Consider the following 72089-nt stretch of genomic DNA (forward strand, 5'->3'; position numbering starts at 1 on the left):
AATTGCTTTACAATGGTGTGTTAGTTTTGCTTTATAACAAAGTGAATCAGCTATGCATATACATATATCCCCATATCTCTTACCTCTTGCATCTCCCTCCCTCCCTCCCTCCCTATCCCATCCCTCTAGGTGGTCACAAAGCACCGAGCTGATCTCCCTGTGCTATGCGGCTGCTTCCCACCAGCTATCTGTTTTACATTTGGTAGTGTATATATGTCCATGCACACTCTCTCACTTCGTCTCATCTTCCCCTTCCCCTTCCCCATGTCCTTAAGTCCATTCTCTACATCTGCGTCTCTATTCCTGTCCTGCCCCTAGGTTCATTAGAACCATTTTTTTTTTGCAGATTCCATATATATGTGTTAGCATACGGTATTTGTTTTTCTCTTTCTGACTTACTTCACTCTGTATGACAGACTCTAGGTCCATCTACCTCACTACAAATAACTCAATATTGTTCCTTTTTACAGCTGAGTAATATTCCATTGTATATATGTGCCACATCTTCTTTAACCATTCCTCTGTCTATGGACACTTAGGTTGCTTCCATGTCCTGGCTGTTGTAAATAGTGTTGCAATGAACACTGTGGTACATGACTCTTTTTGAATTATGGTTTTCTCAGGGTATATGCCCAGTAGTGGGATTGCTGGGTCATACGGTAGTTCTATTTTTAGTTTTTTGAGGAACCTCCATACTGTTCTCCATAGTGGCTGTATCAATTTACATTCCCACCAAAAGTGCAAGAGGGTTCCCTTTTCTCCACACCCTCTCCAGCATTTATTGTTTCTAGATTTTTTGATGATAGCCATTCTGACTGGTATGAGATGATACCTCATTGTAGTTTTGATTTGCATTTCTCTAATGATTAGTGATGTTGAGCATCCTTTCATGTGTTTGTTGGCAATCTGTATATCTTCTTTGGAGAAATGTCTTTTTAGGTCTTCTGCCCATTTTTGGATTGGGTTGTTTTGTTTTTTTGATATTGAGCTGCATGAGCTACTTGTATATTTTGGAGATTAATCCTTTGTCAGTTTTTTCGTTGGCAAATATTTTCTCCTATTCTGAGGGTTGTCTTTTTGTCTTGTTTAAGTTTTCCTTTGCCGTGCAAAAGCTTTTAAGTTTCATTAGGTCCCCTTTATTTATTTTTGTTTTTATTTCCATTTCTCTAAGAGGTGGGTCATAAAGGATCTTGCTGTGATTTATGTCATAGAGTGTTCTGCCTATGTTTTCCTCTAAGAGTTTTATAGTGTCTGGACTTACATTTAGGTCTTTAATCCATTTTGAGTTTATTTTTGTGTATGGTGTTAGGAAGTGCTCTAATTTCATTCTTTTACATGTAGCTGTCCAGTTTTCCCAGCACCACTTATTGAAGAGGCTGTGTTTTCTCCATTGTATATTCTTGCCTCCTTTATCAGAGACAAGGTGACCATATGTGTGTGGGTTTATCTCTGTGCTTTCTATCTTTTTCCAGTTATCTATATGTCTGTTTTTGTGCCAGTACCATACTGTCTTGATTACTGTAGCTTTGTAGTATAGTCTGAAGCCCAGGAGCCTGATTCCTCCAGCTCTGTTTTTCTTTCTCAAGATTGCTTTGGCTATTCGGGGTCTTTTGTGTATCCATACAAATTGTGAAATTTTTTGTTCTAATTCTGTGAAAAATGCCATTGGTAGTTTGATAGGGATTGCATTGAATCTGTAGATTGCTTTGGGTAGTAGAGTCATTTTCACAATGTTGATTCTTCCAATCCAAGAACATGGTATATATCTCTCCATCTGTTTGTATCATCTTTAATTTCTTTCATCAGTGTGTTGGAGTTTTCTGCATACAGTTCTTTTGTCTCCTTAGGTAGGTTTATTCCTAGGTGTTTTATTTTTTTGTTGCAATGGTAAATGGGAGTGTTTCCTTAAGTTGTCTTTCAGATTTTTCGTTGTTAGTGTATAGGAGTGCAAGAGATTTCTGTGCATTAATTTTGTATCCTGCTACTTTACCAAATTCATTGATTAGCTCTATTAATTTGTTTTGTGGAGACCAGCTGTCTGGGCTGCATGAGATGTACCCTTCAAAGTGTCCTAGATTTGTAAGCTCCTTAATGACAGAGATTGGAACTTCTACTTACTAAATTTTCCTTTGTCAGACTATGAAACAGGCTCCATTTCAAATCCACTTTTTCTTGCTTTTCTGGAACTATACTCATTATCTCTCTACCATGTCTATATTCTTTTTCCTCTCCACCGGGTCCCAGAGCCTTCCTTCAAAACTCATTCGTGAGAAAGAGTCTCAAATTGTTCATGCTGATAACACTTAACAGGGCTGCCATATACAGCTGTGCAGGCTGGCGCTGTGCAATTCTGAGGCTTAATTGGTGACACTTCAAAGGCAAATATCAAGCCAAGGAAAAAATCTGAAATGATGGGATTTTAGTCATCACTTGAGCAGATGAGGGGTTTCTGAGGACGACTAAGGAAACGTCCCCCAGTCCCTGAAATGAAGTAAGCAGCGACTTCTCCTGATGACAGAAATCTGTTCTTGCTCCCAGTGTAAACTCACAGGCAATTAAAGTCAATCCCACGTTGTCATTAAAAAAAGCCAATTGACATTATGTTGAAAGACATCATGTGTCAGCCATTTGCCCTCTCTGTAGACCTCCAGCTTTTCTCCTGCACTAAGGCTAACTTTCCTTCAGAGGTTTTATATAAGGCAGAGTTATTTTTGCTCTTTGAGCCTGTGGGATTTTTCTACTTCTCAAGTAAATACTTTTGGTGAAATAGGTCCAGCTCTTTGGAATACAAATCCTTAGCTTGAGGTTGCTTGAGTGGAAATTTTTAACAAGCAGTTCCCTCAGCTACAGAGCCATGCAAAATGTGATTTTCTTAATATGTGTGTTGCCACAGAAGCTAATAAAATGGACATTCCTCTGGTATGGACACATCATATTACTCAGCTTGACCCTAATATCACTGGCAAAAAAACCCATTTGCTGCACTAGCAAACAGCTGAATTCATTATGTCCAGCTGCATGAATAATCCTCAGACAGATTCTTGTTGACACAGACAGAATGCCAGTCACTGAGGGGCGACAGGGCTGCCAGGAGGAGCAGCCGGTGTTGCCATGGTCCCTCCTGCTGCCCCTGTGGTATCCCACTAATCAGAAGTCACCACTTGCTGCCGATAGGGTGATGGATGGCAAACTCATGATATCTCGTTACTTCTGAGACAAAGGGGGAAAAAAAAGGACACCAGGAAGGAAGGAATAATCTCCAGGTATAGGTTGGGGGGTGGGGACTGATGCACACCTAGAAGATGAAAGAGTTGAGTTAACCACACTTGCCATCACTCAGGGAGCTGAAAAATAGGTCTTCAGTATGCAGCCAGTTGCAAGGAGTAATCTTGTATTTTCAGGCTGAATGGGCTCTCTGAAGGACATTTGGGCTCCTCCCTGCCTTGGGGCTGAATCATCCCCGTGCCCATACCAGCCTGGGTTGGGAAGACTTCACTGAAAGGAGACTGCATGGTCACCCCATCACTCATTCTGGGTAGCACAACCCTGTAGAAAACAAATTTGGGAAGGACTCCTGGATTCAAGCAATGACAACCCTTGAGAGAGACAGCACCTGTCATCTCTTGTGAGAATTCCAATGGTCAGTGGAGCTTTCAGTGAGAGGCCTTGCCTTGTGGAGCATGAAGTGACCCAGCAGGCCACCAGGCAGTCCTCTTAGCAATCCTTTCTTGGCCTGAAGCTACCTCCACTTTCCTGACAATTCCCAGACTAGTCAGAGGAAGGTAAAATCATCCAACCAACCCACACAGGCACACATCTGATTGTAGTTTCCATTGTATTCAAGCAAGAGTTAATTGTTAGAGTGTTCGTTCTTTCAAAGTGTTACTGTTCCAACTGGTTGCGTCCCCTGTTTGTTCTCAGCAAAGTTATTTTCTTCTTGGGTTATCCTTGAACTCCAGGCATCCAGTCCCCTAACTCTTCATTGAAAAACCTTCTCCATGAAGCTCTTTCTAAACCAAGCCTTCAACCTGATGTAGTTTCCTCCTCCCTTGTACTCCTATAGCAGTTTGTATGCTACTGTCACTCCACTCATTCATTCATTCATTCATTCATCCATCCAACAAGTATCTACTGAGCGCGTACTATGTGTAGACCAGGCATTGTTCCAGGCCGTGAGGACATAGTTATGAATAAGACAGATGATGTCCTGATCTCATGGAGCTTACAGTCTAGTCGGGGAGATATTCAGTAAACAAGTTCCATCTACTGTTGCTGAGAGTAGGGTTAAAATTTTTTACAGCTGAGGAAATAAAAATTATAAGCCCTCCAAATTCTCTGATTCAGCCTTGGTTCAAATTATGACAACAGTTCACAGAGATGTTTGACAAGCCTTGGGGTGAAACAAATTTCTCTCTTAATAAACAGTGTCCATATTCTGTTTGAAGTGCTTTCCTGAAGCTGCCAACCTCCAACTTTTTTTGTGATCCCAAATTCCCCACTTCTCCTTCTCCAACAAGAATCTTTATTCTTACAGGGCAGCCGCTTAACTAGGTATGAGAGAAAGCAATCTTACTGAATTAATTCATACTAATGTGTGAATGACTAATCCACACATAATTCTCAAAGTGTTTTTGACATTTTGTGATAATCTTTACTGACCCTAAATAATATCTAGATTTTTTTCAGTCCTCAGTATAAACTGGAAAAAGAAAGGCAATATAGGAAAAGTTTCTATTAGGTTGTAGGCTATGGGTTCCTTGAGGGCAGATACATTCTCATTTTTGGATGCTCAGTTACCTAGCCCAAATGATTGGGTATCTAATCAACATTTATTGAATTGAAAAGAATGGAGTAATTCAGAGAGAGATGATAAGAAGAGGGAGGGAGAGGGTAGAAGAGCAAGGCAAGTGAAGGGAGGGGGGAAAAAGAAACAGGAAGGAAGGAGGGGAAGGCAAGAAAATCAGGAGGGAGAAAGAGAACTAACAGAGCCCAAATTATGGTACGGTTTCTGATTTATTTTGCAGTCAAGGCCCTCAGAGAAACTGTAGCAAGGAGGAATTTATTCCAATAGAAAAGGAAAAAAATGCTTTTGCTCCAGAGTGCCGGCAAGAGAATGGAATCAGGAGATGCCGAGCCCTAAGGATACATATTGATCAAAGCCATAAATTTCTCTTTTCCAACACGATAGAAATGACTCATGACAGATGCCTGGCCACTGTCAATTAGCCTCCCTGCGGGTCTTTTGGACCCAGAGGAATGCGTCCGCGATCATCTAACAAGCAGAGGAACTCAGGAACTAACCCTGTTAGGGTTATAAAAATTGATCTCTGCAAATTCAATATAATTAAAGAGTCTGCATTCATCCATAGAAGGCCGCAGTGGAATTTTCCACTGAAGCCAAACTAAATCAGAAACTTGAGAGAAAAGTGGAGGTAAAAAGGCAGGGAGCCAGGACCACCAATTTTCTTTTGGGTTTCAGGAAATAAGAGAAGAAATATTTTTTAGATGCTAAAAACAAAAGTGAAGCCGCAGACTCTGGATACAGGGTACCCAAGAGACCAAATGTTCCAGCATTTAGAGAGAAATGGGCTCAGGGACTCTGAGCAATGGAATCCTTGAGCAAGCTGGGCCCAAGAACCAAAGGGAATTGGCATCATCTTTGCCAAGATACACCCCAGGGAGTATAAGCTCTATGGTCTGTGATGGGCCTTCTCTAGACAGATAGATCAGAATACTTCTGCTCAGTTCACAGCCAGTAAAACTGTATGTATGTATTATTTTTTTTTTTTACTTTTATTTATTTTATTTATCTATTTTTGGCTGCGTTGGGTCTTTGTTGCTGCGTGTGGGCTTTCCCTAGTTGCGGCGAGCAGGGGCGACTCTTCACTGCAGGGCGTGGGCTCTAGGCGCGCGGGCTTCAGTAGTTGTGGCACGTGGGCTCAGTAGTTGTGGCTCGCGGGCTCTAGAGCGCAGGCTCAATTGTTGTGGTGCATGGGCTTTGTTGCTTCGCGGCACGTGGGATCTTCCCGGTCCAGAGCTTGAACCCGTGTCCCCTGCATTGGCAGGTGGATTCTTAACCCCTGCGCCACCAGGGAAGCCCTAAAACTGTATGTATTTAAATGTTTGCTTTGATGCGCACCAACAGTGAAAACATGGTGCTTGGATTTAGAGTCAAACAAAACCCTGACCCTACCGCTCACTAGTTTTATGACCTTGTTCAAACTACTTAATTTCTCTAATCCTCCATTTCCTCCCCTGTAACGTGGAGAAAACGGTCTCTCTCTCTACCATTTAATAAGTGTTTTCTATTGTACACACTCTTCAAATACAATCTTCTTTATTCTTCACTACCACCCCAAGAGGGAGGTGTTATTCTTGTCTTCTGACAGGTGAGGAAAATGAGGCTTAAAGAGATTGCCACAACTTGCCCAAGGCCACAACTTGCCCAGGGCCACAGAGCTGCTAAGTGTTAGAGCAGGAACTGACACTTGGTCTAACTTCAGAGTCCACAGACTTACACTGGGTGGCATCGCCCCTCCAGCTGTCCTAAGACCGTGGAGCTGAACAGAGGTGAAGATTTCCCATGTTTCTGTTCAAATATAGAGGAAGGAGTACTCTCCTTTCCCCATCACTTCAAGATCTACGAACAAAAAAACAAAAAGTCCTCTCCTGCTTCTTTTTCAGTTAACAGAAGGCACAGAGACTTTTTTTCTGGTTTTGTTTTGTTTTTGTTTTATCTCAGTGACATAGAATCATCCTAAACCTAAGGACTGGGAAACACAAATCTCAGCCCCCAGGTCTCCAGTGAACAGAATTGTTGCAAGGAACTGCCATTTGTCAGGTTTCCTCATTACCCTCCACAGGGCAAGGGCACTGCCAAAGCATGGACCCTGTTTCTGTGGACCGTCAGTGGCTACAACCTTGAAATTCAACCTCTCCAGCTTATTAGGACAACAAATTACCCAATACGAGAGCTGCGGGGTGCATTCAGGTGGAAAATGGTCTCTTTTTTATGAAATGATTTAATTAGGAGGCATTTTCCCATCAGCTCAGTCGTCAGAGCACAGCCAGGGCAGCCACTGAGAAAAGCACTGGGCCTCTGCCTTCCTGGCATCCTCCGTTCTGCTGCAGCCTCTCAGAGAAGGAGGAAATTGAAACCACTTTAGGAAAGAACAGTTCAAGCTGCGAAAGGAGCAGATCAGGCCTGAGGGCCATTTTGCACAATCTTCCGGGAGTCCACTGTCTCAGGCTGTGATTTCCCTATTTGTGGACTGATTCTCCAGCACAAGGATTTTTCAAGCTCTCTGCTTCCTGTGCTTCTCCCTTCTGCTCCTTACCCCCTAGTCATGACCTCCTGCAGCTCTGGTAGCTGAGAAAACAAAATGAATTTCAAAGGGATCCTTGCTGAAAGTGTATAACTCTGAAGGATGTTTGGGGTGGAGTACTAGTGGCAGGTTGAATCAAGTTTGGTCTGTGCTGTCCAGAGGCTGAAAAGTTTCTAAAATGCCACTGGAAATCTAATTATATATACATATAAGAGCCTATGTTCCATTCCAGACCAGCACAATTTGGACATTTTTGGTGCACTGCCATTACATTTTCAGCACTCAAATATACAGAATTTGGATCTGTAGAGATGACATGTCACTCTGCATTACAGATTGGAGCCTCCATCCCCCCTCTCACAGACTTGGGAATTAGCAGGGCATGAGTCTCCCAGACACCAATAGGAATTTTTTTTTCTTTGCAATTTCCTAGAAGGAATGAGGTAAAGATGAGGTTTAGGATTAGTGACCGCAAAAATGTACATCAGTGTTGAGAGGATCAGAGCTCCATGAGTTTAGTCTGGAAGGAATTCATGGAGAAAGTGAGCTTTGAAAGTGGTTTGAAAATATTTGACAGATCTGTGGCTCCCTTTATGCATGTTTAAACTTCTTTTTACCCAAGAAAACCCAATATTCCCAATTCTTTCTGCTCACTTTGGAATGTAGCATACACATGTAATCTTTTAAAGGGATATATTTGTTCATACTGTTGTAAGAAAGTATTCCTTTTCGTTCGGTGTGAGGTTGTGATGGCATATGAGCAATGCTGTCACCTAGAGCAGTGTTCGTGAAAAACCAAACTGAGCTGAGACCTTTTACTGGGTTGTAAAGTCAACTGAGTGGGTCATGACCAGCACTTCTTTTTTTTTTGCGGTACGCGGGCCTCTCACTGTTGTGGCCTCTCCCGTTGTGGAGCACAGGCTCCGGACGCGCAGGCTCAGCGGCCATGGCTCACGGGCCCAGCCGCTCCGCGGCATGTGGGATCTTCCCGGACCGGGGCACGAACCCGCGTCCCCTGCATCGGCAGGCGGACTCTCAACCACTGCGCCACCAGGGAAGCCCATGACCAGCACTTTTTAAAAGGTGATAATCAAACGGAGGAGAAAAGAACAGAAAACATCAGTTTAGGAATGTAGGTGTGCTCTTGCATGCACACTGGGTCACAGTATAAAATGCAGTTCTTACAGCTCTAAATGCGGCATTGGAAGACCTAGGTTCTAAATTTGGTTCTTCTATAAACTAACTATGTGACTGAAAGCAAGTACTGAATAACCCTTCACTAAACTTGCCTTTTAGCATCTGTAAGATGAAGGGCTCTGGTAAAATTCTAAGCTTCAGTGAGTCCATAAAATATGAAAAATATAAATGTATTCCTGCGCAAATGTACTGCATCCCAAAGTCAAGTAGAAATGGGTTGAGGGTGTTTTGAATTATCTGCACTGTTGCTCCTCCAATGACACGCATGTGGCCATTGAAGACTTGGCTAAGATAAGACTTTGGATCCTCTAGCCACACTGTCAAAGGCACGCTGCGTTTATTGCACGTTTTATGGAAAGGATATATCAAGTCACGATGACATTTTAGAAATAAATATGTCAAAGACAGAAATCTTGGCACAATATCTTGCTTGTGGTCTAAGCATCTCCTCTAGCAACACTTCATCTCCCTGAAAAAAGAAGCATAACAAGAAATACAAAGCTTTGTGGAGCCGGGGACGGTGCCCCGTGAGTGTTGACACACACTCTCGCCACTGTTTCCCATTTATATGTAATGTCGCGGACGCATTCCAAAATGAGAGGTTCCCTTCACGCGTTCTGTACCCTAGGCTACTCATCACCTACAGAAAGTCTGACTTTCACCTCCACTGGCCGCCCCTCAGGCCTCAAGTGCAACTCAAGTGCAATCTGTCATGACATGGCTCTGTGGACCAGTCCCAGCCTGAGTCAGGACTTCTCTGAGAAATCACGACCATCAGTTCTCACAGGAACGCACTTCAGGTGGTCCAGCCACCTGATTTTCTGTATATCCTACATGTGTGACATTGCAAAGTCCTTGAACCCGGTCCCCTCTATCCTCTGAAACTGAGATGTAATGGAACTTGATTTGTCTCCATAACTGATTATAGCACAATTATCGCAATAATTGTAATGTTTTGTAATTATGTAATTACTTGATTATCTCTTTCATTACACTGAATAACTTGAGGTGTACAATTTAGTCATTATATCGTTAGATTCCCCTACAGCATGAGCACCTCCTGGCACATTCTAGGCTCTTCATAAATGCAGCTGAAATTCAGTTCATCACTGGGGAAGACAAAAGAAAAGGTGTTATCTAAAAAACAAGTAAACTGGTGGTGTTCTTACATTTGGGATCTTACATTTAAATGTATTGGTGTCTGGTATCGAAGTAATTCACTTCTAACCTAAAGGAACTGTTGAAACTTAAAGAGACTTTGGAGACCACCTAGACCGAGGGTTGACAAACTATGGCCTGCGGGTCAAATCCAGTCCACTGCCTGTTTCTATAAATCATATTTTGTTGGAATGCAGCCATATGCTGTCCATATGTAGCTGCTTTTGTGCTACAACTGCAGGTTTGAGTCGTTATGACAGAGACTGTATGACCCACAAAGCCTAAAATATTTATCTGGCCCTTTACAGGAAAGGTTTGCCAACCCCTGATCTAGACGGAGCACCACTCTGATTTTACATGTGAGGGCAGTGAGGCCAGGGAGAGGAAATGACTTGCCCAGACTTGTTAACAACCCAGTTGACACGATGCTCTGGGTCTTCACTGCCCTGTATCTCTTCTTCATTACCTCGCTTTTTCTTCACCTGAGTAACAAGAGCTCACTTTAGAGATATGAGTCAGAAGAGGTAGGAAACTGTCCCGTGTTCCTCTGCTTTGCCAGGGAAACATTCCTGAGCCTCTCAGAGCTGCTGGGTGATGTCCTATTTTCCCATGTGTGTCCATTTGAAGGAGTAATGGGGTCTCAGCCTGAACCTGAACTTTGTCCAGCCTGGATTCAGACAAACTTGGGCGTGTTTGGAGAATCATAGCACTGGGCCTCCTAAGAGGGGTTTCCCATGAGTCTCCCAGGAAAGAGTTCATCTTATGGAGCAAAGGATAAGTCCATGTGGGAGGAGGAGAGACACGCAGATGCTTCTCCCTCCATGCACTAAGGACACCTGCCTGAGTCCTAGGATGAAAGGCTGCAATAAGGAAAGAATTAAAACTAAGTGAGCGGTTCCACAGCACCTGGCAGGGGTAAGGAGGGCGTAAGACAGGGGATTCATAGGCCTGCAGCCGGGGGCTTCGGCACAATGAGTGGTGGCCTGTGGTTGCCTCCAGGTGCCTTCAAGGGCATAAGCGAGCTCTCTGATAGACCTCAGCCCAGCAGGCTGGGGCAGGACTGGAAAAAAATGACCAGTGCTAGTGATAACCCAGAGGACTCTTCTATGTGTGCATGTGAGACGCCCGTTGGGGTCTCCTGGAACCATCAGGGAGGGCTATGACGAGGCTGGAGGGTTCACAGCAAAGGGGGCTGAACAGGTGAAATGCTATTGTTTTTATCCCTGGCTGGTAGAGCAGGTGGCACTGACAGCAGTGCGAATCCCCTCACCCGTCTCGGCTGGTGTTAGGGCACCGCAGAGGGCGAGTTTGGGCTCTTCCCAAGCCATATCCTCGGACGCGGACAGTTCCGCCTCCAAAGCTCTGTTGCCGAGTTTATTAACCCTGGTTCAACAGGGCGGGGATAAACTCCAAGTCATCCAACAAGCAATTCCCTCATTGTCAGATACCGCTGCCTAAAAATAGTCAATGTAGTTGATGGTATTGGCACAGCCAACCTAAACTTGAGTGGGATCCAAAGGAATGGCTTTTGGCCTGTGAGGGAAAAAGCAAAAGAAAACAAACACTTGCTTAACAACTGTGATTCCCATCCACAGTAGGAAATATTGGCTTATAAATATTGGCTTGTAAATAGGGCTTAAAATAAGTCAGACAGAGAGAGGTAAGTCTCTTCATTCCACATGGGTGGTTACTGCCATGAACTAAAGACCATGGAGGGAGGTGTGAAAATGGCAAAAGAGTGAGGGCAGGGAAAGTAGGGAGGGTCTGAAGTTTGGGTTAGATAACTTCTGAAAAACATTTTCTAGGCTTACATGTGATCATGTGTGGTGACTTTATTTGTAGGCAAATGGTATCTTATAAGGAGTGAAGCTGTGTATTAAGAAAAATTACCTAGGGACTTCCCTGGTGGTGGTCCAGTGGTTAGGAATCCGCCTTCCAATGCAAGGGACGCGGGTTTGATCCCCGGTCAGGGAACTAAGATCCCACACGCCATGGGGCAACTAAGCCCGTGCCCCACAACTAGAGAGCCCACGTGCTACAACTAGAGAGAAGCCTGTGTGCTGCAACTAAGGCCTGATGCAGCCAAATAAATAAATATTAAAGAAAGAAAAATTATCTAAAGCTTAGAAATAAGACAAAAAAATATTACACATGCCATTTAATGTCATGCCATCACATTGTCTAACAAGCCCACCTAAGGGTCATCTGATGCTCAAAGAGAGGTAACTTATAGTTAGACTTACTAATTACTAATGATTTGGGCCCAGACTCTGTAAAGTTAGATGTTAACTTGAGAATATTGCTAGGCTACAAATGACGTCTATTCAGTAGAAATGCAAATGAATTCTTTCAAAAAGAAAACATAACCTCAAAGGGTCTGATCTTGTTGCCATCTATGACACTAACTAGTTACATCTTCTTTGCAAACCTGCTTCCACATCCTTTCTTTTAAGGATCATATGAAACGGTCCCTTGTATCCTCCTTTGATTGACTGGGCTTTGTCATCCTGCTGGTTCCCTCACTAATGAATTAGATAAATCTTTGACTATACGTCTGTATGACAGTCATGTTTTTTAACATTTTATAGAACCCCACCCCTTCCAAAATTCACTGCGGGCTTCCCTGTTTATAATTATCCATCTTATTCTCTGTGCATCAAAATGAATTAGACTCAGCTGGTAGATTAGACAGTCTTTTTGTTTTTCAAAAAATGAAAGTTCCTTTTGTTTCTACTTTGAAGCTAATTCACTTCAGCAAGTTGCTTAGTGACCTTTTGGGCCCAGCGTTGTACTGGTTACTCCATGAACTACAGAAGATAGGTCAGAGCCCTGTCCTTACATATCTTGCAGATGAACTGGAAAGATGAATATTATGCATTTTTAAATAGTCATCTACGTTGAGACGTTGCTATGATATGCTCAGACCAGTTAGCTACCTTGAGCTCTGAGGCTAATCTAATTTTATTCTAGGATCTAGAAAAAAAAGGTAGCAAGAAAGATGACTGTAGCTGTAACAAGTTTCTGCCTCTCTTGGCTCTCACCCAAACTAATCGGCCTCGGAGATTGATTTCCCCTCCAGCCAGCATGTTGTTCAGCATTTCTGCTCATCACGCTTCCGGCACTGCTTCCTCCGAGGACTGTCCATCATTCCTAAACCATCGCTGGTTCTCTTGATAAATCAGCAGACAGATGCTGGGGATACAGGATGGAAATTCAGAAAATATACTTGATTCACAGACTCATTCCTCCCTTCTTGTTACCTTGCTTAGCCTCTCAATCAGAGAGAATCATCAGGCAGTGTGGCAGTGAACCAGGAGGAGTGTGTATTTGTGTGTGTGTGTGTGTGTGTGTGTGTGTGTGTGTGTGTGTGTAGGGTGGGGGTGGGAGTACTTGGACGAAAAGGGAGAAGATTCCTGGGATGAATTTAAGGGAAGAAAGCTTCTAAATGGGGTGTCCTCTAACGTCTCTGAATTTTTTTTTTGCGGTACGTGGGCCTCTCACTGTTGTGGCCTCTCCCGTTGCAGAGCATAGGCTCTGGATGCGCAGGCCCAGCGGCCATGGCTCACGGGCCCAGCTGCTCCGCAGCATGTGGGATTCTCCTGGACCGGGGCACGAACCCATGTCCCCTGCATTGGCAGGCGGACTCTCAACCACTGCGCCACCAGGGAAGCCCTAACGTCTCTGAATTTTTATAGGCCCGTCTTTGAGAAATATTTTAGAGAATGATGCTGATTGTACAGTCTCTTCAAGGTCAGAAACAAAGGCCTGTGTGTTCACTGTTGATACAAAGAGAGAAGGAGGAAAGAGTGCGCTTTGGCACCCACATGTCCATTTGGATAAGAGGCTAAGGACTGGGTTGGGGTAGAGTGGGGAGGAGGTGGAGACACATCTGGCCATACTTCCATTAAACTACTTTATCAGTGAAACCCAGCTGGGGTCTCCTAGTCCCTTCAGATCCAGATAAGGTTTGTTTGAACTGCCTGGATTATTCCAAAGAGAGAGCCCTCTCCCAGATTTCTGTGAATTACTAGGGGCTCTATATGATCTTGTTCAGCTCTGGCTCTAACTTTCTGCCCCTGCTGAGTTCTTGTTCTCTGCCCTATATCTTATGACTGTTCTATTATTTTCACCCTGGCTTTAACCCAAACATGAAAGAACTTGGTCCCCTTTCCATAAAACAACCATTCGCAGATGGAGATGAAAGAGATTTATATGCAGCATATAAACTATTTAAAAGTGAGTAGTAGATATTCCTCTTCTTAAAAGTCCCTTGGCTATTCTGCCCTATTGCTCTGCTATCCCCCAAATGGTCTTGTTCTTTTATGCAAAGGCAGTGTTGTGTAATGGTTAGGGACATGAAAGCTGCCTGCTGGAGTTCGTATCCTAGTCTAACCCTCACCAGCCGTATACTTTAGGTAAGTCACTTCACCTCACTGTGCCTCAGTCTTCTCGTCTGTAAAATGGAGCTAATAAGCCACTTACCTCATAAACTAGTTGTTAGCATAAAAGAAGACATATATGCCAATAAGCACATTGAAAGATGTTCGGCATAATTAGGTATGAGGAAAATGCAAATCAAAACCACGATGAGCTACTACTTCACACCCATTAGGATGGATAGAATTAAAAGTTTAGATAATAACAATTGTTGGTGAGGATGTAGAGAAATCTGATTACATTACATCAGAGATGCAAAATGGGGCAGCTCCTTTGGAAAACAGTCTGGCAGTTCTTCACACGGTTAAATGTAGATTTACCATATGACTCAGCAATTCCAATCCAAGAGAAATGAAAACAAAAAACTTGTACCTGAATGTTTATAGCAGCACTATTCATGGTAGCAAAAAGGTGAAAACTATCTAAATGTCTATCAACTGACGAATGGTTAAATAAAAGATGGTATAACCATAGAATGGAATATTATTCAGCCACAAAAAGGAATGGAGTATTGACACATGCTATAATGTGGAAGAATCTTGAAAACATTAGGGTACATGAAAGAAGCCAGTCACAAAAGACCACATACTATATGAATATTTTCATATGAAATGTCCAGAATAGGGAAATCTACAGAAAGTAGATTAGTGGTTGCTTAGGGCTGAGGCAGATGGGGGTTGCTAAAGGAGTTGATAGCTAAAGGATATGGGGTTTCCTTGTGAAGTTGATGAAATGTGCTAAAAATGACCATGGTGATGTTTGCACATATCTGTGAATATTCTAAAAACAATGGAATTGTGTACTTTAAATGAGTGACTTGTACGGTATATAAATTATATCTCAATAAAGCTTTTTATGAAAAAGGGAAGACGGGGCTTCCCTGGTGGCGCAGTGGTTGAGAGTCCGCCTGCCGATGCGGGGGACACGGGTTCGTGCCCGGGTCCGGGAAGATCCCACATGCCGCAGAGCAGCTGGGCCCACGAGCCATGGCCGCTGAGCCTGCGCGTCCGGAGCCTGTGCTCCGCAACGGGAGAGCCCACAACAGGGAGAGGCCCGCGTACCGCAAAAAAAAAAAAAAAAAAAGCAAAGATGTATTTTTATATTTTAAACAATAATAAAAAAAAAAAAAAAAAAAGCAAAGATGTATGTTTATATTTATAGCAGTACTTAGCACATAGGAAAGTTCTGAGTCCTGAGAGGAAACCATGGAACATTTAGATGAGTTATGAAGGAGAGATCAATGAAAAGTCTATTCACAAAGGTGTAGGAAGGGTTAGGGGAAATTAACAAGGTGGAGTGTCCCAAGGGCAAGAGGAGGGAATCCAGAGAGTGGGCTGTAGTAGCAGAGGGTGGCCAACAGGGTCTGTGGTTTTCAGAGTGAAAGCAGTCACTGCCTATCAGCAGCCCATCAGGGAGGAGCCAGGAGAATGAATGCTTCCTCATGGTCACTCCCCATCTGCTGGGGAGCCCATAGATGTCGTTCATACCAATTGTGTTTCCCCCCAAATCCATCTGTTGAAGTCCTAACTGTTGAAGTACTTTAAGATGTAACTAATTTGGAGATAGAACCTTTAAAAAGGTGGTTAAGATAAAATGGGTTTTATTGAGGTCGGCCCTAATCTACTACGATTCATGTCTTTATAAGAAGAAGAGGTACAAAAAATGCTGGAGAGGGTGTGGAGAAAAGGGAACCCTCCTGCACTGTTGTTGGGAATGTAACTTAATACAGTCACTATGGAAAATAGGATGCAAATTCCTTAAAAAACTAAAAATTGAACTACCATATGACCCAGCATTCTCACTACTGGGCATATACCCCGAGAAAACCATAATTCAAAAAGAGACATGTACCACAATGTTCCCTGCAGTACTATTTACAATAGCCAGGACATGGAAGCAACCTAAGTGTCCATCGACAGATGAATGGATAAAGAAGATGTGGCACATATACACAATGGAAGATTACTCAGCCATAAAAAGAAACGAAATTGAGTTATTTGTAGTGAGGCGGATGGACCTAGAGTCTGTCATACGGAGTGAAGTAAGTCAGAAAAAGAAAAATAAATACCATCTGCTAACACATACATATGGAATCTAGAAAAATGGTACTGATGAACCTAGTGGCAGGGCAGGAATAAAGAAGCAGTGTAGAGAATGGATTTGAGGACACAGCGGGGAAGGGGAGGCTGGCATGTAGTAAGAGAGTGGCGCTGACATATATACACTACCAAATGTAAAATAGATAGCTAGTGGGAAGCTGCTGCATAGCACAGGGAGATCAGCTCGGTGGTTTGTGATGACCTAGAGGGGTGGGAGGGAGGCTCAAGAGGGAGGAGTTGGGGGATATATGCATACATATAGCGGATTCACTTTGTTGTACAGCAGAAACTAACACAACATTGTAAAGCAGTTATACTCTAATAAAGGTGTATAAAAAAAGAAGAAGAAGAAGAGATTAGGACACAGACAAACACAGAGGGACCATACGAAGACACAGAGAAAAAAGTCACCTACAAACCAAAGAGGCCTCAGAAGAAATCAACTCTGCAGACACCTTGATCTTGGATGTTGAGCTTCCAGCATTGAAAATAAATATCTGTTGTTTAAGCCACCCCGTCTGTGACATTTTATGGCAGCCCTAGCAAACTAAAACCTCCCCATTCCAGAATGTCTGTTGCTCACCTTTCTCCTCACCTCGGTCCTAATTCTTCCCCACCCCTACTTTTTTTAGAAGGCTGAGAATAAGGCTACTTGAGTCCCATTTGGGGTTTTGCTTCCCAGTTCTGCCCTATTGTCCACTCACAGGAAGAGTGTATGGGGTGCTATACTAATACTTTGATTCAAGTATACATTCTGCTCCATAAAATTTATTTTATATTTTTGGCCATGCCACGTGGCCTGTGGGATCTTAGTTCCCCGATCCCCAGAGATCAAATCCAGGCCCCTGGCAGTGAAAACGCAGAGTCCTAACCACTGGACGGCCAGGGAATTCCCTGCTCCATAAAATTTAGAATTATAAACAGTATCAGATTTCATTTTATTTCTTCAAAACAGATTGAATCTGTACTAAACCTCATCCTTCTGAGTTGCCTAGAAATTCAATCTCAGTCACAGCTGGGCCTCCCCTTTCCAGATTTATGCAAAGGTCTTACGGAATCTTACAGTCTACAACATCGAGGAAAGGCCTTCTGAACTGGCCGTCAGTCACTCTGGCCTCTTTTGACCTGCTCACTTTCCAGACTTGCGCGATCTCTGAAAGAGAGCAGTTGCATTGCTTTTGGACCAGGCTTGGGCACAGGGGGTCTTTGCAATACCCTTCTCTGTCTGGAAGAAGACCTCAATACTTTTTTTTTTTTTTTTTTTTTTTGCTGCGTTGGGTCTTCATAGCTGCACGTGGGCTTTCTCTAGTTGCGGCAAGCAGGGGCTCCTCTTTGTTGCAAGCACGTGCTTCTCGTTACAGTGGCTTCTTTTGCTTCAGAGCACAGGCTCTAGATGTGCGGGCTTCTGTAGTTGAGGCCCAGCCGCTCCGCAGCATGTGGGATCCTCCCGGACCGGGGCACGAACCCGTGTCCCCTGCATCGGCAGGCAGACTCTCAACCACTGCGCCACCAGGGAAGCCCCTCAATACTCTTTTCCTTTGGCTGCTTCTGCCTCTTTTCCTCCAAGCCCGGCCTCAATGTCCTCTACCTCCGGGACCAGCCAACAAAGTTCTCTTGGCCTAGAAAATGCTGCTTCACCTTCCCCCCAGTGCTCCCCAAGGCAGAGAAACACAAAGGAATGCTAAATTCTTGGTGGGAATTGGCAAGAACATCTACAGCAATGAAAACAGAGCGTACATTAGTATCTGGGTAAGTCACCAAAACTGCTTTGTTTTGATGCAGTTTAAGGAAACTGCCACAGTTTCCTCTCTTGAGAGCTGGATCTCAGGGGCAGTGCAGCTGGAATTCCATCATGGAGGGAGCAAGCCCAGGACTCGGCTGGTGTTTCCTCTAAACTCAGATTCCTGGGGGGCATCAAGCAATCCTACAAGCGATGGCTGCTGGGTTACATTCCTTTCTGTGCCCAAGAGCCCCAAGCTGCTTTTCTGACCAGGGGAGCTGAGTCAGCACAGCTTGATTCTGTCTTTGCCTGAGGTTTCATAACAGATAGAACACAACCAGGACACCTCCCTGCCCACACCCAGTGGCTGGGAAGAACTCTGTGACAGGTGTTGTAGATACATCCATTCCTCCTGTCAAACACACCTCCTCACCCCTTGTAGCTGGAGGTGGAAAGGAAAAAAGGCAAAACCTCCAATTCCAGGGTGCAGGGTTGGCCACTTTTCTAGGAAATGATTAGGACCCCAGGGGGAAGCTGTGCTCAGACCCTGAGTACCTAATGAAAAAGGATGAATCTGCCACTGTGGTGCTGGAGCATGGGTGACCCAGGTGGCTAAGGGGGTCAGTGAGGGTCAGGTGGACTCATAGCCTCCAGTGTCATTAATGTACAGGGCCTTCATTCCAGTAGCTACCAGAAAGCCAGCTTCCTGCAGGAAGCCTTCTTGGGCTTTTTCGAGAAAAGAGAACCAGTGTCCCTCCTGCTAGAAACACCCATACACACAGTGCGGATGTTTCATTCTGCCATTTGTTTGGAAGGTTGTTCCTTTGACCCCCGTAGAGGTTCCAGGATGTCTGCTCCCTTTCTTTTCTCTCTCTCCACGCGAGGATTTGCCACTCGCAAACTGGCACATCAGGCAGTTTCTCGGGGTGGCAGTGTCAGCTCTCCTCTGCGGTATATCCAAGGAGCTTTCCTTGAGGGTGGACAGCGGTTTGGAAAGTGCAACAAGGAGTAAGACAGAGCACTTGTCCTCAGTCCCACAGACAGATTTGGACAGCCAATGGGAAAGTCTAGAGAGGCCATGATTAAATTTGATAGTGAGCCGTGATGATTTCACGGAGGGGATCATTTGAAGGGGGTCTTGAAAGGTAAGAGTTCCACAGTGGCGACAGGGCATTCTGTGCAGAGGAAACAGGATAGCCAAAGAGCTCTATCCCTTGACCCTGCTCTATTTTCTTCCAGCATTTAGCACCATCTGAAATGATACTTTTATCTAGCTTCTAGTTGTTTATTTTCTGTCTCCCCCATGCACTCTAATTCTCCAAGTGCAGGAAGCAGGTCTATCCTAAGTGCCCAGAAGAATTCCTGGCACATGGTGGGTACACAGTACATATTTGTAGCATGGATGAATCAGTAGGCAGTCCAAGCAAAAGGGAGAGAACGGGATTTGATGAGATCTACAAGTACTTATGTGGTTTCATTTCAACCCCACAATTCTACTCCCTAAGAAAGATGTCATTATCTCCATCTTACAAATAAGGAAACTGAGGTAAGACAAAAGCAAGCAACTTGACAAAGGTCACACACCCAGTAAAAGGTAAAGCTGGGATTGAAGCCTAAGCTAGCAGGTTCCAAAGTCTGGACTGTACCACAGGAAGAGGCTAACAAAGGCCTGAACTAAGTAAAGCCGTGGGAAAGGGAGTCAGAGAGAAGAGCTCATGCTTAAGAGTTGCTGTGCTTAACAAAATGGACCAGACGTGGCCACAGACTGAGAATCCCCTGCAGATTCATCTCCATCTGAGCCGCCAGTCCTGACCTCCTTCTCAATCACATGGGGATGACAGAAAAAACATGCAGCATTGGCCACTAACTAGCTGTTTAACTTTGGAAGACTTAGATATCTAATTTCTCCAAGCATGTTTCCCCCACATGAAAAAAATGGTGACAGATACTAGGTTTACGGTTGTTATGAGATGATGCAGATAAAGCACCCAGGACAGTTCCTGGCCCATAGTAGGTGTTCAATAAATATTAACTTACTGCTCTTTCCCCGTGGCCTCCTGCTATCTTTTGGTCTGGGAAATACTGTTCCCAAGAGGAGGACCAAAGAGGGAGGAAGTGTTAGGAGGGCATCTGCTCTGGGGCAGGTATGGAAATGGACAGTCTCAAGAAGGTAGTGAGTGACAAGCCAGGCCTGGAAGAGGTGGGTGGATAAGAGGCTAGGAAAGTACCCAGCAGTTTTCTCTATGAGGAAAACTCTGACCGCCCCCTATAATGAAGGTTCAGACAACCAGAATTCCAAGTCATGTCCCCAATCTTTTCTCTGCACAAAAGGTGTAGCCAGAGCTTGGTGAAGGGGAAGCAGGGGACCATTTGACTTGGGCCTCATACATACAAATTTGGTTGTATTTCCAAAGGAAGTTATTCATCAAGTTATTATAATTTGGGGTTTGTGTTTAAAATGTTAATTTTTAACAGTTATCTGTGAGTTTAATTATGGATTGCACCTAGTAGTGATTTTCCATTTCTTAAAACATAATGTACACTGCTCTATACAAACTGTTTCCTGAAATAAACATGTTATTTGTGGAGTCATTTTTAAAAGGTGTTAACTTATAAACAATTAAATTATACCACAAGTTTTTGTAACTGTCTTTGAATTTTCGTATCTCCTACGTGTTGGAATTGTTTCAAAAAGAAGAAGAAGAAAAAGAAGAGGCTTGGGTTTCTGGGTCTCTTCAGCTCAAGAGGGCACAGGGCAGTGGCAGCCCAGAGGCAGCCAGAGGGGAGGTGAAGAGCCTGTTACTGAACTTGTTTACAGCACCACCTGGTGTTTATAACTCATTAAAATGTCACACTTCCTCGTCCTTAAGTCCTGGAATTTGCTGAGTAAAATCCCCACAGCTATTTTCTGAAGCCCTCACTCTCAAAATTTCTTTTTCACTCACTTAAAAAGAATAAGGCTTATAGGCAAGAATAACCCAAAACAGAAGTTGGTGCCCCACGACGTTCCTTTGTTTTCTTTTAGCTTTGTACGGTGGGACGGCAGGTCTGTATGTAATACTAGTTCAGACTGACTGAGCAGTGGCTATGTGCCAAGCAGTTCTAAGTGCCCTGCATGGATTAAGTAACAATTATTATAACAACTCTAGAGACAGGTATTACTATTACCATAAGCCCATTTTACAGATGTGGCTACTGAGACACAGAGAGTTTAAGGAATTTCATAAAAATCACTAGAAAGTAGCAAAGCAAAGATTTGAACCCAGGGAGCCTTGCTTCAGTGTCCATGACTTTAAACACTCTTATGCTGCTTTTCCGTGTAGGTGCATGTTTCAAGAAAAGGTATCTTCTTAATTTTTATTTGGCCTGATATTAAGAATTAAATTTCCCTGCGTAAAGCTCGATGGACCAAGGATAAACAGAGCAGCAAACAAGTTAAAAATATGCCTTCAATAATCATCTGCTATATGAGGCATTAAGCTTCTCAGAAGCCTAGACCGCCCTTTAGAATGTCATACAATCCAGAAGGATGGCATACAAAACAATTTAGTGTTTGTTTATAACAACGCTACCACCACCAAGAAAGTATTATAATCCTCTTTTTAAGAGTTCAACAATTTCAGCTCTCTCCTTTTAAAGAGGTAGTAATAATAATAGCTACAATCTATTGAGTGCTTTTTTTTGTTTTAGAGAAGCATCAACTAGTGAAGAACAATGTGGGTTTGGGGGAATCATACTACCTGGGTTCAGATCCTAGTTGTTATTTTTTTTAATGAATTTTTATTGGCACATAGTTGCTTTACAATGTTGTGTTAGTATCTGCTGTACAGCAAAGTGAATCAGCTATACATGTACATATATCCCCTTTTTTGGATTTTCTTCCCATTTAGGTCACCACACAGCATTGAGTAGAGTTCCTTGTGCTATATAGTATGTTCTCATTAGTTATCTATTTTATACATAGTATTAATAGTGTATATATGTCCAATGGAATATTAGCCATAAAAAGAAACAAAATTGAGTTATTTGTAGTGAGGTGGATGGACCTAGAGACTCTAGAGAAAAACAAATACTGTATGCTAACACATATATATGGAATCTAGAAAAAAAAATTTTTTTTAAATGGTTCTGAAGAACCTAGGAGCAGGACAGGAATAAAGACACAGATGTAGAGAATGGACTTGAGGACACGGGGAGGGGAAGGGTAAGCTGTGACAAAGCGAGAGAGTGGCATGGACATATATACACTACCAAATGTAAAATAGCTAGCTAGTGGGAAGCAGCCGCATAGCACAGGGAGATCAGCTTGGTGCTTCGAGACCACCTAGAGGGGTGGGATAGGGAGGGTGGGAGGGAGACGCAAGAGGGAGGAGATATGGGGATATATGTATACGTATAGCTGATTCACTTTGTTATAAAGCAGAAACTAACACACCATTGTAAAGCAATTATACTCCAATAAAGATGTTAAAAAAAAGTATTAAAAAAAAGTGTATACATGTCAATCCCAATCTCCCAATTCATCCCACCACCACCCCTTCTCCCTTGGTAACCATACATTTGCTCTCTACATCCGTGTCTCTATTTCTGCTTTGCACATAAGATCATCTATACCATTTTTCTAGATTCCACATATATGTGTTAATATATGATGTTTGTTTTTCTCTTTCTGACTTACTTCACTCTGTATGACAGTCCTGTTTTTTTTTTTTTTTTTTAAACTTTTAAGGCCTCTCAGAGACAACCTATAGGCAACTCAGGGGTCAAGCGGCAGATTGGACCACAAGACCTCTAAGTTGCCACCAAACTGGGGATCCGGACCCATTTCCTAATTTTGCTTTGAAATACACCTGGAGAAATGAAAAACAGGTGGTCACCAACTTTCAGAGAATTGAAGTCTGTTTTCTTGCCAGTTATTTTTCTGCTACCATCAGTTTCCATAAACCCTATGAGAAGACATATGTCCTCCCTCATTCTTATAAGATCCAGTTGGACTGGAGATTACGGAAGTGATGGCACAAAGCCAGACACGTCTTAGCGCTCACTCCGCACTGTCACCAAATGGCCAGGCGTCAACCTTGAAGCACAATGTCTATGCTGCTTCCTGCAGAGACAAGAAGAAAGAAGAAAGAATAGGCAAAGCCTTTGGACTTCAGGACTTGTGATCCCATTTTTGTCCTCTGTAGCTGTTAGGACTTGGCAATTCAGCCTGAGGCCAACAATACAGCCTGGCCTCAGTGGCTGAAACAAGTGAGGGATTTAGGTTTTCACAGAAAAGTGTGAAGAGAGACCACGTAGAGCTGGGGCGGCAGCTTCAGGATATGACCTGAGAGCCAGGCTCTGTCTGTCTTTTGGCTCCACCATCTTCTGTGCACAGAGTTCTGTCCTTTAGAGCTTCAACCATCACTTCTGTGTTGCAGGCAGGAAAAAGGGGAGAACAAGAGGAAAAAGTGGTGTTCCTACCAGTTTCAAAGAGCTCGCCTAAGCGTCTGCCCCAAGGTTAGGGCTCTTTTCCCTGGCCACACCCTACCGCAAGGGGGACTGGGCACTTTGTCAGCCAATAAAATCCAGGGTCCTCTTACTAGGGAAGTAGGAGGCGAGTACAGGGCAAATGACAGCAGTCTCTTCTACTTTCTCTCATGTCCCTCTGTCAGGATAGTGGAGACTGTACCCCACTTTATAAAGATAAGAAAGCTAAGAGGTGGCCAGGAGGACCTGCACAGAGCCACAGTGGGTTGGTGGTAATGTCGGTGCCAGCACCCAGCTCGGGGCCGGTTTTGAAAAATGATGGAGAACATACAAGGCAGAAAACCCATGAACATCTGTGGGCAAACAGCAGCTGTGAGCCCAGGGCCATCTCTGTGGGGAGTCAAACTGACAGATGAGAGGGGCTGCAGAGGGCAGTGAGAATGAGGGCTGCAGGACACAGGGCTCCATGTCATTCCCTGGGTTGGCAAGAGCTAGACAGCTTTGGCCTTGGCTCAGTTGGGAGAACAGATGGGCAGGAATTCGGCACAGCTTCCAAATCAGCCAAGCAGCAAAGACTGCCTTCTTTCCCTGTGTCAGCCGAGGCTACAGCTCCCACCGGTCCCAGCCAGCTGCAGAGGCCCAAGCCTGGAGACCATGACAACCTGGCCAGGACTGTGCCATGCCCCGCCCACTGTGGGAGCCAGGAGGACAAGCAAGTGCAGGTGTTCCTCCCAGCAGTGAGGGTGACACCTAGGTGGAGCTGCCCACCAGGTTCAGATTTCTCTGTGCAAGGGCGAGCAAGCCTTGTAGCAATCCACTCTCAGCCCTGACTCCTTTGGCACATAGGACTCTAACGATTGAGACAGCCGGCCCGTTTGATTGAGGCCCAGACCTCTGTTCTTTCTCATGCTCTCACCTCCCACAGGAATGATGGCAACGTGGCCAGAGGTGAAAGGCAAATCCAGGAATTATACTGAAATGCAAGCAATGCAGAGGGAACTCCTTCCCACATCTGAAGAAAGGAGGGTTCTCACAGAAACAAGGCAAACGATGAGGGGATAGGAACGCGTGTTCAGCTCAGAAACAGGACATGATACATAGAATTTTACTGCAGCTCTGGCTGGAGCATATGGTATAAGAGGAAGAAATACAAGTCTTTAGAAAGAAATGCACTTTGTGCTGTCAGCTAGAAGTGGTAGATTCACGTGGGAGGGATGGCTAGGCCCCAAGGAAAGGAGAGGGAGCTGTCTTCTCTCTTTCCCCCTCCAAAGACTACATGAATTTTGGATTATCTGTGTATCTACTCCCAATTCACTGACTCTGGTATTAAGAGCAGACTGTAATTTGTTTAGAATTCGACTTAGCTAGAAAAGTTTTTTGAATGAGACTGAAGTTTAGAATTCTGTTTAGCTAGAAAAGCCAGAAAAGCTTTTTGTGAATGATGAAAGGATGACTACCATAACTCCTTTAAAGAGAGAGGCTGGGGGCTTCCCTGGTGGCGCAGTGGTTGAGAGGCCGCCTGCCGATGCAGCGGACGCGGGGTCATGCCCCGGTCCGGGAAGACCCCACATGCCGCGGAGCGGCTGGGCCCCGTGAGCCATGCCCGCTGATCCTGCGCATCCGGAGCCTGTGCTCCGCAACGGGAGAGGCCACAACAGTGAGAAGCCCACGTACCCCACCCGCCAAAAAAAGAGAGAAGCTGGGAAAGAGATGGGAAAGAGAGTGGGAAAGAAGAGGGCGGGCCAGCTGTGAGGGCCCCACCCCCAGGAGGATGCTCCTTGAAAGGAGCTGTCTGTGCATGCCCACCACATCCCTCCTCCGTGAGGCTCTGGCGCCCTGCAGCCACCTGCGGGTTGCACGATGAGGCTCTTCCAATGATTATAAAGAACCCCCAACCCTGTTCCCTTACCCCAGGACTTCTGTAATCTTGAGACCCTAGACTCATCAAAGCTACACTCTGCGGTCCGAAGATCTGTTCACGCAGCCGAGGGAAGGCTGGGCAGAAGGCAGCCAGCAGGCTCTCACACCACCTGCCTCCCCCTCCTTCCTCAGTGGCCCCCACGAGGGCACAATCAGGGCTGGGAGGCTTCATGAGCCCCCCCTTGGCCCTCTGGGATGTGAGGAGTCAGCAGGGATTCATACCCATCCTGCCGGGACCATCTGCACTCAATTATAAGCCCTTTGGAAGCCAGCAGAGGCTGTTAAGCTGCCGCTGGTTCTCTATGATTAGCTAGTTCTTGTCTTTTGAATACTGCATATGGTGCAGCCAGCTGCAGAAAGCATTCATGACTCAAAGCTTTTTTCCCCTCAAAGAGAAAAGTGCTAAGCTGTTATTACTATGGGAAGAAAATAAAAAAGTTTAAAATTCTTACTTTCTGGTTAAGTTCCTTTTCCTACCTTAAAATTCTACCTCTTCCCAGGATTGGGACCATTCGTCTATTTTCTACCAGCACTACATAGGTACTTGCTTGCTGAAGATGAGCCTTGGTAAGAAATATCAAGATTGGGTATAATTCCAGCTCAGGTGTTATTATCCGTGGTCCAGTAGACCCTCTTCTCTCCCTTATTTTGTGTGAGTGAGAGACCTGATGTTAAGGCATGCTTTTAATGAAACCACTCCAAAAAGTCAACTCTTTGCAATCAACTCAGGAGCCAGGGCCACTGCCGAGGCTTACCTTCTTTCCCAGGTGCTGAGCCAGGAACAGAAGCAATACTACTGCTTGGTTCGCACTTGAAACCCTCAGTGTTCTCTGTAGATGAGAAGCAGTTAGCTGGCTATAAGCTAGCATTAATATCAGTAGGGATGCTTAAAAGAATATGTATTTCTGGGGCTATATCACAGACTTGAAATCCAGGCTCACATGTGAGTGGAGGTCCAGAGAAGATGGAGATTTGAGAGTCTTGTGAATAGTGATAATGAAAGCCATGAATTAGCTACAATTCACAGGGAAAAGAATATGGAAATAGAAGATGGGGGTAATCAGAGTCCCTTCTTCCTCATATCTCTGAACTAGGCAAATAACTCGTTTCTTTTTTCATAATACACAGGCTCTATGGTAAACACAGCACAAATATGCCAATACCCACAGGGCACTCTATGGATAAAACAGTTCTTTGTAGAGTGGATACATGTGTATGTATAACTGATTTGCTTTGCTGTACACCTGAAACTAATGCAACATTGTAAATCAACTATACTCCATTTAAAAAATATATATTAAAAAATGTTCTTTGTAGCATGAGTTTGGCTGGCTTAAGCCTATAAATTTGCAAAACTTTAGGAACCCATCTATATATGGAATGAATAGTTCTACTCTTCATGTTGAGAGAGAAATAAAAATGCTTATTTAAATATCTAGCAGGAAAAGTACCCCAAAAGTGATTTCACCTTTTTTTTTTTGATGAGCAATTTTAAAGCATGTCCAAGAGGAAGAAAATCTGTACCAATATGGGTTGTTCCACTGAGCCTAATGGGAGCCACATGTCTCACTATGTGAGAAGGGAGTTACAAGTTTGGAAAAGGAGAAAACAAAAGGAACCCTGTGTTGTCAGTCTGAAATTGGAGGTATGGTGTAAATTCGTGGTTTTCAATATATGGACACAGAAATAAATTTAGATGTCATGGGCACATAGGTATGTGTATACATATACACACATGCAGATATTCCCCAGCTCTGACCACTGAGATGGCCTGGGACCAGTGGCTCCACAATGGTACTGAGAACACTTAGCACTCAAATCTTCGCTTTAAGATAATTTTCCACTAAAGAAAGCAGGGCTGGAATAGGGAAAGTATAAGACAAACTTGGAATGTCTTATAGTGGCAGAAAATAAAGAAATGCCCAAGTAAAAGGGGGATGTGTCAAGAAGACACAGGAGCCAGCTTGAAGGTGTTCCTGCTGGCCATATCTGAGACCATTTAAGCATCTAAAGGAATAACGATAATAACCAATTACAACTCACTGAATAAAAAATGAAGAATCCATACTTGTAATATTAATATAAATTAATAAAGGGGGAATGAGTGATTCTATAGTGAAAAAGTCTGGCAAGCACCACCTTAAACAAGTGGTCAGTCAGCGTCATAATGATGGGACAGGTGGAAATCATGCACCGCCTGAAGAGATGCAGCAAGGAAGATGCAGCATCGGTTCTACGCTGCTCCTGCCAAAGATGCATAAACTAAACCTAACCTAACCTAATCTGACAGGAAACACCATCCAAAAGAACTGGCCTGTAATCTTCTAAAGCGTCAACGTCTATTACTCAGCCATAAAGAGAAATGAAATTGAGGGCTTCCCTGGTGGCGCAGTGGTTGAGAGTCCATCTGCCGATGCAGGGGACACGGGTTCGTGCCCCGGTCCGGAAAGATCCCACATGCTGCGGAACGGCTGGGCCCGTGAGCCATGGCCGCTGAGCCTGCGCGTCCGGAGCCTGTGCTCCACAACGGGAGAGGCCACAACAGTGAGAGGCCCGCGTACCGCAAAACAAACAAACAAAAAAAAGAAATGAAATTGAGTTATTTGTAGTGAGGTGGATGGACCTAGAGACTGTCATACAGAGTGAAGTAAGTCAGAAAGAGAAAAACAAATACCGTATGCTAACACATATAGATGGAATCTGAAAAAAAAAAAAAAGGTTCTGAAGAACCTAGGGGCAGGCTAGGTAGACGCAGATGTAGAGAATGGACTTGAGGACATGGGGAGGGGGAAGGATAAGCTGGGACGAAGGGAGAGAGTGCCATGGATTTATAATATACTACCAAGTGTAAAATAGAGAGCTAGTGGGAAGCAGCCGCATAGCACAGGGAGATCAGCTCAGTGCTTTGTGACCGCCTAGAGGGGTGGGATAGGGAGGGTGGGAGGGAGACACAAGAGGGAGGAGATATGGGGATATATGTATACGTATAGCTGATTCACTCTGTTAACAGACCATTGTAAAGCAATTATACTCCAATAAAGATGTTAAACAATTTTTTTAATTTTTAAAAATTAAAAAAATAGTGTCAAGGTCAAGAAAGCCAAGAAAAAGCTGAGGTACCATTCAGACTAAAGTCCACTACAAAGGCATGACAACTCAAAGCAGCATGTAACTGAACTGCATCCTTTTGCTATGAAGGTTATTATTGGGACATCTGGCAAAATCTGAATGGGGCCCAAGGATTAGTGGCAATTTCCTGATTTGACGGTTGTTTTGAGGTTACATAGAAAAATGTCCTTGTTTACATGAAATACATACTAAATTCAGGAGTGATTTTTAGGAGTGACAGGCCCAGCAACTTGGCAATTTATTTTCAGATGATTCAGGTTCTGAATTTGTAATTTTTCTGTCTGAGAATAGTTCAATTTTTTTTTTTTTGGCCATGCTGTGCAGCTTGCAGGATCTTTGTTCCCTGACCAGGAACTGAAACTGGGCCTCGGCAGTGAAAGCACTGAGCCCAAACCACTGGACCACCAGGGAACATCCTAAAAATGTTTTTAAAACTGTAACTTCTTTTCCTTTTTATGTTATATGACTTAAAAAATGACTATAGCAATGAAGACAGTGATGTTGAAGATGAATTTGCAACATCAAGAATTTCACAAAATTATTTCTTGAAATAAAGTAGAAATTAATGTTATTTTATATAATGTGATTTTTAAGTATATATTTTCACTAAAACATTTAGGAGTTAAAAAAAGATCAGTGAACGAATGTGCTCTTCTAGGTTGAATTAAAATAGAATATTTAAGGTTTAAAAAAGTTTGGCTGGGGAAAAATAACAGTTTTGCAAAACCTGTGTGATCCAAAACTAAGATGATATTCAACAGCAAGAAGTATTCCAATTTCTCATAACCAGTTCTCACAAGCAAAGAAATGCATGCCTCACTTTAAGAAGGTGTCAAATAGAAACAGGCAAATCTGAAAGAATTTACCAAGTGTAATAAATTAGAGGTGAAGTCACAACAAAAGAATGTATGGCGTACAAAAAAATTCACAAGATTCCTTCTATCAACTTCTCAGAGTCCCATGAGCTCTCCCCTGACCTCTGAAAGATGGGTTTTACCAAAATCTGGTTTACACTGAACTTTTCAGGTATATATGATCTGAAAAGAAAGAAGTATCTGATAAGAACCTGACTGGTGCTCCTTCCTTGTTGCAGCCCTTCCTTGTGTAAGTGATCAGAATCAGGCCCAAGTGACACAGAACCAAGCATGACATATCACACCAAACACCATTTCCTGTCCAACCAATTCTCATCTCTCTCCAGTAATGAAGAGGTGGACGTTCTTCTTGGACTGCAGCATCTGTGCAGCCCGCTCCACCCCGACCACAGCAGCCAACCTCTGGGCATCGTACTTGGAGTAGAGGACAGTGCAGGTCCAGGCAGCTTCCTCTCCTCGGGTGGTGGCTTGCAGCACGTTACAGACTTCACTGTAGAAGTGCGGATATGTTGGCAGTTCATAGAAAATCAGGTTCCTGATGCCTTTTATTGTGTACCTGTTAGAAGGAGAAAGAGAGGCTATGTCTACATGAGAAATTTTATGGAAAAGCCACTGAAGAGTTTTACAGGGACACAGTCACTCTCGCTGTTTCACGCAAGGAGAAAGACCATGGCACAAATAACACACAGACCAAAAGTTACTCTAATTTGAGCCGGAGGGGCTCATTTTTTGTGACAGCGTATTTGAATTCCTAATGTTTGGCTTAAGATAATGATAAAACGAATTTGCACTTCTTGAGCCTAATCTGAGCAGACTGAGGTAGGGTGGGGAAGAACAGTAGACAAGGATTAGAAATCTGCCGCAGAAAATTTGAAAAGCAGGCATTTCCAATTTAACTATCCTTATTATAATCAGGCAAAACAGTGTTCTATAATGGAGATGAGGTCAGACCAGACCCAGTACATAAAATAAACTGCATAAACTGTAAATGCACTCCCATTAGTCTTTTCTTGTCATTCTGTAGACATGTTAACTCCATGGCAGATGTCCCAAGTTCACCCATTTACAAAATCCTGCCCAAGGACCCATTAGGCATTATGGGAAGGCAATTAATTTCAACAGCTTCCTCGCTTCTTTCCCTGCTGCACTGGGCTGCATGGTGGCGGGGGGCATGCAGACCCTAGGGACTTGCCTTACGGTTCAGGTTGAGATCAATCATTCCCTCTTGGGCTCCATGACCAAAGATTTTATACGTTGACAAGCTTCTGATTTTTCCCGTTAGACTCTCATACAGGGCTGATGTCAGACTCCCTCAGGAATTTTATTTTATTCATGGACGATAAGTTTTCCTTGTCTTTTTATCCCTTAGCTCATCCTGATCTCTCTGGAGACCCTCCTCTCCCAAAATATAACTGCAGTCAATTACTTGGTTCATCTTTCCACATCCTCTTTCCATAAAGGAATTTTAATGGCTAATGATGTTGAAAAAACACAGTTCTGTCTCAGTAGCTATCAAAACAAACAGAGTTCCATTTCTGCTTAGTATGTAGAAAACTCAAGAGAATACTGCTCCCATGCTAACAAGAAAAAGATAATCTACAACAGTGTTCCTTTTCCTGAGCCTAGACAGCTGATGTCACAGGGAAACCAAGTGAACTGATTCAGCGGTGCCCTGGTGTGTGTTTAACAACTGATTCTCAGTGGGGGAGGACAGGTGCTGATTTGAAGCATTTGCCAATTTCTGTGGTGTAAATACTCCATTTCAAGCTACCAGTGTCATGTTGCTGAACTTGGAACTGGGAAGAGATGTGCAACCAACCATACCTTAAGAGCTGGCATGAGCCAGCTTCAGCCCACCACTGACTGAATTCCAAAGAGTGACAAGATTGTCTGAAGAAAGACAGGACATATGAACCACTTCACCTTTGGCAGAGCACAGTGGGGAAGAGGGCAGCTGCTAAGAAAGTGGGTAGGAAGAAAAAAGCTACACTTTTAACAAGTTCTTAAAGGGCAATTATGGGCTTGCATGACAGTTCAGAATCCCTGGGATTCCCGGACACTCCTTTACTTCACAGTCATGAGGGCTTTTCCATAGGTCTCCACTGGGAGCCCTGGAGAGACTGGAGGCAAGGCAGAAGATCTGAGACACCCCCGATGGTGGTGCAGACATGAAAACTCACTCTCTTCCCAGAGCCATGTTGTACATGAAGCTAAAGCCTGAAGCCAATGAGAGGGGCAAAGGTCAACTGCCAGGGTGGAGTCAGAAGCAGCAAAACTGTGTGCCTTAAGGGAGGGGCATTAACCCCTCACCCCATTCCTCCCCACCACAGGACTTACAACCAGTAAAAAGAGCAGTCTGTCCTGGGGAAAGGGCATGAAGCCTGTTCAGTCCAAGATCCTGCACTGATGTAAGCAGGTGTTTGCTACCACCGCAGAGAAGCTGGGAACTCTTTCCCACCAAGACCCCTCGTAGAACAAGGCAGAGGCTGGCCACCATGGAGGGTGGTGTAGGAGCCCTGAGAAAGCACCAGCTCCAAAGCCCAGGATGGACAGAACCTGCCTGCATCTGAGCTGGACCAGGAGGAGAACACCTGCCCCACTTCAAGCCTTAGGGGAGGGGCGAGCAGGAGCAGCCTGCTGCTGGGGGAGGGGCCCGAGCGCGGGAGAGGCTCTCCCTTGGCACAGGGGTGCAGGGCATGGTGAAAGCTGAGAGGGGAGCAGGACACTGGGACAAGGCCCTCCGGCACCGGGCCCCACAGTGGGCCACTGTCTGCTGGAGGAACTGGCAGTCTGTGGTAAATAGAAGGTCACTATGGTAACAACCAAATCCTAACTAGATTCACACCTGCCACACTAGTGGCCTGACAGAAGAGGTGTCCAGGCCAACTACTTACTCAGGCACTACATTCAACTGACAATTACAAAAAACACAGAAAAGCAAGAAAAAGACATTAAAACCATGAGGTATCATTTTGACTATCCAGTCACTGGAAAGAAGTAGGGCTTTACAGGAATAGGCTAATGGAGTATAAATTATTTTGAGTATGCATTTTAGCGGGGAGGGGAGAAGACGGGAGTGGCAACACAGCAAATTTCAAACTGGGGACAGCTTTTGAACAAGTCTTCCTTTCCAAATTTATCCTAAGGAAATGCCCAGGCAACTATGCCACCAACCACGCATATGGATGCTCCTGGCATTGTTGTATATAATAACGGAAAACAAAAAGTCAATATGCCCATTAAAAGGAAACTGGCTTAATTATATACCCATACAATGTAACACTAGGCAACCATTAAAAAGGATGCTATACACACCTTAAAGATTCCTTCTAATTACACAGAAAAGGTATTTTTACAATGTAAAGATTTAGCAGACCTACCTTGACCAAATGATTACATGTAGTATCACCAAAAATGGGATAAACTGACACCTTGGGCCTCTTGAGGAGATGCAGGGGGAAGAACACAATATCCTCTATGTAGAATTCTTACTGAAATAATGTTTAAATCTTTGGTCCCTGAACTCTGATGCTCACTGAATCACCTATTTGTTTTTGAAAAATACCTGTAATTGGTCCCCATCCCCAAACACCATGATTTAATTGATACTGGGGTATGACCAGGGCATTCAGATTTTTTTTTCTTTTTTTTTGGGGGGTACGCGGGCCTCTCACTGCTGTGGCCTCTCCCGTTGCAGAGCACAGGCTCCAGACGCACAGGCTCAGTGGCCATGGCTCACAGGCCAGCCGCTCCGCGGCATGTGGGATCTTCCTGGACTGGGGCACGAACCCGTGTCCCCTGCATCGGCAGGCGGACTCTCAACCACTGCGCCACCAGGGAAGCCCGGTGATCCCATTTTTTTAACCTAGATTTTCTAGGTTCTCTACAATAATTGTGTAATACTCTTATAATGAGAGTATTTTTAAAGCAAAATAAAACAACAAAGCCAATTCCAATAGGTATTATATTTAAAAACGAAGAAAATCTCTCTTAGTACCAATTCGTCCACAGTAGAGACTAGGCATCTCCTGGAAATAAGAGAATGTGACCAGAACCCCTTCAGAGGGGCAGTTAGTACCAATTCCCATGATCTGCACCTCTTCCCCTGCCTTCCTCCTCTCCTGTATGTGCTTTGGGTCTTCAGTGACCCCTACAAATATGGCATAACACTGTGACAGGACCTAAAACTAAGGACATTCCAGATGTCTATGTTACCTGACAACTGTTAAAGATAAATGAGGCACCCACAACTGACTCGCAAGGCTGGCTCCTGCATACAGTCTATAAAGACTAGGTCTGTTACTTCTACAACTGGGGTTCTCCCTGGGGCAGGGAACACTCAGAAACACCCCACTAGCGTTTCCCACCTCCAGAAATCCTACCTCCAGAGTTTCTGATTGCCCCCTGCTTAAGAATCCTCCTTCCTGTGCTAACCCACTGATAATGCTCAGAGAAAGAACTGTGAACTGTCCTCCCCGCAGGAGGGCCATCATGACCAAATGACCATCCCGTCCTAAGAATCTACTGGTTTCATCTCCCCAAAGAAAACAAATCCTCAGGTTGAAAGTTTTTTGCTAGCTCACAAACGAACTGCAATATGTCTAACACTGCCTACTTCCATAGAGAATATAAATACAGAATTTTAAAGCTGGATACTAAAGTTTAAAATACATGTACTTTTCCCAAGGTAAAATGAAAAAAATCAAATCACAAAGACACTGCAGATCAAAATACCCATCATCACCTTGGTGACCTCTCAAGGAAAAAAATCTATAGCTGGGAACCTTGAGACAACTGGCAGTTGCAGATTATCTCCATTCAACTTAAACACCCACTAACCTGGTCCAGGGTATAAAGCTAATGGCACGTGTTCGGTTTGTCTTTATAGTGACTTTGGGGACAAAACAGTTTGGTCAATAAATGAACAGTGTAAGACAGGAGACCGTCCTGCCTACTTAAGAGAAAGGGCTCCTTTGACATCATGCCCTCTCCTTGAAAAGCTGCTACTTGAGAGCAGTCCTCATCCCAGCTTAGTTCACACTTGCTACAGACAATCACGCTGGGAAGTTTCCCAATCCATCCACTTCATTTAAGGGACTTGCTTTGATGTATCAAGCTTTTGGAAAACTAAGGGCTCTTTAGACCTGCTGAGTGCAAACTCCCCCAAAATACCATTTCCAACATGAATGAAAACAACAACTCACTGAAACAAAGCAAATAATGATGCCAGCAAGAAGGCATTCGTTAACACTCTTGGGACAAACAGCCTTGTCTGGGTAGCCAAGAATGAAGCCCAGCAAACACAAATGTAGTCACTCCTCAACTCTCCACTAGCAGATCATCTAGGCAGCAGAATACCCAAAGAAGTCATGTCACGCCAGCTTGCTGCGCTCCAGCAGGCTGCTGGATCCCTCCCTCCCCATCCTGGTAAGGAGAACATTTCGGAGGAACACCATCCTAATATCGGCATAAACTAAAAGGCAATGCAACGCCAAGGTGCATCATCTAATATGTTCCAAAGCCTAGAAGATTCAGGCTTAGATGTTAGGGATTCTCTGAGGAAACGTGCCCCTCATTAGCTTATAATTGAGAATTAATAAAACAGTAAAGTCAGAACTTAAACTCACTGGACATTATTGTGAATCAGGAAAGAAAAGGTTATAGGATGCAATTTCCAGTCTCTCTAGGTAAGAGCTTAAAAGGGACTTTTACTTGGCAGCAGAGAGAATTAGCAAAACAATAAAATAACCAAACTCTGGGGGCACAAAGGGCTGCAACTAATCCAAATAGTAACAGAAGGCTCAATATTACTAACACTCTAATTAGAATTTAAAAAAAGAAAAAGAAAAAAAAAGGTCAATACAACTTATTTTGTCAAAGTCACATGGTGGGGAAGCTAAGCAAACCCTGAAGCCCTTAAATATTCAACTCTAAGCCCCTCACCTTTTGCTTCTGATAAACTTCAAGGAGCCCCTTAGTCCCAGTTCTCCTTGGTGCAGAAGTTGTGTGTGCACTGCTTCAGGACAAATGAGAACCCTCTGAACACTGACACTGTACTCAACTTCCATCTCCACAGACACACAGTCCCCAATGTTTCCTCTGTGCTTCTGTGACAGGTTCCTCCCTTTCCTGTATTCAGCTGAGAGCTGCTCAACTCTAATGTCTTTCTTGAGGGGTATACCCGCAGCTACAGGAGGTACCCTAAGTACGGACCCACTCCACATCTATATACAGGTTATGCTGTAGTCACTCATTCGTTTCTACCACCTTTTCCAACAAAGCCCATTTTGGAAGAAAACCAACCAACCAATCAAGAAAAGTCTGTCCAGCCCCCCAGGCTCTGGCTTGTCTGCAGGAGGTGAAGCAAGGGAGGACTTTATAACACAGCAAAGCCCACCATGCACTTGGAAGCAGGCCCTCCAGAGAGGACACTTGAAACCTGGCCCTACTTTACCTTTTGTAGAAATGGAAGCGCTCTGTGAGGAGCAGGAACTGCTTCTCTCCTTGAAGGAAGAAGTGTCTGGCCCTGGAGACACCAGACTTCTGGGTGTACTCGCAGATATGAGTGAAGTTCAGGTCCTCCTTCTTGAAGTAATTTCGGAGACGCACAAAGTCAAAGTAGGAGGGGACATAGATAAGCGTGTGAGACATGACTGCATCACGATACTGAGGCAAAATCTTGTTGACGAAAAAGTTAAACCTGATTTGGAAAGGCAAAGGGCAAAGTCAGTGGTCTAGAGGTGAGCCATAGTGCCACTGCCAACTGCATGACCCTGGGCAAGTCACAATCTCCTTCTACCTCCCCTAAGAGGCCAACTTGGCCTACCTCATTGCAAAGAGATTATGTAAGGATAAAACTTGTTAAGCGCATTAAAAAGCAAGTGCTAACACTATTCATCATGAAGAATAGATGTGATGCTGGTATATCCCAGAGAATTACTCTAGGAAGTACATAACTGTATCATTCATTCATTCAGGTGTCAATCAGTCAGTCAACAAATAATTACTGAACACCTACCACGTGTTAAGCACCATTCTGCTACCATGGGTCCCCTGACTAAACACAGTGAGAAGACAGGGGAAAATTACATAGAGAATTAGAAAAACAGTTCTTGCCCTGAAGGGCTTAGAATTAAGTTGTTGACATGCGGCAATAAAAAATTAATGTAATTTTAAAATGCCACAGTCTAGGGGAAAGTACCCCTGATTTACTAACCCTGCCACTATCGGAACTAGGACAAGACACCACTTCTCTGGCCTTCAGTGTCCTCCTCTGTCAATGGCATGACTGCATTCAACTATCTCATTTCATTTTGTAAATGGTTAACTAATAAAGCCAACATGGAATACAATTCTAAATTTGAATGCCCAAGTAAAATCCCTCTCTGTGACCCCCAGGGGTCCAATGGGACAGGGGAGGGTACCTGGCATCAATCACTGAAGCTAGGTTTTCAGCTTCCATCCTCTGGAAGACATGTGGGAGCTGCACCAGGACATGACTGATGCAGCCTGTCATCAGGACGTTCCTCACAGCCACCTGCCAGGAGTCAGTGAGAACATTAGGAAGTGAGCTATCCCCATTGTTGACCAAATGATATCCTCTCCTTCTGCCTCATGACCCAAACAATACACAATACTTCATGAAAATTCAGAGAAAGAAGGAGAGAACCCACCTGGCCTTGCACATTGACGCAGTACTTGTTGAATACAGAGTTGATCTGGGCATCCTGCAGGGCCCCAAAGAGCAGCGTCTGACGATAGTACTTGGACCAATTATTGAGGCTCCACATGCGCACTCGAGAAAAGTCCACCCCATGTGAGTCCAGGGGCAGCAGGTTCATGTGGTTCATCAAATGCTTTGAGCAGAAATAACACTCCATTAATACTTACTGAACACTTACCCGTTGCCTATTGCTAACCTTTCTATAAGCCCATCATCTTATTTAACCCCATGAAGTACATACTATCATCTCCCAAATTACAAGAAAACAGGCTCAGATGGCTGAGTGACTTGCCCATAGTCAAGTGAGCAAGAAGAAAAGCTCAAACTGGCCACCTCGTGGATCTTTCAAAAAGGATCAAGATGCTACCTATACAGAACATTTCTTTTAAAGGAAATTCTGAAATGCCACTCTGGTCACTCTATAAGCAACTCAGTTCCAGATTTGGACAAGAAGGGAAATGACATGGAAAACAGAGCTGCTGTCCTTCCATGACTTGGTTCCCAACAACGTTAGAAAATTCCCCGAGTGACTACATGTGCCTTTTGCTCAAAATAAAGATGACTCAACCATCGACATGCCTTTTCTATTTTAATCATATTTTTACCTTGTAATGTATATTGAAGGGTCACAAGTACTATAAGATTATTCCCTATTTTATAAATAAGTACTCCGCTTTATTTGTCCCAAACTTACTCCAAGTCCTGGGGTTGTAGAAAAGGTAAATTCTCACATGCCTTAGAAAAATAAACCTGTAGTTCTGTGATGAGGATTGCTCCAAAGCACAATCCTAAACCCCAAAACATTGCAGGGTATGTTGAGAGGGAGGAAAAAAATTATAGCACAAATTACAGTAGGGGGACAAAAACATCTTACATTTCTCTGCAAAGCATCACAAATTAAGAAACCATGAGCAATGTTTTCCCATCTCCACTGAAGAGAAGACCAAACAAAAGAGAACGAGCATAAATAGGAGGAACTATTTTAGATAAAAACATTCCTGGTGAGGAGGAATTTCAACCAACCAACCAACCAACCACACTAAACTGGTCTATTACTAGAAGTAACTTTTAAGGGGAAGAAATCTTTTCTGGAGATTTGAAAATGTTGACAAGAATTTTTATCTTTCTGGATACTTTACTGACCAACTTGTGGGTAGAAGAGGGGACAACATTTCCCATTTTCAAATTGGAAAATGTGGAATATTTCCATTTCCAAGCTGAGTTTTAATCTGGACTTTAATAACCATTTCAGACTCAAACCACTGAGCTTCTTGTCTCTAAATGTTTATGACCAGCATTACCAAGACATGCTCCCAGTTCTGCATCAGGTAAATGTCAGCTTGATCAATGATGAGAAGCTCAATAGAAGACAGAAAGTCAAACTCTCTCTTCTTCTCTCCTTCTCCACCAATGATGGTCCTCAAGCCCAGAGGGGAGGCAATGAGGATGTCTGACGAACAGAAGGGGGCATAAAGTCGGATGCTTCTCTGCAGTATTGCCACTCCTATACACAAAACAGCCAAGCACACATCAGTTCATGAGTCACCACCAAGCCATTAGTTTCCACCCTCTCAAACTGCAGCCTCCCCTTGTACCTTCCACATCTTCCCCTTTGCATATAATTGTGCTCAAACTGCTTTAATTATTAAAATCATCATCATCATCCCTCCTTTGCATCTACGGTCCCTTCTAGCTCCCACCCTCTTCTTTTCCTTCACTGGCAAACCTTCCAGAAAATTGTCTCTACTTTAAAATCTCCCACTCACTCCTTAATGCACTGCAATCTGCCTCTGAGTCTCAGGACACCACTGAAATGACTCTTGCTAAGGTCATCAACAGCTCTCAGTTACCAATTCAATGGCACTTTAGTGTTTCTTGCCACGAACGCATAAGCACACCCTCCTTGAAATGTTCTTTTCCTTACCGGTGGTTTCCACGACTTTAACACTTACTTCTCCTATTACTGACCTGGTCCTTAACTATTTTTCCATATTCAAAGAGCTCTTCTACAAATCCCTGGATTCACCCACAAGTTCTCTTTCACTCTACATAAAGCTTTGGATAAATATATTCACTAATTATGGCTTTAACATTAACATCACAAAAATTTATATTTCCTGCCCACATCTCTTTCCTAAGCAACAAGTAGCAGTTTGTAGAGAGCCCAGATCATATGTGAAGGAGATTCACTTGCTAATCTTAAAGCATCTACCAGAGGGGCAGAAGTTGGCTGGGACTCTCTCTGGGGACAGAATGCTGGCAGATGCCATTTTTACAAATTCCCTCTACCTTGATGGCACGGGTGGGTGCCGTTTTTTGTACTCTCACTCTAAGTTGCTAACAGTGGTGGTGGGTGAGTACCCCCTACCCCACTTCCCTGCACTACTTGTGTGCAGCACTGACAAACATGGCCGACCAGCAGCCACGCCTACCCCATCTCATGCCACTTGCAGGACATGACCTGAGGCAACAAACGCATGCAGCCCACACAGGGGACACTCCTTGAGCACCAGGCTCAGGCAGATGGGGGTGGGACTGCATTTCTAGACTCCATGGGAGTGAAACAAACAGAGAGAGAGAGTTTATAAGACAACCAAGAACTAGGAAAAAGTTAAAAACACAGTTCATCTCCCACACAGGGCCACTCCTTCAAGACAGGGGGCAATAACTGTTTTGCATAATACATAGAAACAAACACAGAGAGTCAAGCAAAGTGAGAAAGCAGAGGAACATGTTCCAAATGAAGGAACAAGATAAAACCCCAGAAAAAATATTTAATGATAAAGAATTCAAAGTCATTGTCATAAAGTTGCTCACCAAACTTGGGAGATGAATGAACGAACACGGTGAGAAACTCAAGAAAGAGACAGAAAATATAAGAAAGTTCTAAACAGAACTCACACAGCTGAAGATTATAATAATTGAACTGAAAAATACACTAGAGGGAATCAACAGCAGACTAGATGGTAGAAAAGAACAGATCAGTGACCTGGCAGACAAGGTCGCAGAAATCACCCCAACAGAACAGCAAAGAGAAAAAATATTTTAAAAATATGAGGACAGTTTAAGGGAACTGTGGGACAACATCAAGTGTACTATCCTCGGTGTTAAGGGATCACAGAAGAAGAGAGAGAAAGGGGTACTAACATCCACATTATAGGGGTCCCAGAAGGAGGACAGAGAGAAAGAAAGGGGCAGAAAACTTATCTGAAGAAATCATGGCTAAAAATGTCCCTAACCTGGTGAAGGAAACAGACATTCAGGTCCAGCAAGCACCAAGAGTCCCAAACAAAATGAACCCAAGGAGATTCATATCAAGACACATTATAATTAAAATGTCAAAAGTCAAAGGTAAAGAGGGAATTTTAAACAGCAAGAGAAAAACAACTAATTACAGACAAGGGAATCCCCATAAGAATATCAGCTGATTTTTCATCAGAAACTTTGTGGTCCAGAAGGAGATGGCATGATATGTTCGAATATGCTGAAAGGAAAAAAAACTTCCAACAAAGAAGGAAGGAAATAATAAAAGCCAGATGAGAAATACTGAATAAATGAAACGGAGACAAAAACAAAAAGATCAATGAAACTAAGAGCTAGTTCTGTGAAAAGATAAAAATTAACAAACCTTTAGCCAGACTCAATAAGAAAAAAAAGAGAAGGGGCCCAAATAAAATAAGAAATGAAAGAGAAGTTATAACTGACACTACAGAAATACAAAGTATCCTAAGAGACTACTATGAACAATTATATACCAAGTCAGATAACCTACAAGAAATACATAAATTCTTAGAAACACACAATCTTCTAAAACTGAATCATGAAGAAACAGAAAATGTGAATAGATCAATTACTAGTAATGTGATTGAATCAGTAATCAAAAAACTCCCCCAAAACAAAAGACCAGGACCAGAGAGCTTCACTGGTAAATTCTACGAAATATTTAAAGATTTAATACCTATCCTTCTCAAACATATTCCAAAAAACTGAAGAGGCGGAAACACTTCCAAACTCATTTTATGAGGCCAGCATAACTCTGATACTGAAATCAGACAGAAACACCACAAAAAAAGAAACGTACAGGCTACTATGCCTGATAAACATAGATGCAAAAATCCTTGACAATTATTAGCAAACTGAACCCAACAATACATTAAAAGGACCATACACTGTAATCAAGGAGAATTTATTCCAGGGATGCAAGGATGGGTTGACAAAGTGGGTATAGAGGGAATGTATCTCAGCATAACAAAGGCATATACGATAAACCCACAGCTAACAACATATTCAGTGGTGAAAAGCTGAAAGCATTTCCTCTAAAATCAGGAACAAGACAAGGATGCACACTTCTGCCACTTTTATTCAACATAGTATTAGCAATCCTAGCCACAGCAACTAGGCAAGAAAAAGAAATAAAAGATACCCAAACTGGAAAGGAGGAAGTAAAACTGACTATTTTCAGATGACATGATACTTTATGGAGAAAACCCTAAAGACTCCACCAAAAAACTGTCAGAACTAATAAATAAATTTAGTAATGTTGCAGGATACAAAATTAACAAAAATCTGTTGCATTTATATACATTAATAATGAACTATTAGAAAGAGAAATTAAGAAAACAATCCATTTACAATAGCATCAAAAAGAATAAAATACCTAGAAAAAATCTAACCAAGAAGGTAAAAAACTTGTACTTGGAAAACTACAAGGTATTGATGAAAGAAATTAAAGATGACACAAACATGCAAAAATACACCATGCTCATAGATTGGAAGATTTAGTACTGTTAAAATGTCCATACTGGACACCAAGGGGGGAAAGTGGTGGTGGGGGTGGGGGTGTGATGAATTGGGAGATTGGGACTGACATGCATATACTAATATGTACTAAAAGGACAATAAGAACCTGCTGTATAAAAAAATAAATAGAATTCAAAAATTCAAAAAAAATGTCCATACTACCCAAAGAAATCTACAGATTTAATGCAATCCTTATCAAAATACCCATGACATTTTTCATAAAACTAGAATAATCCTAAAATTTGTAGAGAGCTGCAAAGGACCCTGAATAGCCAAACTGATTATGAGAAAGAAGAACAAAGCTGAAGGTATAACACTACCTGATTTTAAACTACACTACAAGTCTACAGTAATCAAAATTGTATGGTAATAGCACAAAAACAGACACAGTTCAACAGAACAGAATAGAGAGCCCAGAAATAAATCCATATTTATATGGTCAATTAATCTATGACAAAGGAGGCAAGAATATACAATGTGGAAAAGACAGTCTCATCAACAAATGGTGATGGGAAAACTAGACAGCTACATGCAAAAGAATGAAACTGGACCACTAGCTTACACCATCTACAAAAATCAACTCAAAATGGATTAAAGGGCTTCCCTGGTGGCGCAGTGGTTCAGAGTCCGCCTGCCAATGCAGGGGACACGGGTTCGTGCCCCGGTCCAGGAAGATCCCACATGCTACAGAGCGGCTAGGCCCATGAGCCATGGCTGCTGAGCCTGCGCGTCCGGAGCCTGTGCTCCGCAATGGGAGAGGCCACAACAGTGAGAGGCCCGCATACAGCTAAAAAAAAAAAAAAAACCAAACAATCCAATTAAAAAATAGCAGGGGACCTGAATAGACATTTTTCCAAAGAAGTCGTACTGATAGCCAACAGTCAAATGTAGAGATGCTCGACATCACTAATCATCAGGGAAATGCAAATCAAAATCACACTGAGAAATCAAAACTACAATGAGGTACCATCTCACACTGGTCAAAATGGCCATCATTAAAATGTCTACAAATAACAAATGCTGGAGAGGGTGTGTAGAGAAGCGAACCCTCCTACACTGTTGGTGGGAATGTAAGTTGGTGCAGTCACTATGGAAAACAGTATGGAGGTTCCTCAGAAAACTAAAAATATAATTACCATACGATCCAGCAATCCCACTCCTGGGCATATATCTGTACAAAACTATAATTCAAAAAGATACATGCACCCCTATGTTCATATCAGCACTATTCACAATAGCCAAGACATGGAAACAACCTAAATGTCCATTGACAGATGAATGGATAAAGATGTGATACATATATACAATGGAATACTATTCAGCCATAAAAAAGAACAAAATAATGCCATTTGGCAGCAACATGGATGCAACTATAGATTATCATACTAAGAGGAGTCAGTCAGAAAGAGAAAAACAAATACCATATGATATCACTTATATATGAAATCTAAAATATGGCACACGTGAACCTATCTACAAAATAGAAACAGACTCACAGACCTGTGGTTGCCAAGGTCAGGGGTGAGGAGAGAGAGATGGACTGACAGTCTGGGGTTAGTTGATGCAAACTATTACATTTAGAATGGGTAAACAACAAGGTCCTACTGTATAGCACAGGGAACTATATCCAATCTCCTGGGATATGCCATAATGCAAAAGAATATAAAAAAGGATGTATATATGTGTATAACTGAGTCACTGCCATACAGCAGAAATTAGCACAACATCGTAAATCAACTATACCTACTCCAATTAAAAAAAAAAGAAGAAGAATGTATCAGGTGGCCAGTAAGTGCTGTGATCAAAATGAAATAATATAAAATGATAGGCTGTGATTTTGGAGTTATAAATTCTTACAGCCACCACGTATTATAAGTTGCTATTAACCAAAGCATAGAGAGAAAAAAAAACACAATGAGATATCACCTCAAACCTGTCAGAATAGGTCTTATCAAAAAGACAAGAAATAACAAATGCTGGCAAAGATGTGGAGAAAAGGGAATCCTTGTGCATTGTTAGTGGAAATGTAAATTGGTGCAGCCACTATGGAAAACAGTATGGATGTTCTTCAAAAATTAAAAAAAAAACCACTATACAATTGAGCAATTCAACTTCTGGGTGTTTATCCAAAGGAAAAAAAAAACACTAATTCAAAAAGATATATGCACTCCTACATTCACTGCAACATTTATAATAGCCAAGATATGGAATATGGAAGCAGCGTAAGTGTCCACAGATGATGAATGGATAAAGATGTGGTGTACACACACACACACACACACACACACACACACACACAATGGAATATTACTCAGCCATAAATGAATGAAATCTTGCCATCTGTGACAACAAGGATAGACCCTGAGGGTATCACAGTAAGTGAAATAAGTCAGACAAAGACAAATATCAATAGCATGTGATTTCACTCAGATGTGGAATCTAAAAAACAAAACAAACAAAAAACCAGACTGACAGATACAGAGAACAGACTGGTGGTTGCTAGAAGGGAGGGCGGGGTTGGAGGGTGGGCAAAATGGATGGGGGAGATCAGGAGGTATAAAACTTCCAGTTATAAAGTGAACAGGTCACAGGGATCCAATGTATGCCATGGGGAATATAGTCAATAATATTGCATTAACTTTGTATGGTGACAAATGGTAACTATACTTATTGCTGTGATAAGTTTGTAAGGTATAGACATTGAATCACTATGTTGTACACCTGAAGCTAATACGTCAATTATACATCAATTAAACAAAAGACATTTATCAGCTGCTTGTTGGCCACCTGCATATGTTCAAAACTAACCATAAGCTCTCATCCCCTTGCACTGCACACTCCAGCCATGCTACAGCCTCTGAATCTTAGGTCTATTTGGTTTATTCACCCTGATGCCTCCACACATGCAGTTTCCTGTCTGAAACATTTTCTCCCACTCTCATCACCCCACTTTGTACCTGGCTAAATCCTACTCAGGTTTCAACTCAGTATGGATGGTACCTCCAACAGAAGGCCTTCCCTAACAGTCCTGTGCCCATTTTGAGTAAGGATATTTGCTTTAAATACTTTAAATAGAACACCCACTATCCTCTAACCATAACACATCTCATCCCATACTGTCTGATTTGTCTTAAGGCTGGACTTGTTTAACAGTAACTTTTAATTCCTTATCTCCAGCTTCTTAACAGTGCCTGGCACATAGTAGATGCTTAATAATTGGTAAATGGGCATACGTGACTAAAAATATTTTCCAGGAACTTTTTCAATGTACAGCCAGTCATGTACATGGGAGCTGAATGACAGACGAGCAAAAATGTGCAAAGCTGGGTGGGAGTAAGTCCAGAGTGGAGATAATTCAGGTGTGGGCACTCCACACAGCAGGCAGGAGGTAAGTCCATTATGTACAGATGCTCTAGTTTATTCATCTTCCCCAGACTGACCCACCCAGCCCCATCACCTCCAACTCCCCCAAGAACCCCTGTAGCGTTGACTGTGAGCTACCAGCTATAGGCATGCTGAGACATTTGTTATAAACATGCATGTGCCTTTCATACATGCCTTCACAGACACTCCATCCCATTAGCCAAGTATGTACCCCATTAGCCAAGGCAAGACTCTCTCCTGGCAGACGAGTCGTCTCAAATGCATCCTGGTTCTGCTAGGAGGCTGAGTCAGTGACCCTCTGAAAGAATGCCTAATTCCAGGCTTCTAGCTTCCAGCTATGTGCACCTCACACCTCAGGTCCCTCAGGGTCTCAGTTTTGACAAGGAGGAATTACCAGTCCTGAAGTGGTCATCAATGTTGCCGACAAATACAGCTTCATAATCTTCAGGCCTCTTCAGGTTGGGTGGTCTCTCCTCGGGATCTGAGCCATACTCTCCATTAAACCTCTTATTGTTGCTTACAATTATTTTCTTCTTGCTGTCGCCCTCAAGAAGACTGATGAAGAGCTGTACCACCCGCAAAGCAGCTTCCCGGAATGGCACCACTATCAGCACCTGTGGAGGGAGTGATGGGCAGCCTTGGACGGGCAAGGGGAAGGAAGGACAGCTCAAGGTAAGCCTGCTGAGGACCTAAGGAGCCCTCTGTTCCGCAGCCCCTGGCCAAGGATCACATCCGTGTCACCCTCTTTACACAGGACCTGGCTCAGTACTGAAGGCTGAGCATCTTTCCGACCCACAGCACATGTCCTATGGACTTCAATCTCATGGCTCCTTGTGGGGGGGCAATTCTTAAGCAGAACGTAGAAATACTTTTTGAGGTTAAGTCAATGCCTTTAACAGAGGTGTCCATTAGCAAAAACCCAAGGGCATAAACACACAAAGCTCTTTCAGGACAAGAAATGTTACTCATTTCTGTCTCCCACAGAACTTAGTTCAGTATTTTGATCCGTTAGACCCAAGGACTATGCTGAACAAATGAATTAGATGTATTAAGTAGAGAATAAAGCTAGTAAGGAAAGGACTAAAGCATCATTACTTTTTTTTTTTTTTTTTTTTTTTTCGGGACGCGGGCCTCTCACTGTTGTGCCCTCTCCCGTTGCGGAGCACAGGCTCCGGACGCGCAGGCTCAGCGGCCATGGCTCACGGGCCCAGCCGCTCCGCGGCATATGGGATCCTCCCGGACCGGGGCACGAACCCGTGTCCCCTGCATCAGCAGGCGGACTCTCAACCACTGCGCCACCAGGGAAGCCCGCATCATTACTTTTCTAGTACATTTCCTAGTACATTTTTCAGAAATGATGATAAAGGATTTCTGAAATAAGATATTTCAATGGGAAATACAGGATTCAGTTTTCCAAACATTTCCAAAAGTGCCTAATTTTAACTGTTGAGGAAAAAAACCAGAAGATGCTTAACAAATGATTAACTTCTAACTACTGCTGTGTAAACAATACAGTCAATGGATATAACCCCAGTCAGATCAGGCAATTCACCAAATTCTGAATGTGATTCATGGGTAATCTACCTCATATTCTACTTTGCAATTCTAAATGGAAACAGATAATCTTATTATCCTGATGTTCAAGATTCTGAGGTAGTTTCCCAGAAAGGCACCCAGCACAGCCAGAGGGGTGTAGTCATTCAGTTTGGCACAGTGCAGGGATGATGGATCAGTTTCGAAGAGGGCCAAGTTACTGTCCCGGCTGTCACACTAAGTAAGTGTCTAGGCTTTGGTTTCCCCAACTATCAAACAAGAGGGTTGGACTAAGAAATCTCTAAGAGCCATATCAGTATTAAAATCCTAAAATCCTATTAAGCTCAATGAGAAGAATCTAAGAAGATGAGGCTTCTTCAATATAGACACAGAGGCTAAGGGGTAAGGGGGTATGGGCGGCACAGTACCTAGCTCCAGGACATCATGAAAAATGTACACAGAATTAAAAGATGTAAGCCCCCAGTCCACTGGAGCTTAGGCTTATGAGCCCACATAAATGTAACCATCACTTTAAGCAGCAATAATGATACAAAGCAAAAATAGGGATTTTGTTTTCCAAGGTTTACATATTTATGTGGCTTAGTGAAGAGAGTCCTTGGTTCTAGTCCTGTCTCTGCTACTTTTTCCCTGGTTCTCTTTAGCAAGGTCCTCTACGAATCTGGGTCTCTGTCCACAGGTGTAATATGTAGGGATTGAATAAAAGGCTCCTTAAGGTCCCATCCAGCTCTGACAATCACAAAGAAGAGATTTATAGTGGAGTGTTACTTATGTAGGATCAGGGTTTATCTTTAAGGAGAGAATTATCATGGAGGTACCTCCTACTCCAGTTTCCAGTTAGATCTGCTGTTAGAGACAGTCCACTGAGCTGCCTGCAGCACTGCTCTGACACTACCTGGCCCATCTAATACGCTCATTCTTGAACTCATTCATTATTCCAATCATTAAAACATCTGAGAACCTGCTAAGTGCCAGGACCTATATGTTAGTGCCTTACAGCCTCCTTGAGGGCAAAGTTCTGCTGCTGCCACTCACCTTGGGCCTCGTTAGCCCTTGGTCCCTGAAGTCATCATCATCACCCACCCCAAGTTTCTGGCTTCGGCATCTGCTGTTGTTGGCAAGCACCTGGGCGTTGGCTTTGAGGACGTGATTTATCACATGCAGGCAGTACACGTGGCGGATCTCTTCCCCATTCTTGAGGGCAGTCCTTTCTGGGTAGAACAGGTCCCGGTAAGAATTCATAATTAAGAAGAGCTCTTTCTGGAGGGGTGTGAAGGGGCTACTTGAATTTGGGGGACCAGAGAGGAACTGGCTGTTGGTCTTGATCCAGGTGGATTCCAGAGGCTTCTGGAGATGAAGTGACTTTAAGTCAATGTCCTTTGGGGGTTTAAAGGTTTCCAACTGTTGAAACCTGGATGAAAAGACAAGCTGGCCCAGGATGGGCCACTGTGGGAGAAATGATCAAGAACTAAGTTAGAAATGAATTATAGTACCTTACATTCATATAGTGCTTTATAATTTACCAAGGCCTTTCACAACTTACAGATCCTCTCACTTTATCCTCACAACAACCTTACAAGGTAAACACTATAATGCTCTTCTTGCAGTTTAGGAAATGCTGAGATTCAGAGGTTATAGGATTCAGACAAACAGTGGAGAACAGAGCTAAGGGTTAGAGCCCAAGGTTTCTGACTTTAGAAACCTGGTGAGCTATTCACTAGATCAGTGGGTCACAACCTGTCCTGTGGACCACACTGTAGGAAGTCAAAATTTACTCTAGACAAAAGAAACGGGGGCCCGATGGTCAAATAACTTTGGTAAACACCACAAAACCTAATCCCCCTCAGGGAGAGTCACATGCAGATCAGACACTAAAGGTTCTGCTGAGTCCTGTAACAAGGACTCTGTTCCACTTCGTTTGACCCAGAGTTTTCCAAATTTACTTGGACATGGAACAAGGTTTTTGTTGTTGTTTTGGATTTTTTTTGGAGACATATATTAGAATCGTAAAGAATAATATTTTGTGGAATACCAGTTTGGGAATTTTTGCACTGTAACAAAACTGCTGATCTTAGCAATAAAGAAAGGATGACCTCTGCAAAAAAAAAGAATTAACTATTGATATATGCCAACAACTGGGATGAATCTCCAGGGAATTATGCTGAGTGAAAAAAGCCAACCTGTATGATTTTATTTATATAACGCTTTTGAAATAACAAAATTATAGGAATGGAGAACAGATTAGTGGTTACCAAGGGTTAGGAATGGGGGAAGGGAGGTGGGTGTGGTTATAAAATGGCACCAGCGAAGAGGAGGGATCTTTGGTGCTGGAAATGCTCTGTATGTTGACTGTGGTGGTGGCCAGGGCAACAACCTACACGTGATAAAACAGTACAGAACTAAATAACACAAAGGAGCAGGAGCAAAAGTGAGGAAATCTGAATAAGACAGGTAGATTGTATCAGTGGAAATTTCCTACTTGTGATATTGTACTACAGTTTTGTAAGATGCTACCACTGAGGGAAACCTGGCAAAGGGCACATGGGATACCTTTGTATTATTTCTTACAACTGCATCTATAATTATTATCTCAATAAAAATTTCAATGAAACAAGGATGACTAATTCTTATGAATAGCATCAGTGGTGAAAGAAAAAAATCACCGAAAAAAGAAGCAAAAACTGCTCCATACTGAATAATTTAGGTGTGAACTTATCTCAGATATTTCAAACAAATGTAGCAGTAGCTACTGTTTGACTGAACACTTTGTACGTATCTTCCAGTAAAATAAACTACTTTATTTTGATGCAGGCATTACTGTCCCCCTCTAACAGATGAGAACAGTGAAGATTAAAAAGGTAGATTAACTTGCCTTAGGTCATGAGATAGCCCCTTGCAGACGCTGGTCTAAACCCTGGTGTACCTGTCTCCAAAGCATTCTTATCTTATTGGTCCCCACCTTCCAGCTTCCCAGTGCCTTTTCTAGCTATGTCTGTGCCTTACTGGGCTCTTCCAGTCTTCCTCTGTCTTGCTCCCTAGCAAGCCATCTGCCACGGGTGTGTACCATACATTCAGGGAAACCACTAAAACCCAAGACCACTGTTTTTCTCCATTTGTGACTGTGATGATGGAACAATGCTTACTTTTAGCTGGTGGGTAGTTTTGGGATTTGTGGCAACAGCCTGGATCTCTTTTTCTTTCAGTTCTTTGTTTACATGTTGTGCAAATGGATCTAATTCAGAAATAAAGAATATTAGAACACTTAGAGCAAATGACAGGGATTTTCCAGTCTTCCCCTGTGAATGACATCCTGTTTTCATGATGTTAACTCATCTTTTTCCCCATCAACTTTCCCCATCATTTATCCCAGTCCAGAGCTTAAAAGTTTCTGACAGGTTCATCTCCCTAAAGCATTTCTTTAATCACATTATTCCCCAGCTCAAAAACCTCTGAAGAAACTTCTCGGTCTGAAATTCAACATACACCTCTAACTTATCTCTCTAATGTAATTTTTGAATTACATGGCTCTCAAATTCTTCTGCGACTGTGGCTTTCCTTCCTTTAACTGAAAATTCTATCCTCTCGTTCACTGCATTTCTATATACCCAAACAGTATCAGTTGAATGTTACCCCCCGACTCACAATAAATAGCTATTTCCCAGGAGCCTACTGTGTCAGGCACAGTTCTGGCTCCAAAGAAGCCATCTCTGGTCCCATATAGAAAGTCATCACTTTCTCTCAAGTGCCGCACCCTGCCCTCAGTTATCCACACCAACACATATATGTGCATGTCCTACCTCACCTAACTAGACTGCAAGATCCCTGAGGGCAGGTTCCATGTCTGATTTAACCTGCATTGGAAGACAAATATAAATGTTCAACACTCAACTGAGGTGAACAAATGATCAAAATGGTAGGGTCATTGCTCAGGGTCAGTGCTCTTCTCTTCCAGTCCCACTCATGTAAGAAGCAAAGTTAAATGACCCATTCAAGGACCCAGGTAGTAAAACTTCAAATGCAGTGCACCTTATATTAAGACCTAAGATAAAGGTGAACAATAGGAAATAAGAATTCTAGGTGATAATATATCAGTACAGACCAAACAACCAGAGAAACTTTAGGATAGTCAAGCCTCCTAATGTTTCCTCCAGCATTTTTTTTTTTAAGTTTTTTTGAGTTCAGAATGCAGTTTGTGCCCAAATTCTACCTGCTACTTCTTCCTCTTGTCTAGAATAGCTAACAGAACCAAAGGAGGATTAAAATTTCAACTTCAATGGCACAGCTGGTTGAAGAATGGCACTGGGACCAAAAAAGGCAGTCAGGACACAGAATGAGACCAACCAGATTTGCCCACCCAGGCACAGGCTAAGACACAGGACCTGAGAGACAGCAGAACTCTGCCTCAGCCTACCACAGGCTTGTCTAAGTGACAGTCATGGGGACAGAGGCATGGCCCAGAGTGTTCTGTATCTCGACTTTGGCGGTGACAATATACATACTCATATTTGTCAAAACTTATCAAATTACATACTTAAAATGGGTACACCTTGTTGAATGTAATTCATACAATAAAGTTGATTTTAAAGTTAAATTAAAAAGTCGCCTATGGGGACTTCCCCAGTGGCACAGTGGTTAAGAATTTGCCTGCCAATGCAGGGGACACGGGTTCGAGCCCTAGTCTGGGAAGATCCCACATGCCGCGGAGCAACTAAGTCCGTGCGTCACAACTACAGAGCCTGTGCTCTAGAGCCCACGAGCCACAATTACTGAGCCCGCATGTCACAACTGCTGAAGCCCGCGTGCCTAGAGCCTGTGCTCCACAACAAGAGAAGCCACCACAGTGAGAAGCCCACGCACTGCCACAAAGACCCAATGCAGCCAAAAATAAAGAGAGAGACTGGGGAGACAGGGTGGAGCTTTCTGGCTTCTGAGGTGCTTCCTGGTAATAAGTACCAATATTAGCCACTGCCGGGTCTCACAAATCTGGAAAATTACTGCTCCAATAAGGAAGAGCAAGTGAAGCATAGAGAGAAAAATGCAAAGTACTTTTCTCATCTTTCTCTCCCTTCCCTGCTTGGGGAAAAAAATCAGAAGTCTTCCCCTGACCCCAGCTGTGGATCGTGAGCTTTGGGGAAATGGCCTTCCCTGCCATCATTCTTCAACTGTTTGTTCTCCTGAACAGCCACGCCCACTCCCAACACTGCCTAACCCTGAATAACACAAAAGATCTTGGAGAAGCATTTCTTTCCAGCTCTACATCTAGCTGCTAAACTATCTGTTTCTATTACTGCTCATTCCAATAACAGGAGATTTAACAGGTATTAGACCACAACCACCCATACCAGCTGAATTCAAACATCACGAGCTGTGCTGTGACCTTGTAATGCTTTCAGAGAACAGCTGCCTTCTCTTTCCTCTTCGAGAAAGTTAGTTTCTAGGCTGAAGAGTGACTCATGTTTTGCATCTGTAAACTCCTCTGGGGATTCCTCTGATGTGCCAGGTGGCCCGTGCCCATCTTTTCCCTTAGGGTCAGCAGGTAAGGCCGCATCTGCAGTTTTGATGAAACATATTGTGAAATTATTTACTACTCATAAATATAATTACACTTCTGTTGACAAATGAAATCTAATTCCTTAGGCTATCATTTACTTTTAAGCAAATTCAGGTAGAAGACGTAAGTTTCAAAATTGAGCTTGACTACTGACCCGGTACATGTAAAGATGTTCAAATCAGCGTTGATATAACAAATAACTATAAAAAAATGATTTCGTCATTTCTATCGATGGGGTACTAATTAAATTACCACATATTATTTACAATGGAATACTATGTGATTAAGCTAATGTGAACCCACAGTTACACACGTTATATTATAAAAGAAAAAAAGTAAGTTATAGAAATGTATGAGACCATTATGCACATACACACAAATATATGTATATACTTGTATTCACTCATATATCCATAAAAAAGTAGTCTGGAAGGTTCTATAAAATGTTAAAGGTGTTCATCTCAGGGTGGAGGAGATATATGTTAACTATATTACCCTCTTAAATTTTTACAGTAAATATATATTACTTTTATAATTAAAAAAATGAAACTTTTCAATTTTAAAAACCCAAAACATGAAAGAAAACTGGAAAACCAACAAAATTAAACAAAAAACCCCTAAGTCTGAGGCAACGATTTTTTTATCTGAGTACAAGTGATAAATTAAAATACTAAGAATGGTGTGTGACACCTTAAAGTATAGAAAAAAATACAGTAAGGCAAATAGGCATTAAGATAATAGGATATAAAAAGTTACCCAGATATATTCAGACAATGGACTACTATTCTAGTAATAAAAAGAAATGAATTACTAATATGAACTATGTAGATGAGTCACAACAACATGAGGAGCCAAAGAAGCCACACGCAAAAGGGTACTTATTGTATGCTTCCATTCATATGAATTTCTAGAATAGGAAACACTAATACATAGTGAAAGGAAGCATGTCAGTGGTTGCCTGATGCCAGGCCTGGGAAACTGACTGTAAAAGGACAAGAAGTAACTTTTTGTAGGTATTGAAAGTGTTCTGTATCTTGACTTTGGCGGTGACAATACAGATATACACATTTGTCAAAACTTATCAAATTACATACTTAAAATGGGTACACCTTGTTGAATGTAATTCATACCTCAATAAAGTTGATTTTAAAGTTAAATTTAAAAGTCACCTATGGGGACTTCCCTGGTGGCACAGTGGTTAAGAATTCGCCTGCCAATGCAGGGGACGTGGGTTCGAGCCCTAGTCTGGGAAGATCCCACATGCCGCGGAGCAACTAAGCCCGTGCGCCACAACTACAGAGCCTGAGCTCTAGAGCCCGCGAGCCATAACTACTGAGCCCGCGTGCCACAACTACTGAAGCCCACGTGCCTAGAGCCCATGCTCCACAACAAGAGAAGCCACCACAGTGAGAAGCTGGCACACTGCAACAAAGACCCAATGCAGCCAAAAATAAATAAATTAATAATAATAAAAAACAATAGTCACCTAGATGTCTGAGTGAGACAGAGTTCCTTCAAGTTTTCAATCCCAGCTCTTCTCTGAAGCCTCCCCTCATTTACCCTGGCAGCATGTGACCACTTTGCATCTCTTTAACACCTTTTATTTATCAGTTCCATTCAAATTTGATGCTTGAAAAGTTTTGTATATTTTATGTCTATCTTCCATTAAACTTGGTTCCTCTAGTGGAGGAACAATAATGTCTTTCATAAATTGAGACCATTACAAAAACAGAATTATGTTCCCTTTCCTCTCAATCAGGGGAATTTGAACTAGGATTGATGAAATCCTGGAAATCATAAGCAAAAATGTCATTTCTGCATTTTTATGGCCAGAGGGTCCTGTGTTTTCATCAGATTCTTGAAGATATCACAGAGCCCAACAATGTTAAGAATCTCTGCTTTGAATCCATGTGCTTTCACCCAGCTCATACAGTACAAGGCACCATGCCCCTGGGGCAATCTGTCTGTGGTCCCTGCAAAGATGATAAACCCACATCAAAGACACTTACTCTTCTGCACGTCAGTAGACGCTACTGCCGTCTCTTCCTCCACACTGATGTCACTATCGCCATCTTCAAGATTCATTTCTGTCTCATCTATAACACGGTCTTCTTCCTCTTCCTCCTCCTCATCTTCCTTGGAAACATCCTTTAATGTGGCAAGTAGTCTGTTGTAACCAGAAACTTGTTCTGGTTCACTCTCTGCTTCACTTTCAGAACTTGAAGTATCTAAACTCTCTGACTAAAAGGAAAATGGGGATTTTAAAAACAAAAATTATATTGTTCTTGTTGCTACCCCACGTCTATCAGGCCCACAGTGGAACCAAGTTCAGACTTTTCTAAATAAACACTAGCTTTTCTGCAAATATGCAATCCTATCTATTCAACCAAACCTAGCACCAAATTTCTTTAAAACAGCTAATCTAGCTATGATTCTAGAAGCTCTTCCTCTTCTTTGAACTGCTAATGTTCCACATGGAAAGACAGCAAACTAAACACATGGAGCTTTAGGTTATAAGGCGATCTAATCTATGTGTCAGACATTTGGCACCTTTAAAGGAGCAACAGGAAAACTTACAACAAAAAAGTGTAGTTTATTTTTGAGTCTGTGGTAGTGAAATAAGACCTTTGATGATTTTGCACCCTATTTTATGTTAAGCAAACAAGACGTTCCCTCTTAGGATTCACCAAGAGCCCTCTGGTAAGCTTCCTTAACAGGTTCTAACAGGCTTATCTCTCAGGACAGTTCATTTTAACAGACATCTGCACTTAAAACTAAGCAGTATTACTAAAATATAGCTTACATCTAAAATCAAAAAGAGTGGAAATGTAGCCAAACTTTATTACTATATATAATCTTAAAAGTAACAGTCCAGAATCAACTATCATAAAGAAGGTATAAAGCATTACCAGTTGACAAGTCTGTGGTTTTGCTTCCTTTCTGGAAACCCTGAGAAGAAACAGGTAATGTTAAACTTTAACTACTAGCATGTAGCAATTAGGAAAAGTCTAATGATACAACTTTAAATGAACATGGCAGACTATACCGTTATAAATACATTATATCTATTGTCAAGTAAAAACTCCATATGCATTTGGACAGGTTTTGTAACAATATGCCAAATAGATAATAATAGACAAATGAAAAAGTCTAACAAGACCACATGACAAATACTACAGTCACACAGCAACAGGCTCTCATCCAAAAGATGGGAAATTTTGGCAAATAAAAGCCCTCGGGGTTCACCTTTTCTAGCAAATTTCTTAAGTAGACTATCCTTCTAACTGTTGATTAAGCAGCTCAAAGTGGGATGAGCGCTAAGATCATAACTGAGAGTCTGGACACTTATAGAGGAACCCACAACTACCCAAACATTAGTTTCCTCATTGTCATTGAATAGATCGGTGATGTCGAGGGTCCCAAGCAATTCTCTTTTTTTTTTTTAACTTATTTAATTAATTTATTTTTGACTGCTATGGGTCTTCGTTGCTGCGCCCGGGCTTTCTCTAGTTGTGGCGAGCGGGGGTCACTCTTTGTTGCGGTGCGCGGGCTTCTCATTGCGGTGGCTTCTCTTGTTGCGGAGCAGGGGCTCTAGGCTCGCGGGCATCAGTAGTTGCAGCACCCTGGCTCAGTAGTTGTGGCTCGCGGGCTCTAGAGCGCAGGCTCAATAGCTGTGGCGCGCGCATGGGCTTAGTTGCTCCGCGGCATGTGGGATCTTCCCGGACCAGGGCTCGAACCCCTGTCCCCTGCGTTGGCAGGCGGATTCTTAACCACTGCGCCACCAGGGAAGCCCCCAAGCAATTCTTTAAAAACATATAAAACGAAAACAAGCTTATAAAATCTCTGCCCAGTCGCCACACAGGAGACGTGCCGTCTAGCATAAAGCTACCGGCTAAACAAAAGGTAGAAAGACCGGTGAAGAACCCCATCTCAGGCGGGAAGCCGCCAGGATCCCCGGGCGAGCTAGGCCGGCGCCGGGGCAGCGTGGGACGCGGCGGGAGCTGCCCTGTCACTATTCCCGGGGCACCGGCGGACCAAACGCGGGGACACGCGGGCTGCCACCGGGAAAGGACGCCGGCAGCGCCGGTCCCAGCCTTGCCTCTCCATACCTGTCATAGAAGGGATGCTCCTCGCCGAAATCCCTTAGATGCTTCTTCTGCTTTTTAGTTAGGGAGTTGAGCAGCTGGCTCTGGCTCCGGCTCCTGCGCTTGCCCATGGGGGAGACGTCAAGTCAGCCAACTTCCAAGAATCGCGTTTTTCACCTGGAAGTAGTCTCGTCAACCCACTCACGCGGGATTTCCGACGGCGCTTTACGGCGGAAGTAGGGTGCCATAAAGCAGACCCGCTTTACGTCGCGCTTGTACGACAGGCGTTAGAACTTCCTGTTTCCCATTCCGCCCCCTAGCGAGGCTCTTTGGAAGCACATGCACGCGTGCGCAGCTTTTCTCCGAGCCCTGTAAGGAAGGCCGGCAGGCAGGCTTCGGGCTTCCCCAGGTGGGTAAATGTACTTTGTGCGTCTGTTTTGGCTGTGAGAATCAGACTGCATAAACGTGTAGTAACCGAGATGGTTGAATGCAGTGCCTTTATATTATGCCATAATACAAATACCAACTAACATTTAAGGCTGCCGGCGCATCTCAGTTCATCTTCACGACAGTAAACAAATAGGCCTTGTTAATAAGCCTGATATTGGAGATGAGAAAGCTGATGCTTACAAAAGCTTACATGCACACTAGCAAGAGAGGAGATGGAAACCACAGGCGACCACAGGCTTTTCCCACTAGGATCTGCCACATGCGTGTGCTATGTGAAGAATGGGGACGCAAGGCTGAGATTCCCGCCCTTACCCTACCCCCTCATTTTCTGAGAGTATTGCAAGGGCCTCTGGTAACAAATCTCTTCTGGCATTTTTCATGTTATAAAAGCAAAAACACATCCAGAGAGGTAAAGTGCCTTTCCTAAATCACCCGGAGAGTCGATGTTAGAGAAAGCAGTAAAACTGAGTAAAGTGTCTCAAAACTGAATTGGGGCAAATTGGGATGGAAAACTTTTAAAGGGTAAGTAACTTTTCTATATCTGGATCGTGGTGGTGGTTACACCTTGTATACAATTACCAAAATTAATCAAACTGTACCTTTAAAATGGGTACATTTTAATGGAAGTAAATAATAATCTCATTAAACAAAGAGGAAAAAACAATGCAACTGGACTGAATAGAGACAGGCAGAGTGTGCAGGGATACTTAAAAACCACAGGATAAACACAGAGACACTTTTTTTCTAATAGTAACTTACAATGTCAATCATAAACCACAGAATTCACCTGAATATTTAAGGTGAAATAGGAGCCATCAAAGACAGTGTTCACTGGCTCTGCTATGAGAGGAGCGTCTGTGAGAGAATTTGAGCTTTGTCCAATACCATGTCACACCTATAGAAGTCACACTAGAACTATTAAAATCCTATTTTTGTGGTTAGATTCTGGGAGGTTAGGGTGGGGTAGGGAGGCGTGGGGAGGGAGTATCAAGAGAATATGCAACCAGCAGGTAGTGCCAGCAGATGGCCCAGCCAAGAACCCATAAACAAACAGACATCTGTCTTCGGTCTAATTTCAAGATAAAAAGTACAGTCACTTATGTCAACAAAAGGCTGTTTGCAAATGTCATCATACATACTAAGGCGCTATGACAATAAAGTCATACAATGTTTTTTCTCCTCCCACCCTATTCCAAGTGCCCCAGCTTCCCTCCCCAGAGGCAACCAGTTTCTTGGTGTTCTTCCAGAGATCTGCTTTGAAAAGCTATACTCTTGAGCGCTTGATGTGACTCTTTACTCTCTCCTGGTTTCCATGTCATTGTAGTCCTATGGACAGGTCTAGACTGTTCCCAGGTTCAGACAGAACTGTGCCCTAGCTCCACCCAACTGGTCTCATCATTGTCTCACTGAGCCCGCTTCTGAAAATATTTGTATTAGCCTTTGACAACATAAAAGGGGATGCTTTGTGAAATTTTAACCTGAGAGTTCGGAATTTAAACATATTTTTCATGCCTCCAGTGAAAGTTCTCTTAGTAAAACCCACACAAAGAAGATGCGTGTGCCAACTAGTGAAGGCCCTGGGAAAATTGTAATAAAGGCAAAATTTGTTCTTCCCTTTCTTCTTCCCACACTCAGCCCTTCCTTTTCCCTCCTGCAGGGTTTTCTTTGACCTTTGCCCTCAGGGACTCAGTATTTTCAGGGGTAAAAAACAGTCCAGGAAATAATGTTTTATACTAGTTTGTAAAGAGAGGCTGATGAATTAATGTTACTTGGGTATTTTCAATTCGGGGAGACTCCCTAGGATAACGATCTCAAGGGGTGGGAGGGGGGTGGCTGTCCCTTAGGACAAGATGGTCAGAATATTCAGAAAAGTGTTAGTTTTTCTTTATTAAAAACTTTTTCTTTGGAAAATTTCAAGTATATACAAAAGTAGACAAAACAGTATAACACACTCCCATGTTCCCATCCCTCGGCTTCAATGCAAGGCCATCTTGTTTCATTTATATGCCCACCCACTACCCCTAACTCCCGCCCCCATATTATTTTTGAAGCAAATCCCAGACATTGTATTATTTTATCTGTAAATATTTATTTTTAAATATCTAAAAGATAAGGGTTCTTTCTTTAACATAGCTACAATGGCACTATTTCACCTAAAAAAAAAAGGTGATAACAATTATTTAATATCATCGTATAACCAGTCAGTATTCAGATTTCTGATTGTCTCATAATTGTCGTCTTTTTTTTTTTTTTTTTACACTGTTAGTTGAACATGTTCTGCTGTTCTCTGTGTTTCTCGTGAATACATTGTGGGATTTAGAACTTTGATCAGATTTCATTATAGCTAATATTTTATACTTCCATCAGGAGGCGTATACCGTCTGGTTGCCTTTCATTTTGTGATGTTACCAGCCATTGGTAGTCAATGTCCAAGTTCGTTAATTCATTAGAGGTCCCATTCTAATTCTATCATGAGGTGATAGTCTATCATTTCTTCTTCACTTACTTGCTGGACTATTTCTATGAAAGCAAGCTTTACCTTCCCCTAAATTTTGCTTACCCAGTGGTACCGTTTGTATAGGAAAAGCAGAAGAAATGCTTGATTCTCTCCCTTCATTTACTAATTTTCAACACAGAGTCAATTCACTAGATCTTCTAATGTTGACCAATCAAGTTTTTTTTTTAATTTTTAGTATCATTATGAACTCATGGAATTATACAAATTGATGTGTTTTAATCCCTTGCAAATATTATGGTGTACATGATTTGAAAGAGCTGATTTGACATATGGTAATGTATTTGAAAAGACAAACTATGTCCTAATACAAACCACAGAAAGTAAACAGGAGTCTATCTGAGATTCTCAACAGAGTAGGAATGGGAAGGTGGGGAAGGAGCACAATTTGAGGATACAGATCAGATGCTGGGGAAGTTTGAGTTTTGAAATTTATGTGATAGTATAAGTGATAACAAGGGCACATGTGTTCAAGATATGTTGACAGGGAGCCATAAATAATCCAAAGGTATGACTCTCTAATTATGAAAGCTCCGACACCTTAGCTACTGATTTGGGAAGATTCTGGGGAAGGTGTGTGTGCACCCACACATTTGTCTCCTCCTAGATGCCTCAAATCAGTCTCCTCCACCACATGTATGCATACATGTCTGTATACACCCCAAAAGCCATCCAGCCTCTTCCTGAGACTGCTGGCAGAAATCAGTCTCTTGCTACCTGTATAATGAAATGAGCTTGTTTATTCATTAAAAAAAAATGTACTAAACACCATGTGCCAGGTGCTGTGCTAGCAGCTGAGGCTGGGGGAAAGAATAAGATCCATTCTGGCCTCTTCAGGGAGCTCTCAGCCTCATCCAGGTATGGATAAGTATGCAGACTATTACGATACACAGTGATAAATGCTAAACTGATAGATGCTGGGTGCTAAGGAAGCAGCTCGGTCGGGGTTTTGGGGCTGCTGGGGGTTGGGGGCTGGGGGGGGAGGGTCATCTGCTGCCTTTGAGCGTTTGTCAGTCTGTCACGTTCATTGAACATCGGTATAGAACTTGAGATTAATCTAGATTTTAGGCTGTATGAGTTGTTTCAGCTGACTTCATGGACAGCATGTGTGTGTGTTCAAGACAGGATATGAAGGATATAGGGCAACAGGAAATTAGAAAGCTGGGTAGTCATCGGATTCCACAGCGTTTATTGTGTAAGGAGCAATGAGCTTTCTAGGTGGAGCATGTTTTAGATAACGAGATTATGTCTGAAAAGAGAAAAGCTTTGTAATGCATTTCAATGCACTCTACATAACTTGAAAATGTAAAACAGTGTTATATATAGTGCCTACCCTTTCTATTCATCTGTACCCAGAAGAACTGCCCATTGTCACACCCAGAGCCTGGCATAGAGTGACCTGTAATAATTACATTTCCTCAAGCTTATCAGAGGTTGTTTTATATTAGGCCTAGCCTAAAACTGAAATATTTTATCAGATTATATTCATCTGACTGAGAACAAGGCAAAAATGCTACACTAGAGAGAGGGGATAAAGTTTTACATCCCTCCCTCTAGTGGAATGTTGGTGTAACTACATCCTGTTTTTCACATTTTTCTGGCAGAGGCTTAGCAGGCAAACTTCATTCATTCATCAAACATTTTCTAAACAGTTACCATGTTCCTGTCATAATGTTAGGCATTAAGGATTTAAAAAGCTCAGACCTCAGGCTTTCCCCTTGAAGACCTTTGGGGAAACAAAGCAATTAACAAATAATTACGTTGTCATGGGCTAGATTAGAAGGGTGTCTACAAAGGGTTTTAGGAACCCAGAAGATAAAGGAGCTCCTCTTGCTGTGGAAGAGAGAGGAAAGGTCATGGGGAGTTGCACAGAGGAGGCACTGAGTTAGGGTTTCCTGGGAAAGAAGGTTCCAGGGAGTGGGAGTAGCATGAGCAAGGTGGAAAGATGTGTTTGGAGAACTGTCTGTGGTCCCTGTTGCTGAGGTGGGTGGGTGGGAGTAGAGAGGTTGGAGAGACGGACAGGTGAGGATTCAGCCCACTAAAGGCCTTGCGTGCCTTGCTGGGGCATTGAGGCCCAATCCCATGTAAGGTGAGGAGCCCTTAAAGGATTTCAAGCAAGGGGGTTATGTGAACCGATTTGGACTTTAGCGAAATCACGGTGATGTCTGTATGGGTGACAAGGACATTAAATCTTCCTTTCCGACGCCTTCCTGGAGCAGCTGGTTCGCTACTGATGCTGCCCACTTCCAAAAGACTTTGGAGACTTTTTCATGTTTTTACCAAAGGCTTCCTCCCACTTCTCAACATTTCTTGAAACTAGTATTTCAAGTCTCTCCTGATAGAATTATCCTCAGTGGAGACTGTAGTGAATTCACTTTGTGAAATCCACGCCATCCATGCTAGTTCCTGTGTGGGGCGTGGATACAACATGAGGGGATCGTAGGGGCCAAGCTAATGGGCCGTGCTCCCCATTGCTGTTAACTGCTTCTGTTCTTCCTCTGTTCCTGGAGCTCAGAGATGCTTATATCCATCTTGACAGATACTAAATGATCGTCTGGGTCAATACTGCCTTAATGAGAACATCTGTGCATTCTCGCAAGGTAAAGTTTCCTTCCCTGTCATTTTGGTGACTGATAATACTCCTGTAAATGTATTTGGTTTTTTGAAGCTCAGAGGGTACTAATATGTTGGAGCACTATGTAAACTTAAAGAAGTCATAAACAGCATTTATTACTTTGGTATATCAAAAAAAAGAATGTCAAGATCATTCAAATCACACATTAAATTTGAGGTTGCTGTTAGACATCTAAGGGAAGGGGTCCAGGAGGTAGTCAAATATGCATGCACATCTGGGATTCAGGGGAGAGTCCAGGATGCCCAAATGGCAGTGGTCAGCCTATAAATGAGACTGAATGAGATCATGACATGTAAATACAGAGAAGGAGCCTGAGAACTGAACCCTGGGGCCTTGTAAATTTCAGGGGCTGGGTGGGGGGATGAGGAAGAACCAGCAAGGTGATGGAGAAGCAGCAGCCATTTGGGGAGCAGGAAAGCTGATATCGTCTCCCATTTACTGATCAATCTGTCTCAGGAAAGGCAGGTTAACAAAGGGCTTAAGACCGAGGGTATTGGACTCAGTTGGATCTGGGTTCAAATCTCCATCACAGTAAGTACAAAATGGGTTTACACTTCATATATGCCACTGGAACTAGTATAGGACCTGGAGGGTATTTGTTCAGTAATCACTGATAGCGCATTAATGTACACTGGGCATATATGGAGTGGCAAGGGAGTTTATGAGAAAGAATAAGACAGAGGCCCTGGCCTCAGGGAACTCAGAGTCCTGAGGGAAGGAGGAGTCCTAGAAGCTGATGATTGTCCATGACATCACAACATGATAAATTCTTGAATGAAAGTATGAGCCATGCACCGAGAGAACAGAGGAGGAGTGATTAATCCAGGCTGCGTTGACCTGACTTAAATGTGATGCTTTTTTCTCATTCACCTTTTACATGCCATTTTGCCCGTAAAATTCATGACTCTTCTGAGTACCACCAGTTAACCTACATGACAGTTTATGAGAATGCTTTTCTTTAGGAGAAAAGAAGTGGGGGGGAAAATCCTCAGGATATAGACTACGGTCCTACATTTAAAAAAATGAAGTTAAGAATTACCATCTTGAATAAAATTGAATCTATAATTGCCTCTTAGCCCAAATTGACAGCAGCTGCTATGTTCTCCCACTTTTGACTGTTAGCAAATCACTCCCCGGTGTGGTTCTCCCATCACAGGCTTAACTGCCCAGCCTGTTACATCTGGTGTGGGAGGCTTCAGTGATATTAATCTTTTTCCTTGGGCGATGATTTACCTTCCATTTTGGAGGCAGCTTTTCTTATTCAGATAGTGAAGCCCCAAGAATGTCAGCCTTTCCCATATTGAACAACCGTACATTTCTCATGAAGAAGATTTCTAGCATCTTCTTGTGGTTTTTATTTCTCCTTGTTTTCCTCTCTGTGCATTTATTCTGACTAGAACTAAAAATTTTAGAAATAAAGTTTGCAGCTAAAGATGTCCTTCATGAGTTTACCATAAATTCTTGCACTGAAAATTCCACAAAGGCAGATTGCAAAGCTGCTTGTAAGTCAGTGTTGAAGGCGGACTACCTTCATTCTGCAGACTTAGAGCTCCTCCAGCTCTGCCTGAAGAGGGGATTTTGGAGCCAGATGAATGTTTGGATCATTGTGTCCTCCAATCCTAAAGTAACTGTACTATAGTCTCTTTGATGGCTGGGGTGGATGACAGTGAATGTATCTGGGACAAGGCAGGAAAAGAGATGAGGGCAGCATGGGTAAGTGTTGAGCATTGTCAGCTGGGATCCAAGGAGGACATTCTCTTCAACCAGCCAGGAATATACCCAGGAACCAGTGTTTGTTCTTCCCAAAACAAAAAGACCATGAAGAATCATTAAAAGAAAATAAAATGAGACAATTGTGTAGCCCTGATTAAAAAATGAAGAAAACACTAGCCTTTTCTGTTAGAAAATATAGTTAAGGTTTATTTCCTACGATGGGTATATATTATTTGAAGAATAACTGCTCTTCAAAGTTGTCCCTGTACTTCAGCCTTTAACTAAAGGGACCAAGTCTCTTTTAAAGTAAGAATCCCAACGACACTGAGTACAACGGACTGAATATTTGTGTCCCCGCGCCCCATTGCCAAATTCATATGTCGAAATCCTAACCCCCAATGTGATGGTAGCAGGAGCTGGGGCCTCTGGAAAGTGATTCGGTCCTGAGGGTGGAGCCCTCATGAATGGGATTAGTGCCCTTATGAAAAGGACTCCAGAGAGCAACCTTGTCTCTTCCACCATGGGAGGACACAGCAAGAAGATGGCCTTCTGAGAACTTAGAAGTTGGTCTTCACCAGGCACCAAATCTTCTTGGACTTCCCAGCCTCCATAACTGTGAGAAATAAATATCTGTTGTTTATAAGCCACCCAGTCTATGGTATTTTGTTATAGCAGCCCAAATGGACTAAGACACCAACTTTCTCCACGAGTAGATTAGCAAGGAGTTCAGTCTTCCCTCTGGTTTGGCCAAGTCTCTCAATGATGCTGACCCAGTCCAAAGGGTCAGTCCTGGTGACATTCATCAGCAGTCACTGCTGAAGCCTGGCTGTGCTCCAGGGGGCAAGAGCAGACATTCTCCCCAGCCCTCCCTGTGCCCTCCCCCAGCTCCCCCCAATTTGTTATACTCAGTCTCAGGCATGCCACTAGCTCCCAGTGGTATAGCTCTTTAGGATCCGAGTTCTTCACTTGATGAGTGCATGGCCATTTCCCTTGGCACACCCATAGTGTCAAGGCAGGTGGGTTGGAAGGAGGCTTCAGCATCAGCCTCATGCCGTTCCCAGAGCCAACTCACCCCTATGATGGGCTCCAGGCCCTAGGTCACTACTGTCTTACGGTGAAGGTCATTTCAGTGGCCTTGTCACAGCTGTCTGTCATTGAGCCTTGCCAGGGCCCCTCTAGTTCATCTGACATGTTCTGGTGACTCTGAATCTCAAAGAGACTAGATCTACAAAGCTCAACATGAGCCATTATTGTTATTGAGCATCGTTTGCTGTCTAAGTATAAGTTCCTATTAAATTAAACTGAATGAAATAGGAAGGTGGGGAGGAGTTGACTCTGCCACTCGCAGATGAGCGTGTGTGTGTGTGTCTGTTGTGGGGAGAGGAACAGGCTATAAAGACCTGAGAGCACATTCTAACTGAGGTCCAGGACTCTAATTTTCCTTCTTGTTCCTAAGAGAGTCTAGGGTAGGACAATACCAAGACGTTGAAGACAGATTTGGGGTGACAGGGAAATTTTATAACCTCTAGCCGTCATCAGAGTCAACTGTCTAAAATTCTTGAACCTTCAGCCAGTTTGGGCAGAGGCCTTGCACTGCCAATAGTAACAACATAGAACACTTCTGTACGTTTTTACAATCACATAACAGGCCAGATAAAAATCATACAGTAGGTATGTCAGGAAACCCAGAGAGAGCTGCTAAGAGCCCTGGGAATCCAGAGAGAGGCAGACATGCTTCTTTGGTCTATCACAAACATCAATTTTTCACAACCCAATTAGTAATGCTGAGTATCTCCTCTATGCTACACCTTTAGGGAATGGAATGCTCTGGCTCTTCCTGTGCAAGAGTTGATCACCTCCTTGGGGAAAGCAGAAGGATGCACCCCTAGAAATAAATAATGAAGACAACAGACTCTGGACAAGGCCTCTGGGCATGACCTTTAGCTGCCCTGGTTACCACTGTGTGACCAGCTACCTTCAGAGGGAAATGCTATATACCTCCCACATGGCCACTCTACACAGCAACAACCTGATTCCTGGCATTAAGGAAGAGCTTGCTCCTAGTGGTCAGGGCATTTGGGTTGAGAAGTGAGATGGCGGCAGCTGGCACCCCTTCTGTCCGTTCCAGAGCTAGGGTAGACCGGATGAAAGGCTTTTTACCATTTCCCGAAAGGCTTTACTCCAGGCTTTACCATTCATCAAGAAGGCACAGACATCTCCCAGGAGAGGGTGGCTACTGTGCCTGGAGAGCCGGGTGCCTTGTTGTAGTGAAAAACCATCTGAACGGGTAAAAAGACAAGGCTAAGTCAGGGTAGGTGGGAGCAGGGACTGGGGCTGGCAGGGACATCTACCCTTGTATTGGATTAGAAGAGGTTGGCCATCTCCTGGGAGAGTGAGGTAGATATTTCTTACAAAAAGCAAAGTCCCCCAGTTTCCTACAGGGCTATGAGCAAAAGTGCTGTTAATTATGTTAATTACAATAACAGAGCACTTCAGTTCTCAGGAGAGCTTTTCATCTTCAAAGGGACTCCAGGATGGAGCATTACCGGTTGACATGAAAGTCTCTGGAGTTTCAGAACTGAAGTCTGAAGTCCGAGGGGCCCTAGCTGTGTGGGACAGGCAATGCCCAAGGAATTCTCTTGCTTCAGGGTGGGGAGCAGGTCGAAGCAGGGTTATGTGTCCAGAAACTGGCCCTTGCCTCCCTGAAATTGGAGAGACAGGGGGATGGGGTGTCAGCCTCAGTCCAGTTCAACCGAGTCCTGCCTCCTATATTGGAGTTGCCAGATAAGTTCAGTTAAATTTGAATTTCATTTAAGCAAAAAGCGCATGGATGCACTAAACAATTATTTGTCGCACACACACGCGCACACACACACACACACACACACACACACACACACAGCCCCTGCGCAATCAGAGGCTGGGCTTCCTACCCAGAGACTCCTACCTGAGAGCTCAGCAAGTCGGGGCGTGTTCCCCCAAAGCCACAGGGAACAGGTGCTCTCCAGACCTGCCCAGACCCAGCCTCTTTCCCACCCTCCTGTAGGAATGTGAGAAAGTCCTCCTTTCAGGGACCCAGGACTGGGCTGCTAGGAAGACAGTCCAGCCTTCCCAACTCCCTTATTTGCCTTGGATTTGGGGATGAAACAACCTCAGGGATGGAATGTCTCAAGCTTCCCTTCCCTCCCCTCTTTCCTTCTCTACACACTGATATCCACCCCACCACTCTGTAGCTTAAGAGAGAAGAAGCCTGTGGCCACCCACCCACCCCCATCGCCCTGAACTGCTGGAATAGAAATCCCTCTGTGACAAAACCCAGGGAGAAATGGTCCGTGGGCTGAGATGAGCTTTCTGCCTAGGCGGTGGAATCCAGGCCACCAGGACGGGTCCGGGCCTGAGCTAGAAATGCCTCCGGTTTCCCAGGCTGGGCGGGAAGGGAAGACAAGCTGGCACTTGCCACAGCACAGAATAGCAACTGGGAGGTGGCCATGCCTGCTATGAAACAGCGAAACTCCTGGGGCCTGCAGACATTGAAGCACTTAGAGAGAGGTTCCCAGGCCCCTAAACCTCCAGATCCAGCCCCTGGGTTCAGTCAGTCAGGGTCAAGGACAGAGCGTCTTGCCTTCTTCACGCCCCCAGGACAGACAGATAGATGGCCATGCACATTCACATCCTGGGATATTACTTCAGGCCTGTGGGCAAGATTAACATTCCAAAGCTTGGGTTCCCCTCCATGACCTAATGCAAAGGACACAGAGCCAGGCAGATCGGGCCTGGCCAGCTTCCTACTCGCCATTTACCAGCTGGTAATTTATCCATTTACCTTGGATAAGACTCTTTTAAAGATTAAATTTAAGAAAAATCCCCCGATGGACTTGAAAATAAATCCATTTAAGGAAAATGAATGTGTGCAAGATGAACTGACTGGCCAGCAATGCAGTGCATGGGGTTCTGGTTCAGAAAGCAGAGCACTGAGCCGTGACTGTGCCTTCAAATACAAGATTCTGGAAAGAGTCCAGAACTTGGTAAATTACTCTCAGAATTGTATAGAGGAACAACAACAGCTTTCCCCTGCGGATTGTAATAGTTGGCAAAACACGCTAGTGTTTCCTTCTCTCCTTATCCCTTCTTAATAAATTGAAAGTGTATGAATATATGAATAAAATGTGACACAGTTCACGGGCATCATTAAAATCATCACCTGCCAATTATGGGAGTCTGCTGAACACTGAACAACAAATGTTTCTTGACTGACTAAACTACTGTCTGATTTGATGAAGGGAGGAAGAGAGGAAGAAAGAGGGAAAGGAAGGAAGGATTGATTTTATGTTAACTGAGTAGATCTTAGCAGAAATCCTGACTCTGATTTTAGAAGCCTCAAACACTGATATTCTGTTTCCCCAAATCCCCCTTCACTGGCTCTATTGTTTTCCCACCTCCTTTCATTTCTTTCTTTTTTTAAATTACTTTTTATTGGAGTATAGTTGCTTCACAACGTTGTGTTAGTTTCTGCTGTACAGCCCACCTCCTTTCATTTCTTTCTTTTTTTAAATTACTTTTTATTGGAGTATAGTTGCTTCACAACGTTGTGTTAGTTTCTGCTGTACAGCCCACCTCCTTTCATTTCTACGTATGCAGCAGCCATGAGCAACTCCGCTAATAATGTTTGTAAAAGAGTGAACTAGATCAGAGAAAGCCTTGTAGCTACCTGGTACCCCTAGGGATTTAGTCATCCAGGATCCTGGCCAGCAAGATCTGGTGGGTCCTTGTTTGGATTTGAAATACCCAGAAGAAACTGCTACTGCTAGCAACTCAACGTTTTACAGATGTCACTGTGCTGGGGAGGGACAGGTGGTGAGTGGGCTGCCTCATCTCTGATTCCTAGGTCTGAATAAGATAAGAGAGGGAAAACAGTCCCAGAGAACGGGATCAGAAGTTTCCCAGGGGGGTTAAAATCAAGTGGAGCCACACACAGGACATCTGAGCTGTCCCCACATCCTGGATAGGGGATAGGGGGGTGGTGTAAGGGTCTGACGAAGAGCTGTTTCTACTCTTCTACTCTTAGACTATCTTAATCCATCTTTCTTGCAAGACATTTTGTCTATTTCCAAGTTCAGAGATTTGAACTTGAACCTGAGTGTGGCCACTTCCCGTGTCATCTATTATCCTCCATGAGCCTCAGTTTCCTCAAGCATACAATACGAATACTAGTAACTAACACATACGTATACATTTAGCAAACGTGTATGAACACCTACTGTGTGCCGGGCTCTGTGGCAAGTGCTGAGAACACAGTGGAAATAAGACAAAGTCCCTGTCCTCCTGGAGCTCACTTATACTCCAGGCAGAAGCCCCCAGAGGGCGGCTGCTATGCGGGGTTTTATATACAATTAAAACTTTATACGTAATCAAAATTTTTTAAAAAAAACTTGTTGCAGACATATAAAAAATTGGAAGATTTTATATAAAAATCTAGATTTCCCAGTGGCAAAACTGGGCCTGTCTTTCTGTACAGCAACCATCAGCCAGAACCCTGGCTGCTTCCTTTAAAAGGAACGCAGGCTTTCCAAGTAGACACAGTCCTCAACATTCCCGGACACTCTTACCTTGTTCAAGCTTAAACAATATTTTTGTTTACTTGTTTGTTTACCTAAAACCCTTCAAAGTTCCCTCACTGTAAATAGGAGAAAGTCAGCTCTTTGATATGACATTCCATTCAAGGCCTTCCAGATCTGTTTCCTGCCTAATGCATCCCTATAAATGCTACACACCAGTAACCTGCAGTTTCCTGACCATCCCATGTGGTACCTCTGAACCTGTGCAGTGCTATTTTCTTTGCCTTAAATGTCCTTTGCTTCTGTTTTTCTATCCAGATAATTAATGTTGACATGTAAGGGTCGTCTTAAACATCTCCCTCTCCCTTTGTGCAGGCTTCCTGTGAGGAAATGCCTAGAGGGTCACATGGTCTGGAGACCCTCAAAGATGCAAATGGTCCACTTGAGACCAAAGGGGAATCAATTGTTCTTTATCTTATGGTTGGGCCCAGGGACCTTCGAATTGGTGGCAACTTGTAAAAAGCCTCAGCTTTCCCAATACGTGGGGACAAAATATAAACATTAAATGAGATAATGTCTGTAAGTGAAATTAGACAATACTTTTTAAAAAATTGAATGGAATTATTGATGCTGGATAAGTAGCAGCTGTTATTTCCAGTTGTTATTATTATTCGAAGTGGAGGCCACTTCATCAAGGATGATAGGTCAGCAGCCACAAAGTGTGTTCAGGGAAGAAGAGTCTGTTAGGGCTACAGGGTAGCAGAATAGTAAGAGATATGATTGGACCAACAGAAGAGGGCCAGCAAGGGGCCTTCCAACTCATCTCCCTGCTTGGCCATTTTCTCTTTTCTCTTTATTTTAAACACAGCAGCCAGAGTGATCCTGCAAAACAAGTCACTCCACGTCACTTTTCTGCTCAAAACCCCTAGTGCCCCCCTATCTCTATCAGAGTAAAACCTGCAGCTATTAGATCTCAGATCTCACATGCCAATCGTCTCCCCTCTCTCCTCACTCTGCCAGACACTGGGCCTTATTCTGACCTCCCTGCTCATCCTTTAAAGTGTGCTCTTACCTCAGGACCTTTGCACTTGCCATCCTCTCTTTCTGGACCCATATTCCCTCTGCTATCCCCAGGGTTCCCTCCTTCATTTTCTTAGCTCTTTACTTAGATGTCTTCTTCTTGCTGGTTAGTCTATCTAAAATTTTACTTCTCCCTCACCCCCTCCACTTCCTGACCTTCCTGTTGCCTTATTGTTCTTAGAACTTATCACCAACTAACACGCTTTACTTATCGTACATGTTCATCTTGGTTATTGTCTGTCTCCCCCACTAGAATATAAGCACTATGAGAGCAGAAGTTTTTATCTGTTTCTCTTGCTCACTGCTATATCCCCAGCACCTAGAACAGAGCCTGACACATAGTAGACACACAATAAACATTTGTTGGATGAGTGAATCAAGTTTCTTGATTCAATAAACATTGGAAAATCACAGAATGTTTTTGACCAGAAGAGTAAACCGATCAGAGCTCACAAAGGGGCTCAGGATAGATTAGGGTAGGGGATAGGATGGGGCCACAATAGTAGAAGGATACACATGTGAAAGTTTAAACAGAGGGCTTCAGTAGGAATAAAAGAAAACAATAGGAGGCAGTAAGTTTCATGAGGGTAGGGATTTTGTCTGGCATATAAGAGCCGCTGAATAAATATTTACTGAAGGATGAATGAAGGAATGATGCTTGTGTCTCATGGGGGATGGACCCAGGGCTCTGGTTTGGGTCTGTCTTAGAAAAGATATAAATCCTTTTTGATCTTGACTCGGATGTGCTTGTGGTCAGGGGTTACACGAGATCAACACTGAACTCTTATATCTGTATGTACATCTTCCCTTTCTTCCTGGATTGGGCTAACCCTCCATGGCATTTAGTCACCTTGTAGACCTCAGTTCAACTCAGACAAATTGGGATTCAGACTGTGGTAACTGAGGAGGGGGGTCGAGCTGTAGGTGTCTAGGAGCAGCATCCAGATCGAATGACCTGTTTGAATGCTATACAACCAAAGTTTTAAGTGATGTGGAGAAATTAGTGTGGAAGGCAGCCCATAGTGTGGAAAATCAGTGTGCCAGTCCAGAGCCACTCAAGACAGAGGAAATCCCTGTGGACACCATCTTTACCTTTTCTGCAGAACTATAGGTAATGGAATAGGAGGCTAATCTAGGTTGAGGCTGTGTATGTGGACACTGTTAAGAGAAAGTTCCCACAGTGGAGGGGTGGAGGGGTGGAGGGTACTTGGTCAAAGAACCTCTCATTCATGCCCTCCCTTGTCTGCCCTTTAGTTAGCTACCTCTCCTCAAAGGAATTATACTAGGCTCTGATATCCACACTTGGACCTTGCCCCTAATACAATCAACAGAAATGAGGTGCTTCATATTCTCCCTGCCCCAAGAATAAATATAAGAGTAACCCATTTCTGAACTCTTCGGGTTTTAATTAAACCAATGCCTGGTGTCCAGAACTATGCCGGATCCTTGCCTAAATATGGGAGGTGCAGCAGTGGAGAAAACATACCTTTGCTGCTTTACTTATTTGTTGCTTTACTTATTTCATTTAATCCTTTTGTCAGTCCTGAGAAATAGGCAGTATCCTCATGCATGAGTTGAGTAAACTGAGGCCCAGCCAGCTCACACAGCTAGGAATTGAAAGAGGGGAAATCTGAGACAACTTTTTACTAATTCCAAAGCACAGGTTGTTTTTCTGAGGACGTCAGTGCTGCCTCTATAATTTACTTGTAGAACTAGGA

The 72089-nt window shown here is 43.2% G+C and overlaps 1 protein-coding gene across 5 annotated transcripts; it reads right to left on the reverse strand.

The window, feature by feature from the left end:
• Positions 1-8856: 8856 nt before the first annotated feature.
• On the reverse strand, positions 8857-56623 carry UTP25 (UTP25 small subunit processome component). Of its 5 annotated transcripts, XR_003003913.1 has the most exons (14): positions 56448-56623; positions 55248-55287; positions 54348-54579; positions 52165-52335; positions 49931-50019; positions 47823-48233; positions 45631-45850; positions 38354-38556; positions 37003-37185; positions 36754-36866; positions 35784-36029; positions 29745-29885; positions 12722-12872; positions 8863-8991 (listed from the first exon to the last, which is right to left on the reverse strand). XR_003003913.1 is itself a non-coding variant. In XM_024750978.1 (13 exons), exons 1-13 carry the CDS (start codon positions 56552-56554, stop codon positions 8973-8975), a joined length of 2175 nt encoding a protein of 724 aa, XP_024606746.1. In that variant the 5' UTR covers positions 56555-56623; the 3' UTR covers positions 8857-8972. The 5 variants fall into 5 exon arrangements, 4 of the variants coding, with proteins under 4 accessions (XP_024606746.1, XP_024606744.1, XP_024606743.1 ...); XM_024750978.1 differs by lacking the exon at positions 12722-12872 and having other exon boundaries at positions 8857-8991; XM_024750976.1 differs by lacking the exon at positions 8863-8991 and having other exon boundaries at positions 11824-12872.
• Positions 56624-72089: the final 15466 nt, after the last annotated feature.

This window comes from Neophocaena asiaeorientalis, unplaced genomic scaffold (assembly GCF_003031525.2).
Source record: "Neophocaena asiaeorientalis asiaeorientalis breed wild unplaced genomic scaffold, Neophocaena_asiaeorientalis_V1.1 scaffold67, whole genome shotgun sequence".
Lineage (NCBI taxonomy): Eukaryota > Metazoa > Chordata > Mammalia > Artiodactyla > Phocoenidae > Neophocaena > Neophocaena asiaeorientalis.

Bases quoted from the DNA above. Each gene is read 5' to 3' on its own strand.
- UTP25 (XM_024750975.1), bottom strand. From the start codon at position 56,554: ATGGGCAAGCGCAGGAGCCGGAGCCAGAGCCAGCTGCTCAACTCCCTA. The intron at 37,186-38,353 runs GTAATGCTGGTC...TTCTGCTCAAAG, and splicing joins AGAACTGGGAGCATGTCTTG to CATTTGATGAACCACATGAA. The intron at 36,030-36,753 runs GTACCCTCCCCT...TTTCCAAATCAG, and splicing joins GCTTCAGTGATTGATGCCAG to GTTTAACTTTTTCGTCAACA.